This window comes from Macrotis lagotis, chromosome X (assembly GCF_037893015.1).
Source record: "Macrotis lagotis isolate mMagLag1 chromosome X, bilby.v1.9.chrom.fasta, whole genome shotgun sequence".
Taxonomy (NCBI): domain Eukaryota; kingdom Metazoa; phylum Chordata; class Mammalia; order Peramelemorphia; family Peramelidae; genus Macrotis; species Macrotis lagotis.
Genome location: NC_133666.1, coordinates 630,251,731 through 630,313,164, shown reverse-complemented (window position 1 = coordinate 630,313,164; position 61,434 = coordinate 630,251,731). Strand labels below are relative to the sequence as shown.

The following is a 61,434-nucleotide window of genomic DNA, read 5'->3' as shown; positions in this document are numbered from 1 at the left end:
ACATCTTAGGTGACTTTTTATTTCTACATGTCAGATAAGTAAAGTAACTCATGAATTATTCTTTACTAAATATTATGAATTTATTAGAACAAAGCAAACCCCACACAAATGTTTCTCAACCTTAATTCCATAGCTAGATGAATTTCACATTCTTGTTTCATAAGCTTGTATACTTTTGTCTAAATATACTCCTACAAATTTAAACATGAAGAAAATGAGATTCTTCAGAAATTGAATCTTTACATTACTTATTAGAATTTAGATACTTCTTAATGTTAACCATATAGGTAGTTGATGTAGCATTGCAATGGCAATTTTCCAATTTCTGTTTTTTAAGAATAGCAGTTTCTATAAGAGCTATAAATTTACAGATTGAAAGTTTAGTATGCAATTCCCTCTAAATGTAGGTAAAACTTCCAGTTTTCTGGATGGCAGGGATAGTAGGTCTGATAGATAACTGAGCAAGGGCCTGCAAGTAACTCGTCTTCACTAAACTGCTTGTAGATCTTATGTCCATCCCTCTTTGAACTGATAGACCACTTTCTAAAGGGAAAACCTTTTCTTTTTGCAAATTTCTGACTGAAATCAAATCACTTATACTTCAAAACATTCTAGCATGGAATTAGAGCCTGAAAAGTTAAGATTATCGATACCCTAATTCAGATGATAAAATACTGCTAATTATTGTCTTAAATTAGTTTTTAACAGTTTAACTCCAAAACACCCAAAATAAAAGGATTCACATTTTAAAACAGTCATTCTACTTAGACTGATGACTAGGATAAGCTTCCAGTCTTTCTAGACATTATAACAACTCCAATTATAACAATTATAACAACCCCCCAAGCATTTAATAAATTTTGCAAATTAACTTTCAAACTCTTTACCAAAAACTTCATACTACATCTTTCTATTATACAAAATCCACTTGCTTATACCTTCTTCAGCACATTTAGAATCATTGAAGTTATTACAAGGTCACCTATCCAGGGATAGGAAAAGGTTGGAAGACATGGTACCTTATATCCAAGTAAACTTTCTTCTACCTTTCACCCATAATTCAAACTATACACTTAATTCAAAGACATTTTGATTTGTAATGCTAAGTACAACGTTACAAAGGAGATTTTATACTTACTCTCCTTCAAATCCGAGCACTTGTGAGAAAAGGGGCTGCAACAAGACTGGATGGCGGCCCACCGAACCTATACTTCCCTGACCAGGACTCAAACTCAGATCAGGGCAGGTGAAATCCTTGAATCTAGTCACTAGACCAGATCTCTCCAGACTCCCATAGTGAGAGTGGGAGTGGAGAGAGAAATCCCAGAAGATAAAAATAGGTGATAAAGCATTTCATAAGGTGAGTTTTCCTGGAAGGAGCAGGATATTTAAAACTCAGTTGTCTCCTCTGCTATAGATAAAAACCTGATCCAAGTTAGTATAGGCAGTTCTCCTGAAGAAAAGAAAATTCAATAGAAGAACCTTTAAAAAGTAAGAATTAAGGGAGCAGTCTTTTCCCTTCTGAGGTGGCCTAGTCACATGTCATCTGGGAAAGCCTAATTCTCCCTTTCTCTAGTTGAGAAAACAGAGACAAGGAAATAGAAGACATCTTAAGGAGAAGGAAAGGTGGAGGAGGAGGAGCTGGGTTGATCAACCAAAGCAGAGAGAAATAACATCCTGAAGCCTGGAAGTCCTGGAAGAAATCTTAGGCCGGCTTCAGTTTGCTAATTACAGAATTACCTACAGGGTCCAAATTTCTCTTGGTCAGTAGATGGCACTGAGACCAGGTAAAAGGAATTTAGATAGTCTGAGGCCAAGTTGTTGGGGCTCTTCTGTTTCTGCCCCTGACAATGAGGGGTGTTTGGTAATAGAATGCAGCTCTAGAATAGCAGAGGAAGGGTCCCAGTCTATCTGTGACTCTCCTCAGACCCTACATAGAGGCAGAGAGTTCCCTAACTTGGGGGGGGGGGGGAGAATGCCTTGCCCATAGTAAAAGTGACCCCTCCAACTCAGTCCCTTGACTCTTTAATGTTTTGTAAGGAGGCAGCCAGCCCCAGTGGCACCATGTCAATAAAAGTTATTGGGACAGTTTTAGGGGGAAAAATGACTCCTGGCCACTCACCCTGCCCCCCACATCCAGAAAGGCAGAGGAGAGAAAAGCATTTTACATTTTCAACCAAGAAGCATCCTTTGGTAAGACCAATCTGCTTTGCTTGCTTAATAACCAAAGAGACCCCCATGCCACTCTGGAACTTGCCTCAGCTTCCAGAGGGCTCCTCCCAGATTCTTCTAGGCTTCTGGAGGGCCCAAAAAGGGGATTCAAGGGCTTACTTGGCTATGAGAGAGTCCAGTCTACAGAACAAAATGTTGGAGTTACCACCACCATAATCTTGAGATTGGCACCTGTCTGAGAAGGAATTCATAAGAACCAGGCTCTCTCCCAGTCATGTTGGCATTTTATTGGGCACTGTGCTGGCATGTAGACTGAGGAGCTGGGAGATACCCTAGCAAAGAGGCATCTGACATACCCACCTTTTTATAGGGTCAAATAGTTGTGGGTCTGAAGGTCAGAAATTGATACCACCAGAAGGACAGACTTTCTAATAGAGTTATAACACAGGCTTGTAAAAAGTGTTTTTGTAATTCATAGAATACTCCAAGTTCTGGAAGCACTTTGACTAATCTTTGTCTAAGGCTAAAAGATAACCCTATTCAGTGTATAGTGATAACAAATAGGAGATAGGGGTTGTAGATAGAATTCCTGATTTTATCAAGGACCCAGGAAGGACACTCAGAGCAGATCTGAATGTTAGAGAGGGAACTCATTAATTGGCACCCCATCATGTAGAACCCTTGGTTACAGCAAATGAAGTTTTGAATACCATAGAGAAATTCACTTTTCTTGGCAGTGTCCTTTCCAGAGAAGTACACATTGATAATGAGCATGACATCTGCATTGCCAGAATTAATTCAGTATTTGAGAACCTCTGAGGGAAAGTGTGGGAGAGAAGAGGTATTAGACTGACTACCAAACTGAAGGTCTACAGAGCCATCATGCTGACCTCATGGCTATATGCTTGTGAAACCTGGCAGTCTACTAGCGCCTTGTCAGGAAACTGAATCCTTCCATTTAAATTGTCTTGGGAAGATTCTGGAAATCACCTGGCTGTAGAAGATGTCAGACACTGAGGTCCTTTCTTGAACTAAGCTGTCAAAGCATTCAAACTTAAGACTGAGCACAATTCTTGTGGGCTAGCCATATTGTTCAAATCCCAAATATATGTTGTCAAAAAGATTGTTTTAGGGGTGGCTAGGTGGTGCAGTGGATAAAGCACCAGCCTTGGAGTCAGGAGTCCTTGGGTTCAAATTGGGTCTCAGACACCTAGTTGTGTGGCCTTGGGCAAGCCACTTAACTCCATGGCCTTGCAACAAAACAAAACCAAAAAAAGAACCAACCAAACAACCACGTAAGTGGACGCAGCCTTTGATTGTCAACTTAGAACAGACAGACATATAAAACTCAACCTGACAGCGTAAAGATTTCTCTGTAAAAATTCATCTGACTGATAGTGGTTAAATAGAACTGGGGTGCAAGTCCACATCCCCCATAATTAGAGGGAACAGCATCGGTAGAGAGCCTAGATGCTCTAACTCATTAACTGTACCAGAGAACCCTGTGGGGCAGGTAGACATATGGCATATCTGGCTTTCAAATAATGGGGGACCAAGGTGGCCAGTGCTATCCCCAAATAAAAACTCAAAGGGGTCATATAGGATATTGTAATTGAAGTAATCCTAATTATCTTTTCTTTGTACAATTCCTTTGAGATGGGCAAATTTAGAGACATCTCCATTCCCCAATGTTCATACTATTTGTCCACCTTCCAAGCTCTGGTCTGATCAGTCAGTCAGATAAATCATCATGATATCATTCTGACTCTCTTCAAGTACAAAGGAAAATGACAACCAAATCATCACTATTCTTTGTTTATTGCAAACCCACTGTTTAAATACAAGAATCCTTTGATACCACAGGATCTGGAGATACAAACTGTGCCGGAAGCGAGGATACAAACTTACTCTCAAAGTGAACTTAGGAGGCCGAGTTTGTGTATTTTGGAGGCCAACTGTGCTTGTTCTCCGAATTAGCCTCTAAGTAGAACACAGTGTTTGTTTTCTCCTCTCTACCCCCATCCCCCGTACCTAGTGCGGACTACTCTCCCCACCCTGCCCTTGCTATGCCAGAGAAGGGAGGTGTTACTATTATCTCCATTTTTACAAATGAGGAAGGTGAGACTGGGAAAGAACTTCAACTCCCCTCCCCTCCCCTCCTCTCCTTTATTAAAAGCACAATTTAGGAAGGCAAGAGAAGCTAGTTAAAATACTAGCACTAGCAAATACTTGTAGTCTCATCAATTTTTGAAATTATTTAAATTCGTGATCCTTTTGTGGGGGGGGCAGAATTCTCTAAGTGTGGATCATAAAATTCTACCATTGGCTTCCTTATTTAATGGTGCCTCTGCTACTTCAGTATAAACTATCTGGGGATTCTCCAAATTAAGAGGAATCTTCACAAACTCTATTCGATCTTTTTGATTCCTGAAGGACTTGTCCTCCTCCGCCAAGTTCACTATTAGAGAGGAATTTGTACTGCTCTCTTATCTTTCTTGGCCTGGGCCACCCCAAGAGGAGGTTCATTGAAACGCCTCTCTGGTGTCTCAGACTGTATTTATGAAAAAAAAAAAGGCTCAAGGATGTTAACTCTGCATTATCTGAATGTCCCCTTAAAAAGGTATTGGGGGGGGGCTCAGTGGATAGAGCACCAGCCCTGGAGTCAGGAGTACCCGAGTTCAAACCTGGTCTCAGACACTTAATAATTACCTAGCTGGGTGGCCTTGGGCAAGCCACTTAACCCCATTTGACTTGGAAAAAAGTCCCCCCCACAAAAAAGGCATTGAGGAAGACATCTCACTGTTAGCTTAGAGTGGAGCAAACAAAACTTTACAGAGCAAAATCTTTTAAAAAGTATAAGTGTTGTTGGGATTAGGGACTCCAAAAGTTGGATTTTAAATTGGAATATGTCACAGTTTCTTGTGCTCTTTAGCAACACCATATATTATATGGAATGCTATACATTTAAAAGCAAACTTCTATTTGCGACATTTTCTAATGTACTTATCTCACTCTTCATGTGTAGAGTAAAATTTTGGGAATGGAGGACATATCTGATCCCTAAAACCTAGCATTTTACAATGAAAAGCCTTCTGCTAAATGGGTAAAGATGGATTCCAATCCATAAAGCCCCTGAATTAGCTTGCATGGTATGCAATCTGATTTTCAGGATGTCAGGATAACTGAGAAACAAAGCAATTAACAACTGTTGTTCCAGAGTCATATTGCAATCCTGAGATCTAATCAGGAGAGGAATCAAAATCCCAGATCCCAGAAGGATATTAGCTCTTTTCTCTGCAAATATGAATTTCCTTAAAATAGATTTGGGACAGAATAGCTCTTCATTGTTCTCCTTGAAGAAGAGATTAAAGACACTGAAGAATCTTGGAGTGCCCCCCCAGGAGGGGCTCTGAGGAGATCTCCCCAATTTCAAGGAAAGACCACCATGATGGGCACTATAGGCAAAGAAAACTGAAAAAGGCAGAGCTGGTGACCTGAATTTGTTCTGAATTGCAGAATCTGGATCATAGAAAGATGTACAACTTTATTTAATCTAGGAAGCATTAATTACTGTCTTCATATTATTTCTAATTTCATGGTAAGCAAAATTAGTATATTTAACCAAGCAAGTTAACCTTAAGGAAAATGTGCTCTCATGGCACCTTTGAAGAGAGGACAACTACCCAGGGGGATGTTTGGAAAGATAGCGTATGGTCTTTCATACTAATAACATAAAAATAGGGAGGGGGGGACACAGCACGGGCTTAAGTCATTGGTAGAGAAAAGAGCCCTTTGGTATATTTGAGAATGCCAAATGGCCAGAGAGCATGGGGCCAAACCATTACCCACCTTAAAAAAAATTATAAGGAAGCTTGAATTAGCACTGTGAAATCCTGAAATATATAGTTAATAGGAATTATAGGAATATGGACACTAGAAGAAAATCGTAAGTATAAATCAGAGTTTGAAGTAATGTCAACTCTGATTCTCCAAAGAGTAGGACTTTTTACAAACACAGGGACCAATATAAGGTCCTTATTAAGCTTGAAAATAAAATGAAATCAAGAAACTTGTTAAGACTTGTATGAACTGATGCAGATTGACATGAGTAGAACCAGGCAAACAGTATACATGGTAATAATAACCCTGAAAAATTTCAGACTGTGACTCCAGAGGACCTTTGAAAAAGCTTTGTACCGACCTCCTGACAGAGAAGTGTAGAATTATCCATACATCTGATCATAAGATGAATGTGTGAATTCCTTGTGCTTGACCATGCTGATTTGTTACAGGATTGTAGATTTGGGGGATGGGGTTTGACAGACCAGTGGGATAGCTTGGAGAGGAATGTGTTGAGTTTATCACACACTTAAAAAAAGAAAACAAACTATTAGTCTGGAAAGACTTGCATGAAATGATACTGAGTGAAGTGAGCAGAACCAGAGGAATATTGTACACACTAACAGCAATATGGGGTGATGATCAATTATGGTGGGCTTGTTCATTTCATTGATACAATAATCAAAGACAATTCTAAAAGACTCATGATGGAAAATACCATCCATAGCCAAAGAAGGAACTATGGAGTTTAAATGATATAAGTTTAAAGCTTACTATCTTCAATTTTAAATGTCTTATATATTAATTTTTTCACTCTTTTTCTTGTTTTGATTTGATTTTTTTCACATGATTAATACAGATTTATGTTTAACAGTTTTATACACACACACACATATATAACATATAGAATTGCTTTCTGTCAAGGGGAAGGGGGAGGAAGAAAAATGTGAAATTCAAAATCTTGCCAAAAAATGATTGAAAACTATCATTGTATATAATTGGAAAAATAAATAAATAAATTATATAAAAGGAAAAAAAAGAAAGCAAATTGTACATAATAGAGATTCATTGTTTTATAAAATTATGTTTTGCTGCTCTACTTTGTATAGGCAAATGTTGTCTTGGGGCAGGGGAGGGGTTGTTTGGTAAATTCAAAATTAAAAAAAAAAACGTTTAATTGAAATAAGAAATACCTTGTATTTTGATGGTCATTTAGAAGTCCTTTGAGGGCATCTAGGTGGTGTTAGTGGATAGAGAACCAGTCCTGGAGTTAAGAGGATCTAAATACAAATCTCACTTAGCTGTGTGATCTTAGACAAATCACTTAACCCCATCACCTTGCAAAACAAACAAACAAACAAAAAAAAGAAACACAAAAAACAAACCCCCCAAAAGGTAGAAGTCCTTTGAATATGATAATTAGAAAATTACATTTGACCTTTAAAGTTTCTGCTTATAGCTTAAAAAACTATGTGAATCTCACAAATTTATATATGAGGCTATCTTCACAAAATATTTTGTCCTATCTCATCAAACAGGAAGCATTTTACTAAGAGCTAATTTGATACTAACTTTATCCAGATTTCTTAACTTTTTCTTTTGCAGCAATGAATTTGCAGCGCCACTTGAGAACACAAAGAGTATATAGCATTGAATTCTTCTTAGAAGGCAGAGTAGTTCTTAACAACTGGAACTATTTGAAATATAATAAAGCTGTGAAATGGGTTGCCTATGATATATTCAAATGTTGAATTTGGAGATTTGTTTCCTGGAAATCTGAACTCTGAGTGAGCCCTAAAGTTTGTCATATATTCTCTTACAGCTGTCAACCAAAACCAATTTCTATTGGTATTGTTATTAGAAGATGATAGGATCCTGCTTTAGTTGTGAACATTTGAAGCCTGCTATGTGAGGCGGAAATGCCTGTAACTGTAAAATTTACCTTATTTATTGTTTATGATGTCAAGTCAACAGGCATTTATTTATTCAGTCAGTTCTTATTATGAGCCAGAAACTATGTTAAATGTCAGAAATATAGATCCATGGAGAAAGAAAATCACTGATTTCAATGTACTTATAACATATTAAAGGGAGGCAAAAAGGGTTAGGGGGAAGACAGTACCAAATCTGGGGTATTATAGAAAAAATTGGAAAGTCAGAGTGGAGCCAGAGATGAAGGAAGTCATTTTGTCCCTGGTTTAAAAAAAAAAGTTTACATCAACAAATCAATCTACTGATTGATCTTTTTTGAGAATGAAGACTGCCACCCCCAACCCACTAAGAAGGGGTTCTGTATGAGGTCTCTGTGCAGAGAGAAGGACTTCCAGTGCAAGGGTTGTGAATTAAAACTTTGTCATACATATTCTTACATGTATGCAGTGAATTGATTTTCTTTTCTTTTTTTTTTAAGGTTTTTGCTAGGCAATGGGGTTAAGTGGCTTGCCCAGGGTCACACAGCTAGGTAATTATTAAGTGGCTGAGACCAGATTTGAACACAGGTACTCCTGACTCCAGGGCCTGTGCTCTATCTACTGTGCCACCTAGCCACCCCTGTGAATTGATTTCTTGCCAAGACTAATCTCTTCACATGTATCCTTGGACCCATCTTCTCCAGGTAGTTGACCCCTCTCAATCATTCTTTCTCTATTTCACATCTACAGTTTCTCTTGAACTACTGGTCCCTCTCTACTTTATCCAAGCATGCCCAAGTCTCCCCCATTTTCCCCTGTAGGGGTATTCCAGGGCTCTGTCCTTGGCTCTTTTCTATTTCTTTCTCTGATCAAGTTTCTTGAGTTCAACCTTTATCTCAATGAAAATGATTTTTCCAGCCCTTGCCTCTCTCCTGAGCTTCAGTTTTGCATCATCAGTTGTCTAGAGGACCTTTTGCACTGGTTGCCCCAGAGATATCTCGAAATCACTATGTCAGGGTGGCTAGGCTACTCAGTGGATAGAGCACCAGCCCTGGAGTTAGGAGGACCTGAGTTCAAATCCAGTCTCAGATATTTACTAGCCCTGATTGCCTCCCTTCCCCTCCCCCCCAAAAAACCAATATGTCCAAAATGGAATTATCTCTCTTCCAGTACCCCCCCCAAAAAAAACCCCCACCCAAATCCTAATTTCCCCATGTCTATGGAGGCAGCCAGAAGATTCAGTGTTGGGCCTAGAGTCACAAAGACCTGAGTTCAAATTTGACTTGAGTAGCTTAGTAGCTGTGTTACCCTGGGCATGTCACTTAATTTCTATCTGTCCTACATTCTTCAGTTGTAAAGTAGGGATCATAACAGCCTCTATCTCATGGGGTTCAAATGATACAATATTTGCAATGTATTAGCACACTATCTGAGGTCACATTGTAGGAGTTTAATAAAGTTTATTCCACCCTGACTTGCCATTGAAGGCAGTGTTAGTCTTCCTTTCTCCTAAGCTCATAACTTTGACATTCTCGACTCCTTACCTTTCTTGCCTCTCATATCCAATCAGTTGTCAGATCTTGCCAAGTCTATCTCTACTACCTGGCACATCCGTCTTCTTGTCACTACTCATGTAGATACCACCTTAGTCCTAAAATTATCAACTTCTGTTTAGATTATTAAAATGACTTCCTCATTGGTCTCCCTACCTCAAGTTTTTCCCCACTTCAATCCGTTCTCCACACAGAGAACAAAGGAATTTTTCTTATATGCAGATCTAGCCATGTCTCACCCTTACTTAAATATTTACTTGGTTTTTTGTTTTGTTTTTGGTGAGGCAATTGGGGTTAAGTGACTTCTCCAAGATCACACAACTAGTTAAGTGTCAAATGTCTGAGGTCTGATTTGAACTCAGATCCTCCTGCCTTCAGGGCTGGTTTTCCATTTACTTTGCCACTGAGTTGCCCCTAATCCTTTTTTAATAAGTTCCAGCAATTCCTTATTGCCTCTAGGATGAAATATAATCTTCTCTGACTTTTAAAGTCCTTTTCCTACAAGCCCCCATCTATTTTTCCAACATCATTGTATATTACTCCTCTTTCTTCCCTCTACCATTAAATATGACTGACTTCTTCATTCCTCACTATCCCTCAACTCTGTGCCTTTACTGATCCCCAAACCTAGAATGTTTTCCCTCCTCACTTCCGAGAATTTCTCAATTTCTTCAAAGTTCTGCTGAATTTTTACCTTCTACATAAAGCCTTTCCTCATCTCCCCAAATGCTAAAACCCTTCATCCAGAACTATTTTGGGGTGTGTATCATGTAACATTTTGCACATATTGTTCAGGAGGTAGATGAAGTGGATGAAGCCCACAGAGTCAAAAGCTAGGGTAGAACTCAAGAACTCCAAAGTGTAATAATACTTCACCTCTCTCCTTCCCTTCTTCTCCTCTTCTCGCTGCCTCTTTCTCCCTTTTTAATCCCTCTCTTCTTTCTCTCTCTTTCTCCCTTCACTTTCTTCTTTCTTTTCCCATTCTTCTTTTTCCTTTCTCTCCCTTTTTTCACCTCTCCCTCTTTTTTCCCCTTCATTCTCCATCACTCTCCTCTCTTCCTTCCTTCCTTTCTTCTCTTCTCTCTCTCTAGCTAGTGAAGGAATAATAAATCTAGAAAGTAGTTATGATTTCTAAATAAGGAATGAGATCCAGAGATCCAATTTATGGTTTTTCATAACAGATTATAAATCATCTTCTCTTGTCTTTATTTCTTCCTCTTATAATCTTGGACCAGTGTAGAACGAGGTCAAAGTCAGCCCTACAAAGTTGGTGAGTTTCCAGGCAAAGCCCATTGTTTGAGCACTGTGGGCGAGGACTGCCCAAGGTCAGCTTCTACACTCAGCTGAATACTGGATGCTAGATTGTGTTTTTTTCAGATCAGTTTTTCCCCCCTTCTCCTGAAAGAATCACATAAGTTATGCTAGTCCTCTAAAATAACATTACTTCAAAGAAGACCTACAAGGACAGAAGAGGGAGGGCTAACAGAACAGTGAATAGGGAGGGCTAGGAGCTGATCATGGCAACCACAGCAGCCAGGGAATTTCTGACTGCAAAAAATAGAAAGAGACTTCTTGGTTAAATATGGGGTGGGGGTGGGTGGTAATTCATCAGCACCTGCTTCCTCAGCTGGGAGCCCTGGAGAAGGGAAGTATCTCTAAGGGGTCAGCTTCAGACCTAATTTTGATTGGCTGTAGAGATATTCAAAATGGTTTGTCAAGACCTAACTGTAGTTCCTTTGTTTGCTTTTGTGAGATCTCTGTGACTGCTCATGGTATCTGGTAAAAGGAAAATAATCTCTAATCTTGGGAGTTTTGAAAGGTCTGTAAAATAAATCTGAAAAGCATTGAAGACCCAACATTTTTACTGCACATGACCTGAATCTACAGAAAGATAAAATTAAATGAAATAATGATAATAGTTAAGATTTGTGCTGAAACTAAACTGCAATGGCCAAATGATTTGTCCATAATAGCTTGTCATCTATTGAAAAACACACCCCTTCAACATAAAGTCCTAATGGGGCAGCCAGTTCTCTAGCCCCACAGTTGGTTGGTGACATTGGCTTGAGTAACTGTAGATATTGTTGAACTGTGCCAAAGATTTCCATATATAGGTATAAGCAACCTCTCCCAAAGAACCAGAGGTACGCTGCCATCTCCAGCAAACTGGAAGCTGGGCTTGTATAGAAATCCATTAGTAGAAGGCTTCCCTGAAGTCCTGCTATATGGGATTCCTCATCACTAACACTGCACAAAGGTACCAAGACCCTCTCATGTGCCTCCGGTCTTCACACTGTAAAAGGACGTTGGCTCCACTAGTCCAACTGACAAATATTCGGCTTGTTTAGAAATCTGCTGCTGCTTCGTGGCAAGCCAGATATTGACTGTCAGGGACTGTTTAAGTCTATTGGTAAATGTATGTTGTCTGCAGATGAACAAGATTTGCCACCATTCCCCTGTCCCCCAAATAAAGAGGAGGGGTTTGGGGCTATGTTGTCATGAGTTTTCTTGGCAATTTGGCAAACTAGGCTCTTTTTCAGGATAAATAATTGAAGAAAATGCTGAATTTCAAATAGAGGTTAGTCAAAATAAGGGTGGGACCATTTCTCTGAAGAGGAGTGAAGGAGTAGGTCATGGGAATTGAATAGATGGAAGAATTGGGAGGTTAAAATTTTTGAAGGAATATCAACTTAAATGTTGAAGTCTTTCAGTATAAGAATAGGCGTTGGGATAGCAAGAGCTTATGAAACAGGAATTAATTAAACTCCTTGAGGAACCAGGTAGAATGTCTGGGGGGGGCTAGTAGATAATTAACATGACATGGATTTCATGATAAAATCTGGACTCACAGAAGATCTTGACTGAAGGCTGCAGGGGAAACACTGGACATGGCAATAGGAAGCAAAGACTAACCCATGAAGATCAGGGTATGGGAAGGGGTATAAGTCATACCAAGAAGAATGAATAAGAAGCCAGTGTCTTCTAGGGGAAGCAAGGTATCCATAAATACCAGGTGATAAGAAGGTTCAAAATGATGGAAAGTAGATATTAAATACATCCTATTTAACTACTCTGTGTACATATGTATATCTTAAACATTCCCCAAAGGACTGAGTAGAGGAACATTGGGGAATTTTCTACACACTAGCAGGCTGGTCTCCAAGGCTACACCATCATAACCTACTATTATTGTATTATACTCTTTCTTACTTGGACATCATTTTCTGAAAGGAAGCAGATAAAGGACATTTGTGTGAGAAACACTGAGAAAAGCAGCCTCTCGTACTTAAGCAGAAATAGACAATACTGAGATCTGAGAGAAAGCATCTTACTAAAGAAAGGACTTACTGAAGATATTGATAATCCAAGTGTTGTTCCCTAGCAACTCATTTACATAAGACCATTGGGTGCATTTTGAGGTTTATAACTTGAATGCTGATAACTAGGCATATTTGGTAACTTTGGGACAATTGTACATTTCCTGTCTGAGGTGAGTCTGAGAGAAATGTGCATTTTGGTTTCTCACTGTATGGTAGAGATGTCACTTCAACACTAGAAAATCCTACTTTGAGGCAAGATTCAGTCAAGAAGAGGGGAGGAAAATGGAGAGAGAGTGGGGGAGAGGAGAGGGACTAAGGACTAGGTGGAGGGGCAATGGATAAGGGGGAGGGAATAGGGACTGGGGGGGGGAGAGAAAAAGGGAGGAAGGAAGATTGACTCTCATTTTGGAGTATTTCATCATCAATGAATTGCTTCCACCTGAGCCCAAGTGAGCAAAAGGAAGTGCTACATGCTATTGGGAGCTGATCTGATTGGAGGAAGGCTCTGCTTTTGAAAGTTGATTGGAGAAGAGAGGACTTTTCAACTATTTGAAGGACTAGCTAGGAAAAGGAAAGACTAAAACAAGTTCTGACGTTGATTCTCACCTGCACACAGTGTCAGGACCAGGAAACCCCTCTGAGCCAAGGTGAGAGAGCTGACCCAAATAGTTTCTCAGATCCTAGGCTTAAGAGAACTACTTTTGGGGGCGGGTAGGTGGCACAGTGGATAGAGCACTGGCCTTGGAGTCAGGAATCCTGAGTTCAAATCCAGCCTCGGACACTTAATAATTACCTAGCTGTGTGGCCTTGGGCAAGCCACTTAACCCCATTCTCTGGAAAAAAAATAGGAAAAAAGAGAACTACCTTTGTTGAAAAATAAAATAACACTGCTCAATGTTAGCTAAGAACCAACCTGAATAATTATGTGAACCCTAGACTCCAGTACAAAGGTGTGATTAGTCCTGGGCATGAATCAGAGGAGGAGGAATTGTATCCAGTGACATTCCCAATTTGAAGCTGAGGAGCATTCAGGCAGCCTCTCAGGTTGGAGGCAGCTACTGTGCTGAAATAAGAATCTAGAGCTAAAGGCAATTTCTCAGCTATGGACCTAGAAAGTGACTGCCCAAGACAGAGACAGAATCATTGGGAAGGTGAGCAGGAGGTTCAGGTCCATGATGAATTGTAGCTTGCCCGAAAGGTGGAGGCTGGAGGGTTCCAACCTATATCATAAAAGGCTGGTCGTTGCTGTGGCTGGCTCAGAACATAAATTCTTGCCTGGTCAGCCTCTCCTTCCTGAAAAATAGACCAAGGGATAGAAGATTGGGAGCATCTTGCTATGCTTTTTCCACAATCACTCATCATCTTATATTGATGGCACTTAAGCCCTCTCAGGAAAATCAGTAATGGCTGAGAGAGGAAGAAGGGATGAAGTGGTTTTCTCTATGGGTTAGACAGTTCAGGGAGGTGATAGCTCACTTCCATTATGCCTTACTTCTTTTAAGTTTTTTTTTTGTTGTTTTTTGGGTTTTTTTTTTTTTTTTTGGCAAGGGAATGGGGTTAAGTGGCTTGCCCAAGGCCACACAGCTAGGTAATTATTAAGTGTCTGAGGCTGGATTTGAACTCAGGTACCTGACTCCAGGGCTGGTACTCTATCCACTGCACCACCCAGCAACCCCTATGCCTTACTTCTAAGATCAAAGTACTCCCTCATGTAGAATCCCTTTTCTTTTCCAGGTTGGAAGCCTGTATCCCTGGCATCTGGGCAAGGATTAGTTTATCTACATTCACCCCAACCTTCTTTCCAATATTCCCTAACTTATATGGGTGTAAACTCCAAGAAGGGATTTAGCCCCTGCAATCCTCCTTACTCCTCATTGAGCCTAGAATTGAGAGGCAATCTGTGGCTATCTAAAATTCAAGGTGAAAGTTATCCTTGAGTAATTTGGAACTATACCCAAAGGACAATAGAGTTGTGCGTACACTTTGATCCCACAAGACCACTGGGTCTGTCCTAAAGAGATAATAAAAATGGAAGAAAGACCCACATGTACAAGGAATACAGTGGCTCTTTTCAAAAAGATTTCAAAAAATTGGGAAATTGAGGGAATCGCCATCAATTGAGGAATGGTTGAACAAATTGTGGAATATGAAAGTGATGGAGTTACTATTGTTCTGCCAAGAAATGAGCAAGTGGATTTTAGAAAAGCCTGGAAAGACTTGCATGAACTGATGCTTAGTGAAGTAAGGAGAACCAGAACAATATACATATCAACAGCAACATTGTATGATGATCAATTATGATGGAATTAGTTCCTCTCAGCAGTTCAGTGATCAGAGACAATGCTAAAAGACTTGTGGAATCTGAATGGTGACCAAAGCATACCATTTTCCCTTTTCAAAAAGTGTTCTCACAATTTGAGATGGAAATAAAATTAAGGTAGAAAGACAAACGTCAATGAGGTTTCTCCCTGTCATTAACCTATCCCTTATCCCACTAGAAATCACTCCTTTACTGATTCTTCTCAAGGGAGAATGTGAGTTCAGGAACCCCAGTTCTTTGAAAGAGAAAAGTAAATATCTGGGGAGAGGAAAGGGGTGGGACAGAAAGTCCACATGTTCAACAGATGATAGGAAATCCCTCCTCAAGCTTTCCTAGATTCCAGGCTCCAAATTGAGCAGGGGGATTAAAGCTTCATGCCCCTGTCTCCGGGCCTGGCTGTTCCAACATCCAAACAGGAAACACCCCATCAGAGTCCCATATTTTCCCTTCATTACTGAGCTACGAATGACACCAGGGAACTTGGTGCTCTTCCACAGCTGTCTGAGGGAGAAGGCAGAGGGAGGCTGGGGAAGCCCTCTAGCCTTCCCGGATCCCAGTAACTACTCAGAGAACCAAGTTATCCAACCCAAGCCCTGAAATCGTGACCTGTGCTAAGGGGTGGTGGGGTGATGGTGTGACACGGGGTTCAGAAGAGCCCACCTCCTCCTGGAAGTTCCCATAAAAGGTGTAGGTGAGGAGGTAGGAAACAGGAGAGACCTGGGAATGCCAGGCATTTTCCAGGAATTAGCTTGACATCCCAGACATTCCCAGCAGCAGCCAAGTACAGTGTGGGGAGAGGAAGGGACAAGGCAGAAAGGAAAGTTTCCACACCCGGGGCAGCTCAAGACTAAATCCCTTTTAGGATTTATCCATACAGGAATGGGGGGGAGGCACTAGATTTAAAAGTCACAAGGTCTGAGCTCTGTTCACTGGATGACACCAGGTCAGTCCCTTTCCCTCTGTGGGTCTCAGGTTCCCTATCTTAAGAGTCAGGGATGTGGATGGTCTCAGGCCACTCTGGTTCCAGAATCCATAATCTTGAGAGTCCTGGTTTCCCCAACCCAAGAAGTCACACTGAGCCAGAGAGAAAAGCCCCAAATAACTTTTATTCCCCCCGTGACAGGGAGGGTCTGGGGAATATCCTGTGTCCAGTCTGAGCCCTGTGGTCCACGCTGCACCTGGGCTTCATTCCTTGAGGGAAAAGTGCATCTTGTCATTGATCATCTTGCACTCGGGGTTAAGGCGCTTCAAGATCTGGGCCAGAACATTGACTGTCTGGTCGCTGCTCAGCCCTGTTTTCTTGGTCTGGAACTTCTTCAGCAGATCTTTGGTGGTCATGGGCTTTCTGGTCAGATAGCGTCTCACTGCATCCTCTGTCACCTGCACGTCCCTGTGGGAAGGAACACCAGCATCAGGGGCCGAGGTTCTTGGGCCAGACTCGGCTCCCAGGCTCCCAGATATCACCCCTCACTCACCCACTGCTGGGTGTGGATTTCCCTGAGATGCTCTGAGGTCCGGCATCTAAGCGCAGGTGCTTGGCCGCAGGTGTATCACTGGGTCCAGTCTGGCGCTTCCCTGCAGGAAACCATCAAAACCAATGTCAAAACTGGAGGGCTCTCTCAAAGGTCAGGCTGGTTCAGGGCTGAACAAGAATCCCCTCTTCGGGCTTCTGACTCCTCCCTGAAGACTAAGTGGAATTCCAGGGTCAAGGTTCTAATGCTACAGGGGGCAACTTGGTAGTGCAGTAGATAGAGTACCAGGGAGGGAATTCCAGGAAGCACCTGGAGTCAGGAGAACCCGAGTTCAAATCCAGACATTTAATAACTGCCTGACTGTGTGACCTTGGGGAAGTCACTTAAAGCCCATTGCCTTAAATACATATTTAAAAAGATTTCAATGCTAGCCCTGCCACTTACAGAGCCTCCCTGGGCCCCAGGTTTCCTCATCTGTACCTGGTTCTTGTATGTTTCCATGCAACATCCAGGTCATCTTCCTCCCACAATATGTTCTCCACAAAATGTGGCCCCACAACTAACCACAATATTGCAATGGCAGAGAACAGTGGGGCTATTCCCCTCCTCAGGTCTGGGCCCCTGCACTCCCAGAGCAGCATAAAATGAGTTCCCTGGGTAATTTTGGGCCTCTCCCTTGCTCCTCCTGGGTCTCAACCTCTGCCCTCAGGTGAGGAAAACAGAAATTGCCCCAAGAGAAAAACTGGGAAAGAGCTTTGAAAAGGGGAAATTCAGGTGTCAAGAAGCCTGCTGGGGGTGGCTAGGTGGTACAATGGATAGAGCACCAGCCCTGGAGTCAGGAGTACCTGAGTTCAAATCTGACCTCAGACACTTAATAATTACCTAGCTGTGTGGCCTTGGGCAAGCCACTTAACCTCATTGCCTTGCAAAAACTAAAAAAACTAAAAAAACCCAAAAAACAAAAAAAAAAAAAAAACCCCTGCCGAGATTATCAGAAGAGACAAAAGATAGCAGGACCAGCCCCCTGTAGGGACACAGGCTTGTGAGTGGAAGGGAAGAGGTCTCGACCCCATCTCACCTTGCTCCAGTTTGTTGGCAGCTCCCCAAAGGGTGGAAGATGTGCTCCCACTCTCCACACTGGGGGTACTTGGGCGGCTGTCTCCCCTGGAGCTGCTGCCTGAGGCCTTCCGTTCCCTCTTGGGGGGGGTGTCTTTTTCTTCTGCAGAAATGATATGGGGAAGGGGAAAGGAAGCCAAGGGAAAAGAAAGACAAGGCAGCCTTTCCCTGGGGAGAGAGGGGGTGAGTTCCTGAGTCCGGGTCCCACTGGGTCATACTCACGGTCATGAAAAGGGCCGAGGAAGCCTCGTTGTCAATGTCACTCTCCTCCAAGGTGTCTGACTCCTCACTGCTGTCTCCTTAGGGGTCAAAGAACAGTCTGAGCCTGGCACCCCCATCCCTGGGGCTCCTTTGCCCTCCCCATCCCAAAGTTCCCTCTTCCCTTTAGTCCCCAATATACACTGTTTTTGCTAGGCTGCACATTGGCAGAAGTATGTCTCACCTGGGTTCTGCCCTCAGGGAGCTAGTCCAGGGCAGACACCAGACTCTGGCATGGAAAGTATCAACAGCCATCTTCACTGCTGCTAAGAATTAACCTCTCACTGTGTGGAATGAGCCCACTGCCACTGCTCCCCCCAGACAGTACAAAGCTGGGGCAGTAGAGAGGAGGCAGAGATGGGCCAGGAGCTGGGCCTTCAAAGACAAGACTGGGAGCAAGGGGCATTTTCCCAAGCAGCTCAGGGCAGAGTGGAGAGGATGGGCTGGGAGACCCCATCACTCACAGAGGGTCTCAGGCTGGAGAGAGGCAGCTTGGAAGGTCAGGAAAATTCCCTCCCCTCCCCATCACACTCACCTTTCCTCTTCTTCTTCTCCTGGGGGGTGGGTGCCTTCTTATCTTCCTCCTCTTTCTCCTCCTCCTCTGGTGGTTTTTCCTCCTCACTCTCTTCACTGCTTTCACTTTCTTCATCAATGCCTGAGAGAGAAGCAAGAGTTCTCTAGTAGGCCAGTGACCTCAGCCCCATCTGACCAGACCCTCCTTTCCTGCCCACATCTACTCCAGCCTGCCTCCCTCTCTCTATTATAACTTATTATTTTTTTTAGTTTTTTTTTGCAAGGCAAATGGGGTTAAGTGGCTTGCCCAAGGCCACACAGCTAGGTAATTATTAAGTGTCTGAGACCGGATTTGAACCCAGGTACTCCTGACTCCAGGGCTGGTGCTTTATCTACTACGCCACCTAGCCGCCCCTTATTATTTTTTTAAAAAATCTCCCAATTGCTTTTATGAGTTTTCCCAGGTTTGTAAGCTTCAAGTCACATTCCACTCTCTCCTTTCCCTGGCCACTCAAATCTACTATTATCGAGTCTGGTCTATTCTACCTCTGTTTCTGTTCTCCACTCCTAATTCACACCCTCAGCCTTTCTCACTGGACCACTGCAATAGCCTCCTCATTGGTCTCCTTGCCTCCAACTCTCCTCTCTCCTAACATCCTCAAAAGTTTAGAGAACTGTCAAATTTCTATTGCTAAATCACAGCAATAACTGTGTCATTCTCTTGACTCGAGAAGTTTCAGGGATTTTCAAAAACCCAAGCTCTGGTTTGTCCCTTCTCCATCCAGTCCCCACCTACATTTCTATAGCTATGTCACAGGCTGCCCATCAAAAGCTCTATGGCTCATATAAGCTGGTCTATTTACTGTTCTTTACCCCCAACAGCTGAGGCTTTGCCTGGAACCCTCCTCTTCTTGACCTTCACCTCTAGGGATGACCAGCTCTGTTCAACAGACTCATGATCCTTTCCATTTGACACCTTTTCTAGTCAGAGTTATTATCATTTTCAACTCCCTCCCTCCAGTCTCTTCTCCCTAAAGTTATTTCCAATCTCCTTTCTACCTCTCTCAGTACATGTTATCCCTCTGCTCCCAAGAAGAATGTAAGCTCCTTGATGGTGGGGGCTTCTGAACAAAAGGCTTCTCTTTCTCTCAACAAAAGCCTTCTCAATGGACACTTGATCAATATTGGCTGAACTGAAGTAAGAGAGAGGTCCTGCTCTTAGGCAGGGACACACCCACCTTTAGGGCCTTCCTCTTTTTTTTCCAGGTTTTTGCAAGGCAAATGGGGTTAAGTGGCTTGCCCAAGGCCACACAGCTAGGTAATTACTAAGTGTCTGAGGTCAGATTTGAACCATTTGACTCCAAGGCCAGTGCTCTATCCACTGGGCCACCTTGCCGCCCCTGGGCCTTCCTCCTCTTGCTGGACCACCTTGGGTTTCCCTACTACCTACTCCTCAGAGCTGCTGTAAGTCAAAGAACAGGCTGCAGGTGAGCAGATTGTGGCCTGGAGCTCCAAGTCTGTCTGAAAGGAATAGATGAGGTGGGCCTGTCCACCTTACCTGGAGCCATCTGACATGTCCACCTCTTGGCCCTCAAAGTCCCCATGATCACTGTCCTCAAAGGCCTCATCATCAGAGCCCTTCTTTTTGTTTTTTTGCCCACCCCAGCAGGAGGTGCTCTCTTCTTGGTCTTAGGGACCTTCTCTCCTGGAAGAGCAGAATGAGGTCAGGATCTACATTGTCCTGGTCCCTGATCCCTTACAGACACACTGCCCCTGACCCCCAGGCTCCCATCCTCACCTTCCTCCCCACTGTTGTTGTTGTCATCAGAGCTCCTCTCTAGGTCATCCTCCAGGTCATGGATTTGGAGCTCACTGGGCTTCTTGCAGTTTTTCTTCTCTTTATGCCCATCCTCATCTTCATCATGGTGCTGGTCTTTCAGCCTACGCTGCTGCATGATGCTGAAGTGGTTCAAGACTTTATTCCTCCTACAAAAAGGGTATGTATCATGTAGGGCTCCAGGATGGGCAGTCCCCTCATTCTGAAAGAAGTCTTCCCTGATTGACCATGACCAACTCAGATCTCTCTACCTTCCCCTTTGGTGTTCATTTCTACTTTCTTTCTCTCTCTCTCTGACAGCCATTAAGCAGTGGCAAGAGCCCTTCCTATGGAATTAGGAGAGCTAGGTATGATTCCCATTTGGGATATTTAATTAGATCCTTTGATCACAGACTTAGAATTGTAAGCAAGTATATAAAGGACATATACAAGATCTTTTTTAAATTTAAAAAAAATTTAAAATTTTTAATTTAAAGCAATGGGATTAAGTGACTTGCCCAAGGTCACACAGCTAGGCGATTAAGTGTCTGAGGTCACTTTTTTTTTACTTCTTTTTTTGTTACTTTTTTAGATTTTTCAAGGCAGTGGGGTTAAGTGGCTTGCCCAAGGCCACACAGCTAGGTAATTAAGTGTCTGATGCTGGATTTGAACTCAGGTACTCCTGACTCCAAGGCCACTGCTCTATCCACTGTGCCATCTAGCCGCCCATGAGGTCACATTTGAACTCAGGTCTTCCTGACTCCAGGGCCAGTGCTCTATCCACTGTCCCACCTAGCCTGCCCCCATATACAACATCTTAAAGGTAATAAGAAGCTCCAATTACTAATTCTATGACCTAGGGGAAACTCTGAGGCCTCCATTCTCTTTGTTGAACAAAAAAGATGAATGGGCCAAGGCCCAGAATGTGTAGATTAAATGGTAGATGGTACATAAAGGGATCAGAAGAAATCATCCCAGGACATGGCAATCTCATTAGAGAGGCACCAGACTAGCATCACATAAAGGCTGAAGGAGGGGGGGGTAATACCTGAAGACCTGGAGCTAACCTTCATCTTCGCTGGATAGACCTTGTATATCCCCAGAGATTCTCAGGCTTCCTCCACCACTTAGAACCTGCATTTCTCTCAGGGCAGGAGCTGCCATACCTTTCTTTGTGTCCCTAACCCTTATTCCAGTGTGAGCACTTTGCTTGTTGACTAACTGCTGCCTCCCTTCTCCCTCTGCTCACCTTTCCCACTCTTCCTCGGCCTCCTCTGCAGTAAGTGTCTGGTGCCAGGCCAGAGGAGTGAAATTGTACCAGTTGTGTACAAGGAAGGCTTCGAAGGCCCCATCAGGACACTGGGTGAAGATTATAGTAGGAGGTGTTTTCTGTCATACCACCCTTCTTGACTCCCTTGAATCTGCAGCAGGCAGGAGGAGAGAGGACAAAGCTCATCCCTCCTCTAAGGCCTGCTTCCTTCAGAAGGCCTGGCTGCAGTTTCACAGGGAGAGAGAAAACTGCCAGGTCTTTTACTCCTCTAAATCTCAAGGTAGTGACAGATTTATGAAATTGGCCTAGGATGGGGTCCAGAGTCTTGGGTCCTTGAGCCTGAGGCATACCAGGAGCTCCCTGGAATCTTTTCTGGTCTTTTATTTTCCACCCACCAAAGCCCAGGGAACATTCCTTTATACTACTTTTCCTCCCAGGAAGGACAAATATCAGCCCTGGGACAGGGCAGAGTCAGAGAAGCTTTCCAAAGGCCCACTCACCTCCTGCCTGTTTTTCCATTGACTTTGAGTAGCCAGGGCTGGTCCTCAGCCTTGAAGGCCTTGAGAATGATGCCACACTTCTTCCTTCTGGCCTCATCCTGGAGCTTTCAATTGAACTCACTGCCAGTCCCAGATTCTGGCATCTCTTCTTCCTGATAGATCTTCTTATTGCTCAGATCCCGTTCCATCTCGGCCTGACCTGGTAAGCAATGTTATCCCAGAGGCTCTTGCAAGGACTGTTGGCAGAACATCCTGCTTCACCTCCTCTAGAGTCCAGCTGAGTTGACTTGTCTGGCCTCATAATATTCACCTCCCTTGTCCAAAGTCATGTCCTGTCTTCTTCAAATCTTTCTTAAGAACTGACCCTGAGTGTTCTCTTCCACCATTTCTGCAGTCTAGTCCCTCCTTACACACTTTGGCAGGAAATTTTCTCAGTACTTTTCTTCTTTTATGTCCCATAAAGTATATGATAGGCTGAGCATACAATGGATGCCTAAGGTATACTAGAAAGACAGAGCTAGGAAGATACCCTTTGTTCTATGCATGCAGGCCTCACACACTGGCACTGGAGACTACCAACCCTCACCTTCTGATCCAACCTCAAAGCCTCCTTGCCCATTTTCTTGACGCTCCTGCCAAGTGTGAGAACATGAGACTTTTTACCTGGGTACCAGGTGGAGAAATTGACTTTGTCAGCTGCATTGAAAGCCATGATATTGTACCTCTTGAGGTTGTTCTTGCAGAAATACGTTAAGTTAGGAGATTAGGGAAGGCACAAAGTAGGAAAGAAGCTGGGGCTGGGATTTGAGCTTTGATGGATCTGATCTTGTCCTGTCCCACCCTTATTCCGACCCCTACCTGATCCTGACCCAAAATAACTCATATTCAGTCACAGTCTGGCTGCTGGTCCCCGAGAGAGAGAAAGAGAGAGAGGAGACACAGAGAGAGAGAGAGAGAGAGAGAGAGAGAGAGAGAGAGAGAGAGAGAGAGAGAGAGAGAAAGAGAGAGGAGACAGAGAGAGCGAGGAGACAGAGAGAGAAAGAGAGAGAGAGGAGACAGAGAGAGAGAGAGAGAGAGAGGGCTGCTGGTCCCCGAGAGAGAGAAAGAGAGAGAGGAGACACAGAGAGAGAGAGAGAGAAAGAGAGAGAGAGGAGACAGAGAGAGAGAGAGAGAGAGAGAGAGAGAGAGAGAGAGAGAGAGAGAGAGAGAGAGAGAGAGAGAGAGACGCAGAGAGAGAGAGAGAGAGAGAGAGAGAGACGCAGAGAGACGCAGAGAGAGAGAGAGAGAGAGAGAGACAGAGACAGAGAGAGAGAGAGAGAGGAGACAGAGAGAGAGAGAGAGAGAGAGGAGACAGAGACAGAGAGAGAGAGAGAGAGGAGACAGAGAGAGAGAGAGAGAGAGAGAGAGAGAGAGAGAGAGAGAGACAGAGAGGAGACAGAGAGAGAGAGAGAGAGACAGAGAGACAGAGAGGAGACAGACAGAGAGAGAGAGAGAGAGAGAGAGAGAGAGAGACAGAGAGGAGACAGAGAGAAAGGAGAGAGAGAGAGAGGAGACAGAGAGAGAGAGGAGGCAGAGAGAGAGGAGACAGAGAGAGAGAGAGAGGAGAGAGACAGAGAGAGAGGAGACAGAGAGAGGAGAGAGAGAGAGAGAGAGAGAGAGAGAGAGGAGACAGAGAGAGGAGACAGAGAGAGGAGAGAGAGAGAGAGGAGGGAGGGAGGGAGGGAGGGAGAGAGAGACAGACAGACAGACAGAGAGGAGACAGAGAGAGAAGAGACAGAGAGAGAGAGAGACAGAGAGGAGATAGAGAGAGAGAGGAGACAGAGAGACAGAGAGAGGAGACAAGAGAGAAAGGAGAGAGAGAGGAGGCAGAGAGAGAGAGAGGAGACAGAGAGAGAGGAGACAGAGAGAGGAGAGAGACAGAGAGAGAGAGGAGACAGAGAGAGAGAGAGAGAGAGGAGGGAGAGAGGGAGAGAGAGAGACAGAGAGAGAGGAGGGAGGGAGGGAGGGAGAGAGAGACAGAGAGGAGACAGAGAGAGAGAGGAGACAGAGAGAGGAGAGAGAGAGGAGAGAGAGAGAGAGAGAGAGAGAGGAGAGAGAGAGAGAGAGAGAGAGAGAGAGAGAGGAGAGAGAGAGAGAGACAGAGAGAGGAGAGAGAGAGAGAGAGAGAGAGAGAGAGAGAGATGGAGACAGAGAGAGAGGAGACAGAGAGACAGAGGAGATAGAGATAGAGACAGAGAGAGAGAGAGGGGAGAGAGAGAGAAGAGAGAGGAGAGAGAGAGAGAGAGACAGAGAGAGAGAGAAAGAAAGACAGGTCACAGAGAGAGAGAGAGGAGAGAGAGAGAGAGAGAGAGAGAAAGGGAGACAGAGAGAGAGACAGAGAAGAGACAGAGAGGAGATGGAGAGAGACAGAGGAGACAGAGAGGAGACAGAGAGAGAGAGGAGACAGAGAGAGAGACAGAGAAGAGAGACAGAGAGGAGATGGAGACAGAGACAGAGGAGAGAGAGAGGAGAGAGAGAGAGAGAGGAGACAGAGAGAGGAGACAGAGAGACAGAGGAGATAGAGATAGAGAGAGACAGAGAGAGAGAGAGGGGAGAGAGAGAGACAGAGAGGAGAGAGAGAGAGAGAGAGAGAGAGAGAGAGAGAGAGAGAGAGAGAGAGAGAGAGAGAGAGAGAGAGAAGGAGAGACAGGTCACAGAGAGAGAGACCGGTCAGAGAGAGAGAGAGAGAGAGAGGGTGAAATGGAGACAGAGAGAGAGACAGAGATAGAGAGGAAAGGAGATAGACAGAAGGAGAAAGAGAGAGAGAGAGAGAGAGAGGAGACAGAGAGAGGAGAGAGAGAGGAGAGAGAGAGAGAGAGAGGAGACAGAGAGAGGAGAGAGGGGGGGAAACAAATAAGAGAAACATTTTTAAATATAAGGTTGTACATGGTGACACATCCAACATTCAAAAACCTCGGAATACATAGGCAACACGCTTCTAAAAACAGGTACAGTGTTGCAAGCATCACACGGAGACAGACCTAGGGACACAGACCTCTGCATACACGAGAGAACACAGGCGGGGGTGACGGCTACAGACCCCCCTCTGCCTCCTCTACTCCCGCGTGCTTGCAGGCTAGGACGCTGCTCCGCTCACCAAGTTCATTTTGTGTGTACACACACACAGATACACACAGACAAGCACACGCACCGGCCGGCTCCCGGCCCAGACGCCCCGGTGCACGCGCCCCGCCCTCTGCCGCCCTTCACTCACCAGGGCCGTCATGGCCAGCCGCGAGGCGGCGACGCCCGTACACAGCTGCCCGGCTCCTGCCCGGCTCCCGCCCGGCGACCCTCGGAAGCCGCTCCGACAGCGGAGACCGGAGCTCCGGACCCGCGCTCCTCAGGGCCGGATCCGGAAGCGACCGCTCCGTCGTCATGACAACGGCCCGCCGCCGTGCGCCCCGCCGTGCGCCCGCCCCTGCCGCCGCCCCTCCCCCCCAGCCGGGAAGGACGCCTCAGAAGCGGGCCCCAGCTCTCAGAGGCTGCCACACGCCCGCCTGCCTCCTCTGGATCGCAGCGACTCTTGGCCCTTTCCCCCACCCGCCACCCTCGGGATGATTTCGAGAAGCCTTCGCGCGCCAGTCATTACTACAGACTCGGGGCTTCCCTCTTCCCGCGCGGTCATCCCGGCCATGCCCAGCGCGGAGCATTTTGGGAAACGTAGTCCTCGGTCCTCTCGGGCCCGTCGAAATCCCGGGGCACTCTGTGCGCAGGCGCGCAGGTTCCGTGCCGCCTCTTCCCCCCTGCCCCCATAGAAGGAACGGTGGCAGCCTCGTTACCACGGCAACGGAAGCCTGGTCTGACTCCCTAGGTCTGCCGCTTCTGGGAGCAACAGTTAACCGCATCTCCGAGTCCGCGCCCCCAGCGAGGCTCGGAGCGCGCCGAGGCGGGACGGGAGCCGCTCCGTCAGGGGCCCCGGCTGCTCGCGCCGCTTTGGGATCGCCCTTCGCGCTTGGGAAGGGGCTCCTTAGAGCGGGCCTGTTTTTTTTTTAGAAAAATTTTATTTATTTTGAGTTTGACAATTTCCCCCCATACTTCCCTCTGCCCACCCCCCCCCACAGATAGCACTCCCGTCAGTCTTTACATTGTTTCCATGTTGTACATTGATCCAAATTGAGTGTGATGAGAGAGAAATCATATCCTTAAGGAAGAAACAAAAAGTATAAGAAATAGCAAGATTACATAATAAGATAACGGTTTTTCCCCCTAAATTAAAGGTAATAGTCCTTGGACTTTGTTCGGACTCCATAGTTCTTTCTCTGGATACAGATAATGTTCTCCATCGCAGACAGCCCCAAATTCTCCCTGATTGTTGCATTGATGGAATGAGCAAGTCCTTCAAGGTTGATCATCGCCCCATGTTGCTGTTAGTGTGTATAGTGTTTTTCTGGTTCTGCTCATCTCACTCAGCATCAGTTCATGCAAATCCCTCCAGGCTTCCCTGAATTCCCGTCCCTCCTGGTTTCTAATAGAACAATAGTGTTCCATGACATACATATACCGCAGTTGGCTAAGCCATGCCCCAATTGAAGGACATTTACTTGATTTCCAATTCTTTGCCACCACAAACAGGGCTGCTATGAATATTTTTGTGCAAGTGATGTTTTTACCCTTTTTCACCATCTCTTCAGGGTATAGACCCAGTAGTGGTATTGCTGGCTCAAAGGGTATGCTCATTTTTGTTGCCCTTTGGGCGTAGTTCCGAATTTCTCTCCAGAAAGATTGGATGAGTTCACAGCTCCATCAGCAACATAATTGTGGCCCAGATTTCCCACATCCCTTCCAACAATGATCATTGTCCTTTCTGGTCATACTGGCCAGTCTGAGAGGTGTGAGGTGGATGCTTTAATTTGCATTTCTCTAATAAGTAATCATTTAGAGCAATTTTTCATATGACTATGGATCACTTTGATTTCCTCAGCTGTAATTGTCTTTGCCTATCCTTTGACCATTTGTCAATTGGAGAATGGCTTGTTTTTTGAATATTTGACTCAGTTTAGAGCAAGCTTTGATTGCTCTCCTTGCAGCTTCCACCCATTTATCTCTTTTGGGAGCTAAAGAGAACATGGCTAATCCATTTCCCAATTAACAGCCTTTCAGATACTAGAAAAGAGAGGTGTCCTGTCCCTTCAGAATCTTTTCTAGGTTAAAACCCCCATTTCTTGTCCCAATCCTCCACTATACCAGTTCCACTCTGGATCTAACTCATCACTATTTTTTCCTAAACTGTGATACCTAGATTGGCAGAATGGTCAGTCACCTCCCGCACCCCCTCCTGAAGTCTCTTTATACTCCCTAAAATTGAAAGTCAGTTTTTCAGATGAACTTATAGCCTTCCCCAATCTGTACTTGTCAAGTGAAATAGGATTTTTCACTTGTCATCAGTCAGCCAGGCAAATGTCTATTAAGTCCCTACTATGGGCCAATCACTTAACTGAACACTGGAGACCCCAAAAACCCAAAACACAATCCCAGCTCTTCAGGAGCTCACAGTGTGATGGGGAGACTACATGCAAACAACTATGTAAAAACAAGAGAAATGGGAAATATTAGAATTTAGAGGCACCAGGAAAGGCTTCCTTTCCTGATATCAAATTCAAACAGAAACAGGCACCACTAAAGTGTTCATAAGGATCCTTGCCAGGCTACATATTGACTTAGTTTTGAGATGTAATATCTCTATTCTAGTGTATTATAAATTTTGTTAAATATTTCCCAATTGTATTTTAATTGATTTTAATGACATTTTAATCCTACAACACTTGAGAGTTTGGGGCATACAAGACCTATGTGTTTGACATCTCTGCTGTAGAAGAAGAGATTCTAATTAGGAACTGAAGGAAGCCAGAGTAGGTATGAGGATGAATTGAATTCCAGATATGGAAGATGGCCAGTGAAAAGGAACAGAGTTCAGAGATGAAATGTCTTGTGTGAGGAATAGTAAGGAGTCCAGTGAGCAGGTCCATTGAGTACAAGGAATTTCAGTCCAGATGCTGTCTTGCTGTGTACTCCACCCCTACACACACACACACACACACACACACACACACACACACACACACACACACACACACACACACATATACATACACACATACAAACAACACACACTTCCAAAGATGTAATTCCTTATTTCCTTCTTCCATGTATACTTCTAATAGCCAGATACTTTTCCATTTTGACACAGAAAAAATATATTTACTTTTATTTTAAATATTACTTTTATTTATAAACAGTGTTAAGCAAAAGTATTTGATAATCTGGGTATACTGATTAATTAAATACTTCATTAGAGAGGGACTCCCAAATGGAATTAAGAATTTCCTCTAAGAAAGCTTGTATTTTTGTAGAAATAAATATGGAAAATTTAAAAACAATGAAGGGACAGTAATCATGGAATTGGAAAGTCTCTGAGTTACAAAAGATGAGTACCTTTCATGGAATACCTCATAGCTTTTGGACTTGCAGAGAACTTGAAGAATACCTATCCTGGATTCCCTTGGCAAATCTGTTTGCAAAAAAGGGCAGCTAGGTAGCACAGTGGATAGAGTACTGACCCTGAACTCAGGAGGACCTGAGTTCAAATGTGGCCTCTGACACTTAATATTTACTAGCTGTGTGACCTTGGACAAGTCACTTAACCTTACTGCCTTGTAAAAACCAAAAAAAGCAAAAGCAAAAATTGAATTTGAGGTCAGTAGGATGCTAGAGCTAGCCTGTGCTTTCATTGTAGAAGCTTCCATTTAGTTCAAATGGAAAAGGGGGCGGCTAGGTGGTGCAGTGGATAAAGCACCGGCCTTGGAGTCAGGAGTACCTGGGTTCAAATCCGGTCTCAGACACTTAATAATTACCTAGCTGTGTAGGCTTGGGCAAGCCACTTAACTCCATTTGCCTTGCAAAAACCTAAAAAACAAAACAAAACAAACGGAAAGGGCCAGCTTGCTTTGTCATTTGTGTGAATTGACAACTAAATAGACTGTTAGAGAAGAGAACTGTAAAGCCAGAGGAAGCAGATGAGTTTAGGGTGGAATGATGACCTCAGTGACTTGTAATAAAGCCCAGAGTTAAAACAGAATCTAGTTGCCATTGATCTGCATTAATCTCCAAGATTCAGATAGCTGTTGGACACAATTTGAAAAATGAAATATAAATGAAAAGCTGTCTCAGGACACTTGCTCTGGGAAGTCCAGTGGCTATTACTTAGCAATCCTCTTGGTCCATGGAAGCAAATAAGGAAATCATAGTTGTAGATGTTCATTTGAAGACAAAAGACCATAGAAAATTTGGTGAGAGATGGAGCTGTGGACAAAACCATGCCAGCTAGCATAATGTGCAGACTGTTGCCAGGAGACCACAAGAAGGGCAGTCTTCTATTATGACTGCAGAGAAGATAGTAATTTGTCGTTTGAATATACTCACAAGGAGAATCCAGCTTTTAGCTACAGAAGCTAAAGTCTATAGGTCTAGTCTGGGGAAAGAAGGTGGGACTCTCATGGAAGATACTTAAGGTCCTTCTGCTTCCTCTTTTACAAAAAGGAGAATTATATTTTCTCAGTGTCCTAGTCTGAAGCCCATGGTTGCACCTAAATGAAACAACCTAGTTAGTACTTATATTTTTTTTTTTAGTTTTTGCAAGGCAATGGGGTTAAGTGACTTGCCCAAGGCCACACAGCTAGGTAATTATTAAGTGTCTGAGGCCAGACTTGAACTCAGGTACTCCTGACTCCAGGGCTGGTGCTCTATCCACTGCACCACCTAGCCACCCCTTAGTACTTATATTTCAAGGAAGAAGTGTTCTGATCTAAAATCTTTTGTTATATCTTGTGAAAAGTTTAACCAGTTTCTAAGAGAAACTAAGAGTTCATGGAAGAACCCTAAACTGTAGAAGAAAGAATTAGAAGGTTCTGGGGGTCAAGGGCAAGAGCCTCTCTTGTCTAAGAACAGTATTCCTCCCATCCTAGACTGCATTGAATGGATTTAGGAAATTATTCCTCCGAATATGCTGAAATTAATCTAGTATTTTGTTTAAGTGACTCAAAATCTCTAAATTTTGTACCTTTATTTAATTTTGGTATTATTTAAATTTGATATTTGCCTTTGTTTCTTGAACCCTGTAAATTGTAAAGACTTTAGAGTCAGCTGGGGATGCAGTGGATACAGCACCAGTTCTGGAATCAGGAGGACCTGAATTCAAATCTTACCTCAGACACTTGACTCTTACTAGCTTACTAATGATCTTGGGCAAGTCACTTAACCCTGATTACCCTCCCCCCACCCCAAGCCGGACCATCTCCAGTCATCTTGATTCATATCTAGCCACTGGACTCAGATGGTTCTGCAGGAGAAAGTGAGGTTGGTGACTTACCACAGCACCCCCTCACTCAAATCCAATTAATGTGCTTGTCACAGCACCACTTCTCTGATGTTATGTTCTTCCTCGAAAATGAAGGACAAGAGGCAGCTAGGTGGTGCAGTGGATAGAGCACTGGCCTTGAAGTCAGGAGTAACTGAGTTCAAATCCGGCCTCAGACACTTAATAATTACCTAGCCGTGTGGCCTTGGGCAAGCCACTTAACCCCATTGCCTTGCTAAAAAATCTAAAAAAAAAAAATGAAGGACAAACATCAGGTTGTTAGGAAAAGATGATTTGGTTTAGGGAAATTTCCAAAACACAATAGATTGATTTCATTTCATCTGAATTTCTCTCTAAACAGAGTTGCTTGGATTTAGATGATTAGTAAGTTTGCTTCTGACAGATTGTATCAATATCACAGAGAACTGAATTTTTCTTCTTTATGTTGGACTCCCAAAATGAAGTGTGATTTTGGGTTCATCCCACTGGGACTCAAGGGCATGGACTTAGAGGACTGCTTGAAAAGTTGTGAGTTCTCTTCATCGAGGAAGTTAAAATGGAAACTGGATAAATGCTTGTCTGATGTTCCTTCTCAGAGGATTCCTTTCATGTATATGCTGAACTCAATGGCCCCTTTCCATCTCTTAAAATCTTGTGATTCTACCACTCCACACAAAAGTGATGGTAAAGACTGAGAGTGTAGAACACACTCCTGACTTGGACAGAATTGACTATGATTTCCTAATAACTGTAAGATATTTAATAAAAAATACTGGGACAAACCTTTAGAAGGTCTTGAACTCACTGAAAAATACTAACCATATCAGGGCTATATTACAGTGAACCTGAAGTTTAGAAAGAAACTTGTTGATGCCAATAGGAAAGTAAATATTTTGACTCTGAAATGTCCAAATCCTGGAAATAGGTTGGCAGTTCAACATTACTTTGAAGTAATTTCATTCTGTTGAAGATGCTGGCAGGATACTGCAGACAAGAAGTTGGAACTCAATACCTGTAATACCTGGACCATTCCAAAGTCTGCAAAGTTCTACTGTAAAACAGCAGGTGGTGTCAGTGAATACCCTAACCATAAAAATAAGTACTCAAGTTTCAACCAAAACTGCTGGGAAAACTAGAACACAGGCTGGCAAAAGTTAGGCTTAGACCATATACCTCTCACCCCATAATATAACAAGTTCCATATGGATATGGGACCTAGCTATAATAGGTCACATCAGTAACAAATTCAAAGATCAGGAAAGTAGATAATTTTTGCAACTGTGGCTAGGGGAAGAATTCTTGACTAAAGTCATGTAGAGAATTATAGGAGATAAAATGGGTAATTTTGATTATATAGTATTTTTTAAGTTCCATAACTTTTATGTGGATCTTTAAAGCTGGAAAAGTTTGCAGAAACAAAATCAATGGAGATGGAATAGAAAAAGTTAAGTGGGAAAAAGTTTTTGCAGCAAGTTTTTCTGATAAAGATCTATTATCCAAAATTTATAGGGAATGATGCAAATATATAAGAACAGGAACCATTTCCCAATAAGTGATCAAAGTATGTGATTAGGCAGTTCTCAACTAAACTATCAATACCCATAAGAAAAAATGCTTCAAATAAGTGATATTTAGAGAAATGCAAATTAAAATTACTGTAAGGTAGAACCTTACAGTAACAAAGATAACAAAAAATTAGAAAGGGGGAGGAGGGGGGGCAAGGTAGGTGGTGTAGTGGATAGAGCATAGGCCCTGGAGTCAAGAAGACAATTCATATCTGACCTCAGACAATTACTTAGCTGTATGATCTTGGGCAAGTTACTTACCCATTGCCTTTTAAAAACAAAACAAAAAAAAGTGTTGGAGTGACTACAGTAGAACAAGTATTCTAATGTACTTTTGGTGGAGTTATTTATTAAAGCAATATGGAAAATACCCAAAAAGCAAATTGCTGGTATCCTTTGATGCACGAATATCACTACTATCTCTATTCCTAAAGATATCAAAGAAAAGGAAAAGGATCTATAAAAAGAATTTACAATAGCATGTTATTGCCTAGTAGGAAATGATGAGAGAAGTTTCAGAGAAATTTGGGGGGAAAAGAGAGGGGAAATGTCAATGGTCTAATTGAGAGAAATGCAAAATTAGCCATAATTATTAAAGAGTGTGAGATGAACTCACCTATAAAACAGAAGAGAATAGCAAAATATATTGAAAATCAAACTCTTAATATGCTGGGAACCTACATTATGCTTAAGGGAACCATAAATAATGAAATAATATAAATTCTTAATATATGCTTTTTTTTTTTTTTTTAGTTTTTGCAAGGCAATGGGGTTAAGCGGCTTGCCCAAGGCCACACAGCTAGGTAATTATTAAGTGTCTGAGACCGGATTTGAACCCAGGTATTCCTGACTCCAAGGCCAGTGCTTTATCCACTATGCCACCTAGTTGCCCCTAATATATGCTTTAAATGGCAAAAGCATTTAAGTAGTTCAGAAAAAGGAAATCAAATTATGAGAAATAGTAAAACTTTAAAAAAGTTAATAGAATTTTAGAAAAAAATAGATCTATGGCAATTAATGACCAGGATGGAAAAGATTATACATATTTCTCTGCTATATACAAAAACTATATGCTTGGACATAAAAAAATCTCAAAACTATGCAGAAATATTGAAGATTTACTGACCACAATGAAATTCAAATTATGATCAATAAAAGACATTTGATAAAAGAGATTAAAACTTACAAGTATTCTACATAAAGAATTTAAAGGCCAGAGAACAAAGCATAGAAATTGTAGAAAGTTTTATAAAAAAAAAAAACCCAACAGTCAACATACTAAAAATTGGGAATGTAACCAAAACAATTTTTAGGAGAAAATGTATATTATTACACACTTTTGCCAATAAAAAAAAGAAAAAATGAATTAATTGAACTTACAACATGAAAAAAACCTAGAAAACCAAAAATCTCAAACACAAAATTAGAAAGTATAAAAACCAAAGAAGAACTTGACAAAATTTTTAAAATTATATTGCTGAAACTAGGAACTGTTTTTGAAAAAAGATTAATAAATTTGATGGGGACAACTGATTCTTACAATGTATAGAACATTAGACCTTAAAGTCAGAATGACTCATTCTGTGTGATCCTGGAAAACTTAATTTTGTTTCAGTTCCTATATGTGAAATGAACTGGTGGAAGAAACAGAAAACTATTCAAGTATCATGGGCAAGAAAACTCCATCTGGGGTCACGAAGAATCACAATTGAAATGAACAGTTAAAACTATTGGCCAACCTAATGAAAAACAAAAAGGGAGAATAGGAAAATTTTACAACAAATGAAGAGGGGAAAAAAAGAAATTATTTTTGTTATATGCCCCAAACATTAGTAAATGAAGTAGATGAATATTTACAAAAATATAGAGGCAAAGAATTTAAACAATCCAATCTCAGAGAAAGAAATTAAATTTTAAAGACATTTTCAAAACAAGAAAAAAGAAACAGAATCAGATGAATTTGCAAGTCAATTTTATTAAATTTTCAATTAACAACTCAATTGTTTACAAGGATAAAGAGAAAAGGGATTTTACCAAACTACTTCTCCGGGAAAATTTGGTGTTTAAAGCAGAAAAAGAAAGCTATAAAGACTACATCAATTAAAAAAAATAGAATAAAACAGACTACAAGTTAAAAAGATTACACATTATTTGAACAGGTTATATTTATACCATTAATTCAGAGTTGGTTTTAAGTTAGGAAAACTATAAACATATTTAACATAATAAAATATAATAATAAAACCCAATAAAATTAATATCTAAAAAGCACATGATTATATCAATAAATCCAAGAAAGGGTTCTGACAAAATAAAAAAACCTTTATATTAAAAATTCTTTTTTTTTGAAACAGTCAGGGTTAAGTGATTAGCCTAGGATCACACAACTGATGTTTGAATCTGAACTCAGGTCCTTTGGACTTCAGGTCCAGGGCTCTATCCATGGTACACCTTACTGCCCCCCATGTTTAAAATTCTAAAAAGCCATAGGACTGAGACTTCCAGTACCAAGATGGCAATCTGGGGAAGGAAACCCTCTGAAGCTCTTCCAAATTCCCCTCCACACAATTAGAAAACCATCTCAGTATTGATCTAGGAGCAGGGAAGCAGCTTTTTTGCCATGTAGGGCAAAAAAGATCTGTCTCATTGGAGTGTGAAGGGAATGAGGTCCAAGAACAGCAACACCAGCAGCCACCAGAGTCACAGCAGGGTTAGTAAAGCAAGGGTCCTAGCCTGGGGCAATCCACCAAGGTGGGTTGACTGCCCTCCTGCAAACCAGAAGATGCCAGACAAATGGGCAGTCTGAGCAGTAGCAAGGCCTCACCTCAGGGACCCCAACCTCATCACTAGCCACCAGAAAAAACTTGACCCCTTTGCTGACCAATGGTCAAGCCCCATCACAGCAACTCAGAAGCAGGACCCACCCTTGGGGCTGACCAGCAACAAGATCCTTCCTACAGGGCCAGATACCAGTTGGGTTACAAGAGTAACCCAACAGTAAGGTTCTACCCTGGAGCTGGCCAGTAGCCAAACTCCAAGGACAGAGAGGCCAACAGGGAGTCTCCACCCCCTAGTACAAGCTAGAAGGGTAACCTACCCGCCAAGGAAAGCAAGTAACTAATTCCTGAAGCCCAGTGAAAGTCAGCAGTAAGACCTGAGTCCCAGTACAAAAGTTTGGGACAGTGCAGGACTAGAGCCAAACTACAACATAAAAACACCAAGCTGTCAAAAAGGCAGAAAAAATAAGCAAAAAAAAAAGATCTTTACTAGATAAAGTTATTAAAATACTAGAAAGCATAGGAATAAATAGAGTTTTCCTTAAAATAATAAGTAATATTTATCTAAACCATCAGCAAGTTTATCTGTATTATTGGATAAGCTAGAAGCCTTCTCAATACAATCAGGTGAAACAAGCATGCATGCCCATTATCACTTCCATTATTTAATATTGTACTAGAAATACTAACTTTAGCAAGAAAAGAAGAAAAAGAAATTAAAACTATTAGAATAGACAATGAGAAAATAAAACTATTACTTTTTGCAGTTATATGATGTTATGCTTAGAAAATCCTAATTAAAAGACTACTTGAAATGAACAATTTTAGCAAAGTTGTAGGACACAAAATAAACCCATATAAATTACTAACATTTCTATATATTGCCAACAAAGTCCAGCAGGAAGTGACAGAAAAAGTAATTTCATTTAAAATAACTGTAGATAATATAAAATACTTGGGAGTTTACTGGTCAAGACAAACCCAGAAACTACATAAACACAACTAGAAAACACTTTTCATACAAGGTCAAGTCTAAACAATTGGAACAACATTAATTGCTCATGGGTAGGCTGAGCTAATGTAATAAAAAATAACAATTCTATCTAAATTAATTTATTTATTCAGTGCTATACCAATCAAGCTAACAAAAATTAGAGTTAGAAAAATAATAACAGAATTCATCTGGAAGAACAAAAGTTCAAGAATATCAAGGAATTAATGGGAAAATGAAAAGAAGGTGGTCTAGCCATATCAGATTTCAAACTTTAATATAAAGCAGTAATTATTAAAACAATATTTTCCTGGGGGCTGCTAGATGGTGCAGTGGATAGAGCAGTGGCCCTGAAGTCAGGAGTACCTGAGTTCAAATCCAGCCTCAGACACTTAATACTTAACCTAGCTGTGTGGCCTCGGGCAAGCCACTTAACCCCATATGCCTTGCAAAAACCTTAAAAAAAAAAAAAACCCAATATGGTCCTGGCTAAGAAATAGAGTGGGAGATTAGTAGAATAGATTAAGTACAAATTTTATTATAATAAATTACCTTAATAATCTAGTATATATCAAATCGAGTCTCAGACACTTAATAATTACCTAGCTGTGTGGCCTTGGGCAAGCCACTTAACCCCATTTGCTTTGCAAAAACCTAAAAAAAAATTAATAATAATCTAGTATATAACTCAAAGGCCCAAGCTTTTGGAACAAAAACTCATTATTTGACAAAAACTGTTGGGAAAATTAGAAAAGAGTGTGGCAGAAACTAGGTTAGGACCAACATCTCAAATTGGTTGTTTCTTGTCCTTTGTTATCAAAGAAGACCAAATAATACTATCTTAGAGACAAGTTATTATGTGTCCAACTATGACTGATCAGACCAATATGAGCTCAGAATGCTCTAGTACAGGATGGGCATAAATAGTCTATGTGAACATCTGGGATGGGGAGACTAAATTTAGCAAATCATGTTTCCTTTGACCTGCCTCCGTTCTACCATGTTCATAGAACACAGCACCCTCTCTAAAGAAGGAACATCATATTGGGTGGTTCTCTGTTAGTTTCTCCCACAAGGCACAATCAAATTCAAAGTTATTGAGAACCTTTCAAAGTATCTCTATATCGCTTCTTCTGAGTGGGAGCATTTGCCCTGTGTGAGTTCTCCACAAAATAATCTTTTTTGATTTGTGTATTTTTGGCATCGAATAATGTGGTCAGCCTAGCAGAGGTACACTTGATGTAGTAATGCTGGAATGCTTGGCATTTTGTCCCAGGGTCTGATATCTTCTTCTGCAGATGATCTTTAGAATCTCCCTAAGACAATTTAAATGGAAGTCATTCAGTTTCTGGGCATGGTGCTGGAGACTGTCCAGGTTTCACAGGCATGCCACAATGAGGCCAGCACAAGGACTCTGTAGACCTTCAGTTTGGTAGGCAGTCTAATAATAGAGACTTCCAAACACTGAGAACAAACATGGCATCAAGGACTCAGGATAAATATTTCAACTTGAAAAGGCAACAAGCCAAGACCAAAGTGGAGGGAGTGTTGGTGCACGATCTTCTGTTTGCAGATGACTGTGCACTCAGTGCACAGCCTCTGAAGCTGAGATGCAGCAAAGTATGGATTGATTCTTTGCTGTGTGTACTAATTTTGGTCTAACAACACCAGGAAAACACAGGTGCTCCATTAGCCAGCACCACACCATTTGTATGTGGAAACATTGGATATAAAACATGGAGAAGTTTTGAATACTGTGGATAAGTGCCTTGGAAATGTACTTTTCAGTGAGATTGTATGGTTAATTCATAAGATACAGGATTTTCTATGATAAGGCTTTATAGTGTAGCTACAGAGAATTACTGATGTACAGTAGGGAGAGGAACAGGACTGATCTTATGCATATACTTAAAACATCTTGAGCATTTAAAAGAACCACTGAAACATGGGGGTGATGATCAACCTTGATGGACTTGCTCATTCCATCAGTGCAACAATCAGGGACAATTTGGAGCTGTCTGCAATGGAGAATACCATCTGTATCCAGAGAAAGAACTGTGAAGTTTGAACAAATTCCAAGGACTATTACCTTTAATTTAGGGGGAAAAAACCTGATATCTTATTGTCTGATCTTGCTATCTCTTATACTTTATGTTTCTTCCTTATTATTTCTCTCTTATCACATTCAATTTGGATCATTGTATACCATGGAAACAATGTAAAGACTGATGGGTTGCCTTTCTGTGGGGGGGGTGGGGGGAGGGAAGCAAGATTAGGGGAAAAATTGTAAAACTCAAAATAAATAAAATCTTAAAAAAAATAAAATAAAAAATAAAAGAATGGCTGAATGTCCTTGGCTGGTCCTGGTCGGACTCAAGGTTGTACTTGATTTACACTGCCTATCTCTTCAGGAACTAGCCATTCTTAAATGTAAACACCATAATTCTTGGGGTTCGGGGAGGGGTTGCTCTCTCTTTTGACAACCTGGGAAATTTGGTTTTATTCCACAAATAATTGGCAAAAAGCTTTTCTTTGTTCTCAAGCTACATAAGATCTAATTAGACCTTAGCCTAATTGGAGTCTCACCCACAGAGAAGACGCTCTACCTGGGACCTTCCCGATCAGGACTTGAACCTGTACTTGGGACTCCCCAGCCACTGCTGAGACAGATGTTGGTGCTCTCCCAAATCAGTGATGTTTTCTCTTAATAATTATGTTTATGTAGGCTTTGCACTTCTTTTTATTATATTAGGACTTATTGGTTACTTTTTCTATAAAACTGATTTATTTCTAACTATTTTATAATCACTTCATTAAATATACTTTTTTTAGGTTTGTTGATGTGAATGTATCATTTTATAGAAGCAAATTGAAACCAAAATTCATTAATCAAAAGGAGATACACATTGACAATGAGGTTGACTCATGTATTGCCAGAGAGCATTACAAAATGATAGATGATTTTGATTATATAAAATTAATTTTTTTGCATAAACAAAAACAATGCAACCAAAATTATAAGGAAAGCAAAAACCTAAGGAGAAATTTTGCAACATATATCTCTGCTAAAGGTCTTATTTCTCAAATATTAGAGAACTGAGTCAAATTTATAAACATATAAGTCATTCCTCAAATGACAAATGGTCAAATGATATAAAAAAGAAGTGTTCAGGAAAAAAAATCAAAACTTTCTATAGTCATATTAAAGACTCTAAGTCACTATTGATTATAGAAAGGCAAATTAAAACAACTCTGAGATATCACCTCAGACCTATCAGACTGGCAAATATGCAAAAAAGGGGAAAATGTTGGATATTGGAAGGGATGTAGGAAAACTGGGTCACTAAAGCACTGTTGGTAAATTGTTCCAATCATTTTGGAGAACAATTTGGAAGTATGCCCAAAGGGCTATAAAACTCTGTATACCCTTTGATTCAGCAATACCACTTTTAAGTCTATAATCCAAAGACATTTTTAAAAAATAGGGAAAGGAACCTATTTGTCCAAAAATATTTGTAGCAGCTTTTTTTTATAGTGACTAAGAATTGAAAATAAAAGGAGTATACAGCAATTAGGGAATGGCTAAACAAGATGTAATATATGATTGTGATGGAATATTATTATGCCATAAGAAATGCCTTTAGGGCAATGAGGTGGTGCTCTGGATAGAGCACCAGCCCTGGAGTCAGGAGGACCTGAGTTCAAATCCAACCTTAGACACTTAAAATTACCTAGAGGTGTGACCTTGAGTAAGTCACTTAACCCCATTGCCTTGCAAAAAGCCAAAAAAAATGACTTCAGAAATTTCTTTCAGATGATTTCAGAAAAACCTAGAAAGACTACCTGAACTGATGCACAGTGAAGTGAAGAGAACCAGGCAGAATGTTGCACACAGCAATACTGTTTGATGAACAAATGTGAATAGCGTAGCTATTCTCAGCAATACAATGATCCAAGACAAGTCCAAAGGACTGATGATGAAGCATAGTATTTGTCTCCAGAGAAAGAACTGATATTATTTGAATACAGACTGAAGCATGCTATTTTAAATTTTTCTCTTTTCTCCTTTTATTTGATTCTTCTTATACAAATGACTAATATGGAAATGTTTTACATAATTGCACATGTATAACATCTGATTTCTTACCATCTCAGGGAATGGGGAAGTGAATGAGTAAGGGATAGAATTTGGAACAAAAAACTTTAATTAAAAACGTTTTTTAAAAAGCATGAGGATAAATAAATCATTCCCTAATATGCTAAATAGTATTTATTCAAAACAAAGTGCAAGGGGCATATAGATGGCAGTGGATAAAGCACCGGCCCTGGAGTCAGGAGTACCTGGGTTCAAATCTGGCCTCAGACACTTAATAATTACCTAGCTGTGTGGCCTTGGGCAAGCCACTTAACCCCATTTGCCTTGCAAAAACCTAAAAAAAAAAAAAACCAAAGTGCAAGCTTTATCTATAATGGAAATACTAGAGGTCATCAAGATAGGATCAGATGCAAAGCAAGGAAGTTCATTAGTATTATTTGATATAGTTCTAGAAATTCTATCTGTAGTAACAAGACAAGATTTTTAATTTAAAATTAAAAATAAACTAAAAATAACTTCAATAAAATATACAGATACAAATGAAAGCCACAAAATCATCAGGGTATTTTGTATAGTACTAACAAAATCCAGTGATAAGTACAAGAAAAAGAAATTCTTTTAAAAATAACTATGAGGGTGGCTAGTTTGCACAGTGGATAGAGCACCCGCCCTGGAGTCAGGAGTACCTGAGTTCAAATCCGACCTCAGACACTTAATAATTACCTAGCTCTGTGGCCTTGGGCAAGTCATAACCCCATTGCCTTGCAAAAAAAAAACTAAACAAAAATAAAAATAACTATGAAATGTATAATGTAGGAGTTTCCTTACAAGATACATGCAAGAATTGTAAAGTACAGCTTCAAAACACTCTTTACAGAAATCAAGTCCGAATTAAATAACTGAAATTATATCAATTATTCATCATTAGGTCATGTTAATATAAATATAATCTGAAATTAATATTTTTTTAGTTTTTAGTTGTTGCAAGGCAATGGGGTTAAGTGGTTTGCCCTAGGCCACACAGCTAGGTAATTATTAAGTGTCTGAGGCCGGATTTGAACTCAGGTACTCCTGACTCCAGGGCCGGTGCTCTATCCACTGTGCCACCTAGCCGCCCCCTGAAATTAATTTACTTTAGCATATCAATCAAATTATTCAATAGTTACTCCACTGAACAAAAAAAAAGATTAACAAAATTCATTTGGAGGATAAAAGAGTCAGAAAAATGAAGGATGGGGGGGTTATACTGAAGAAGAAAGGAAGAGGAAGGAAATCATTATTTTGAAAGAGAGGTGTGCAAAATGAGGTATACATGGAAGTCATGTATAGAAACCAGAATCTCATAAATCTCACTTTAATCTAAACTAGATAAAGGAAGATTGAACAGAACAGACAGACAGACAGACAGACAGACACACACACACACACACACACACACACACACACACACACACACATATATAGACTTAAACAAGGAAGTGAGAGGGGACAGAAACAGGGGAGGGGTAGAAAAGGATCTAATAGCACAGGATGATTAAAAGAATAGTTATAAGCTTAGCAAACTTGAATGTTGAAAGGATGAATGTGACATAAGGGTTAAAAAGAAAGGTAGAAAGAGGATCTATAGATCAGGGATAGAAGGGGAAGAAAGAATTTCTATAGGGAAGAAAAACATTGTTTTCCTTATACTATCACAAGTCCATTTCTTTTTATCTTTTTATTATTAAAGTGGGGGTGAAGTAACAAGAGGAAAAATACAAGAAGAAATGATGGAAGGAAATATATAATCAACAATCATAATTTTGAATATAAATGAAATGTATTCACACATAAAATGTAAAAGGATAACAGAATGAATAAAAAAATAGTGGCAAACAATTGGAAAAGCTATAAATCATTTGGACCAATTTAAAGCAGTTTGGAACCATACCCCCAAAGTTTCTAAACTGTGTAAACCATTTGACTCAGCTATACCGCAAAGAGATTTTGAGAGAGACACAGAAAGAGAGAGAGAGAGAGAGAGAGAGAGAGAGAGAGAGAGAGAGAGTAAAAGGACCTTGATTTACAAAAATATTTACAGCAATTTTTGTTGCAACAGAAATACTGGCAACTACAATTTATGATTGAAGCTAGGCACCTAGGTGGTGAAGAGTCTTAAAGTGTTGGACCTGAAGTTGGAAATACTCAACTTCATGAGTTCAAATTTAACCCCAGACTCTTATCAGTTGTGTGACCCTGGGCAAGCAGCTGGATGGTACAGTGGATAGGGCACTGGCGTAGAGTCAGGAGGACAGGAGTTCAAATCCAGCCTCAGAAATTTGACTCTAGCTGTTTGACCTAGGGTAAGTCACTTAATCCTGACTGCCTCACATCCAAGACCATCTCCAGTTGTCCTGATTCATATTTGACCACTAGACCCACCCATATAGCTCTAGAGGAGAAAGTGAGGCCAAGTGACAGCACAGCACCCTCTCACTCAAATCCAATTCACATGCTTGGCATAGCACCATCAACCTGATGTTGTGGTCTTCTTCAAAAATGAAGGACAAACATTATTACTTAACCCTGCTTGCCTCAGTTTCCTTATCTCAGGAAGCTGGAAAGGAAATGGTAAATCACATTAGTATCTTTGGCAAGAAAATCTTCAAATGGAATCAGAAAGAGTTGGGCTTGACTGAAACAACTGAACAACAATAACCCAAACTATTTAAGAAATATTAATATAATAGAATATTGTTGTGTGTCAAGACATGATGAAAGGAATAGATTCAGAGGAACATGGAAAGATTTTCATGAACTCTTGAGGGAAGGAGTTCCATATGTCTCTTCAATTAATCAATAGATCTGACTGGTTTTTTTAAATGTACAAAGGAGAATATGTACACCCTGAGATTCTTTTAAGAACTTCTCTTTAATTCCATAAAAAAAAGAACATCATGATTGATTAAACAAACACCCTAACTATATGACCTTGTGAGTTTTAAAAAGTGGTGGAAATTTCAAAAGTTGCTCAGTCAAATACAGTCAACCAGTCTGATGATAGAAGGCATTCAGTTAAGAGGATTCCAGTTGTAGTCAACTCTCCTGTTGAAAATAATCCACCCCCCCCAGTGCGTTCCTGTAAATGGAAATAAAATATATCCTACATGAAATTCCAGCAATGTGTTTTCCTTTAATAATTGATATAAATATCTCAAAGCAAAGCCATTTACTAAAATAACATGAGGTTTCTAAAATTCTCAGGAGTTGTTCTATTTTCTTTTTTTCTCCCAGACTCAATTTTGAATCTGATTAGTGAGGGCAATTAAACCAAAGACAAATAGTGATTGGGGAAGGGGATCATGTATGTGAGCAATGGAAACATCAGAGACCTATCTTAACCAATGGCAGGAATAGAGGGTCACCTGGCAAATAACTCCTTGCTGGTTAATTAATTTGCATGACAACCTACTTTTCAAAAATCATGGTCCAAAGCCCTTTCTGCTCTGTAGCTTTTACCTCAGAGCCTCCAAAAAGCTGACTGATAAATGTCTTCCATGTGGTTCATCCTAACAGTTCAACTTTCCTTAGCTGGGCTTCACTTTAAATCCCCTACCATCTTCTCTCCCAATGATTTGACATTACAGGCATTTCTAAACTCAAATAGAAATGAATCTCTGCAGGATCTATATATTGATTAGTTCAATCGTTTTCAGTTATGTCTGACTCTTTGACCCCATTTGGAATTTTCTTGATAAAGATACTGGAGTGTTTTGCCATTTCCTTCTCTAGCTCATTTTATGGATAAGGAAACTGAGGCAAAAAGGGTTAAATGACTTGTCTAGTGTTATACAGGTAGTATGTGAGGCCAGATTTCCAGTCTAGGCACTATATCCACTATACATCTAACTGCACTCTCTCTCTCACTCTCTCTCTCTCTCTCTCTCAAGTTATATTTTTATTTATTTTGTTATTACATTTTTTATCTGGTTATGCCTTACTGGGAAGTTTTACTTGCCTCTAGGTTGATGCCTCTGTCCTAGATCAACCCTTCTCATCCCTATCCCCTTGCTGTTATGGAACCATATTCAGGTCAGTGTGGCCAAAGATCCTGGAAAGGGTGTGCCAATCTACCCTCCATGGTTCTATTCCCTTTGACTATAACTTTTCACACCAAAATGCCCTGTCCCTGGTTACCGCTCCTCAGTATATCTTCCCTTGTTAGAATGTAAGTTCTGTTAAGGTTGAGTTTATCTTCATTTTTTTTTTAAATTTTAGCAAGGTAGTGGGATTAAATGACTTGCCCAAAGTCACATAGCTGGTAAATATCAAATGTCTGAGGATGGATTTGAATTCAGGAACTCCTGACTCCAGGATGGGAGTCCACCAAGTCACTTATCTGCCCATCTCTTCACTTCTGATGCTGTTTTCCCAGAGCTTAGCAAGCACAGTAAGCATATAATAAATATATTTTAATTCAATAAATCATTCTCTGTAGGTTTCAGAAAGTAGAACAATGAACCTGATGTAGATGGATATGGCCTTAGCAGCACCAGATCTAGTACACATTCTACTTGTCAAGTGTCTTTGTGAAGAAGGTGGAGAACTAGATGAAGAATATGATTACGTAAGAATAGGGAATGTTTTAAGGCAGAACTATAAAAAAAGTAATTAATTGTTCAGTATCATATCCTAAATAGATCCTTCTAGCATGGGGATTCTCACACTGAGATACAAGAATTTGTTTTTTAATTTAAAATTTTTTTTTTAATTTTACAATTTTCTCCCCAATCTCCATTCCCTCTCCCACCCCCCACAGAAGGCAGTCTGATAGTCTTTACATTGTTCCCATGCTATACATTGCTCAAAATTGAATGTGCTGGGAGAGAAATCATATCCTTAAGAAAAAAAAATATAAGAGCAACATTACAAAATAAGATAACTTTTTTTTAAAAATTAAAGGTAATGGGGCAGTTAGGTGGCGCAGTGAATAGAGCACTGGCCCTGGAGTTAGGAGTACCTGAGTTCAAATCCGGCCTCAGACACTTAATAATTACCTAGCTGTATGACCTTGGGCAAGCCACTTAACCCCATTTGCCTTGCAAAAAAAAACCAAACTAAAAAAAAAATTAAAGGTAATAGTTTGATCTTTGTTTAAACTCTGCAATTTTTTCTTTGGATACAGATGGAATTCTCCATTGCAGATACCCTAAAATTGTCCCTGTTTATTGCACTGATGAAATGAGCAAGTCCATTAAGATTGATCATCAATCCCATGTTGCTCTTATGATGCACAATGAAGAACTTGGTTTTTAAACTAGTGGATTGCTCCAGGTCCCTCTGCTTGACCCTGTGCTGTTGAACATTGGATAAAGGTATAGATGACCAGATTATCATATTAACAGGAGACATGAATCTGGGGGAAAAGTTATCATTTTGAATGACAATTTCAAAGATTTTGATAAGTTAAAAAACTGGTTCAAATTTAATAAGATTTTTTAAAAAAATATGTTTAATCTAAGCCTTTGATTTCTATTACAATATTATAATCTCTTTTATAATATTTTCACAATATGCTCTCCCCTTCCAAAAAAAGAAGCTCTCTCTTAACAAAGAAAATCAGTTAAAACCAATTGGTGTAATAAATGATAATGTATACAATATTCCCTATGCACAGGGGCATCCTAGACTTTTTTTTAACCAATAGGAAGAATGCACTCCTTTATCTTAATCTTCACAATTAATGTTGAGAAGGGAGGAACATTTTATTATCTGTACTTTAGGACCATTTTTCAGTTACTTAAAGTTTGACTGTATTATTTTTGTCAATATTAATTATGCTTTTTGTCCTTATAATCATTTCTGAGAAAAAATAAAAGACTTTCCTGCTAGATTATAGGCACATAGAGTGCTAGGCCCAGAGTTAAAAAGATCTGAGTTCAAATTCTTCCTCAGAGACTTCCTAAGTATGTGACCCTGTGTAACTTACTCTGTTTGCTTCAATTTCCTCTACTATAAAATGGGGACAACAACATCTTGCCAACAGGCTTGATGTGAGGATCAAATGGGATAATATTTTTAAAGAACTTAGCACTGTAGCAGAGTAGGGATTATATAAGTGTTTATTCCCCTTTCCTTGTCTTTTCTCCTAGATTCCACCATAATTTGTGACAAAGGAAAACTGTTGTACAAAAATATCTTATAGAGTGACTATACTGTATATGATACATTCAACATTCTGTCCTGGACATCCCCTGCTTTTCTGTTATGAAAAGGGAGATATATTTCATTGTCTATTATTCAGATTGGTTTTTCAATTACTCAAAGTTTGACTACCATTTATATGTGTATGTAGGCAGATGTGGGGTTGAAAGTGTTTGAGTTAGTAAAAATTCATCTACTCCCTCTCAGATGGCCCCCACCTTCATGAGGATAGAACTATCTTTTCCCAGCTTTTACTTTTGTTCAGACTGTGACTGTGACCATGTATCAGTCAAAGTCCTCACCACCTCTCTCACTTAGGGTAAGATGGGTCCAGAGAACAGTAGGAGGGGCACTCCCTTGGAGAGTAAACTTGCTTGAGACTGAAGGAACTACTCTCTATTTTTTACTCATCCAGACATTGCCTAGGGTTCCTGGTCTATTGCCCTGTGTTTATTGCCCTGCTTGAGGTATTAATTGGTAAAATATGGTTGTCCAAAGAAGTTCATTGGTAGTGTATATCAGTTTCATGATGACATGCTTGCATGGGTTTTAGATGATGGACAATGTACTCACTCTTTCCCAGTCACCAATGGAGTGAAGTAGGGCTGTGTGATTGTTATCATGCTTTCTACCATGATATTTTTAGTAATCCTTTCAGATGCCTTCAACAAAGATGAAAATGGCCTCAAGGTCAGCTATTACACTGAGGGTAACTTATGTAACTTGAAAAGGGTACAAGCCAAGAATTCAGTTTTTGAGGCTGAGATGCAACAAAGTATGGATCGATTCTCTGCTGCTTGTATTAATTTTGGCTGAACAATTAACACCAAGAAAACACAGGTGCTCCATCAGCCAGCACCACAATATCAAACATGGAACCATTAGTTATAGCAAATGTAGAAATTTTGAATGCTGTAGATTAGTTCATTTATCGTGGCAGTATACTTACCAAAGATGTACACAGAGAGGATGAGATTAATGCATGCATTGCCAGAGTTAGTTCAGAATTTGGATGGCTCTGGTAGAAAATGTGAGAGAAAAAAGGTATTATTTGCCTACCAATCTGAAGCTCTACAGAGCCATTGGGCTGACCTTCAAAATTGCTTCCATTCAAATTGTCTTAAGATTCTGAAGATCATTGGTGAGATAAATTACTGGACACTGAGGTCCTTTCTTAAGCTGAACTGCCAAGCATTGAAACTCTACTAAAGAGAGCCCAATTCTGTTGGGCTAGCCACATTGTTCCAATGCTAAACATACATTTACTTAAAACATTATTTTTACAAAGAATTCACACAAGGCAAATGCTCACACAGAGATTAGAAAAGGTGATATAAGGACATTCTCAGGATCTCTCCAAAGAACACTGTAATAGACTGTGAAATGTGGGCAGCTAGTTGGCATAGTCAATAGAGCACTGGCACAGGAATTAGGAGGATCTGAGTTCAAATCTGACCTCAGACTCTTACTGGTTGTGTGACCCTGGACAAGTCACTTAAACCTGTTTGCCTCAATTTCTTATCTGTAAAATTGCTAGAGAAGGAAACAGCAAACTGCTCTAGTATCTTGGCCAAGAAAACTCAAATGGGTTCAAAAGAGTTGAACACCACTGAAACAAGTCAACAAGTGAGACACTGCACAGTATAGCATGCCTGCATCAATGAAGGCACTATGCTCTATGAGCAGAGAAGAATTATAGTAGCTCAAAAACATGAAATGTGCACATTTAGAGAATGCTCCATCCTAAATATTCATACAGACTATTTGTGCTGGAACTATGGCAGAGTCTTCCAAGGTTGTATTGGTCTGATCAGTCACATTTGAACACATTGTACATTGACCCCAACATAGTGAGATCATTTTGGTCCTCTGAGTACAAAGGACAGCAATGGACCAATTATAATAATTAGCAACCTGTAGATCAGAGGATTCAGCTGGAGTCATTCTAGGACATGGGGACAATTCCTTTGAGAGCAATGAGTCTGGGAAGCTGGATTATAGTGAGATAATTTCCCTTCCTTTTGCTATCCAGTGGGCAGCTAGGTGGTACAGTGGTTAGAACACCGGCCCTGGAGTCAGGAGGACTCTTTGCTATCCAGAACTCCAAGAGCTTCTCTGCATAGGTTTTTAGGCATTGTCTATCTTTTCTCTCCCTGCCAAATCAAAGAGGTATGCAACAGAAGAGGGTGGTAAGGGAAAGCAGAAATTCAGATGTTATCAATGATGACGAGTATTAATTACTACTCCTTTGGTTCAGATATTAATGCTTTTTGTTTAACTAATATTGAAAATTTTTTTCATGGTCATGTTGAGGAAGGAATAAAATATTGTGATTCAATGAATGGGGGGGAGCAAAACATAAAATGTAAAATTATTCTATTCCTTCAGATTTAAAATACAATTCCCAGCAGAACTGGGAAAATCTGTGCTTAAAGCATACTCATTGAAAGTAAGCTGGTAGCTTTCTTGGCTAGGGTGATGGACAAGTGATTTCATGCCTGTTCAATTGAATGAATTGGTACAAGTTAAACTTGTAAGGTACTTCAAATCACACTTCCTACTACTAGTAGTTGAAGCACTGCCTCTGTGAGACACTACTTCCTTTGTTTTTGTGGAGAGGCACATATTTCATTTTGTATTTTGGATCTCTGGAACAATTTAGTGACTTTTCTTACATAATTCTAAGTTGTTTTCCAAAATGGCTAGAGCACATACATAACTTCATTGTCAATGCTGTTGAACAGTACTGGAAGAAGTCATAGAATTTAAAATAAGAGCCATTCCCTGATAGATGGTTGAAGGATGCATAGACAACTTTCAGAAGAAGAAACTGAAGCTATCCATAGCCATATTTTAAAAATCTCTAAACTTGTGTAGCTATGAACTAGTCCAGTTATTCTGGAAAGTAATTTGGAAGTTTTAAAAGTTATTAAACTGTCCAGTACTACTAAGTCTATATCTTAAAGAGATAGAAGAAAGAAGAAAATGGCCCCTTTTACAAAAATAACTATAGCAATATTTTTTTTGTGATGACAAAGAGTTGGAAACTGAGATGTCCAAAGATTGGAAAATAGTTGAATAAATGAATGTGATGGAATACTACTGTTGGGGTGGCTAGGTGGTGTAGTGGATAAAGCACGGGCCTTGGAGTCAGGAGTACCTGGGTTCAAATCCAGTCTCAGGCACTTAATAATGACCTAGCTGTGTGGCCTTGGGCAAGCCACTTAACCCCATTTGCCTTGCAAAAACCTAAAAAAAAAAGTGATCATTTGGAATACTATTGTCTTATAAGAAATGATCAAGGGTATAGTTTCAGAAAAATCTGGGAAGATTTGTATGAAATAATGCAAAGTAAGGTGAGCAGAACTTCCTTCCTTCCTTCTTCCCTTTTTCTCCCTCCCTTCCTCCCTTGTTCCCTTCCTTTTTCCTCCCTCCTTCTTTTTCTTTCCCTTCCCACTCCTCCCTCCCTTTTTTCCTTCCTTCCCTTTTCCTGGCATTTCCTGGAATTTGTTTTTCATGCCATATGTCTGTAATGCATTTTTTCTTTTACTTTCTCAATAAGTGAGGGAGAGGGAAGATGAAGAGGGAAAATTCAGAACTAAAAAGTAAAATTGAACTTATAAAAGGTCATGGTCCAATACAAATTTATCTAATTTCAATGGGCCAGGAAAGCAATCCTTTTATTTCTCTTTAATTCTCTACAATGCTCCCCATTTTGATTGTCCAAACCTCCTCCCCTTCTTCAATCCAGAGGTCATCCAGTCTAACTCATAACCAAATATCCAAAGCTTTCCAGCTTTGCTTGGAGTCCCTTCAGTGAAGTAGAACTCAGTTTATTCTTCTTTTGGTTATTTCTAATTGTGAGAAAGGTTTTCCTCCCTCTCATGTCTAAATTCACCTCTTTGTTACTCCCACTCATTATTCTTACTCCTTATTACCTCTGGTGGGGGGGGGGTTTCAATATCCTTAGTTTTAAAATGGGAATATTCCCTGATTGTCTAGAAGGAAGGAAAAAATTTATTAACCCCCTACTATGTGTCTGACACTGTAAAACTAAATGCTTTACAATTTTTTCTCATTTGATCCTCACAAAAACTCTGGGGAGGTGTTTTTATCCCCCCTTTGACAGTTGAGGAGACTGAGGCAGAAGATGTTAAATGATTTGCTCAGGGTCACATAGCTAGGAAGTGTATGGGTCAGGATTTGAAGTCAGGTCTTCCTGACTCCAGATCCAATATTGCACCACTGGCAGGCAGTTTTGAGAAGACAGATAGATGGAAAAGTGCTTTGATGAATTTAAAAACACACACACTGCCTCTTTTAGTATCCCCACCACTTAGCACATAATAACAATAAATATTTATTGACTAACTGGCTGACTGTAAGGTATCATTCAGATTGTTCCCCTAAGACTCAGAGAATTATCTGGTTTAATTAATCTTTGACACTGTGTAGAGAAATTGCCATTCTCAAACATCAGATTCGCTTAAAGCAGAAGGAATTCCCTTGATAGACTCTAGCCATTTAAGAGTTGAAAATGAAGATTTAGATATGGATTCAAATCCCAGTTCTACTATTTATTCATGTGTGATCTGGGATTAAGTTTCTTCTCTAAGTCACCTGTAAAATAAGAGTTGGATACCTGAAATCTTTTCCAGTTCTTCATCTAATGACAGCAATCCCCATTTCCTGGTAAGGCAGAATGTACTTAGAGAGATGAAAGCAGAAGCAGAGCCCACTTCCTCTACTGAACCTAGGACTGACCCCAGGATCCCCACTACCTCCCTCCGATGCTATCAGAAACCCTTTGCTAAGTGACATTATTGAGACTTGGTAGAGCCAGAGTCTACCCCTACCCACTGAAATTTTTTTTTTAGGTTTTTGCAAGGCAATGGTTAAGTGGCTTGCCCAAGGCCACACAGCTAGGTAATAAGTGTCTGAGACGGGATTTGAACCCAGGTACTCCTGACTCCAGGGCCGGTGCTTTATCCACTGTGCCATCTAGCCACCCCATCCCACTGAACTTCTAAGCCAATTGAGGGCCTTAGGACAGCTAAAGTAGCCTGCTCTTAAGAGCCACATGAGGAACAGAGGGGAAATCTGTAAAAGTATGTACAGCTTAAGAGAGAGAGAAGCCACAACAAAGTAGAACCACAGAATGAACAAACCCATTCCCTAACCATCCTGAATAGTGATTAGCTGATTCCTTAAGATTAGTCAGGGGCAGGTAAAAACAATCCTTTGATGACTGGTCCTAGCCCTGCCTCCTCAACTGAGCTCTGGCATGGGCCCTGGAGTGGGAGGACCCGAGTTCAAATGTGACCTCACAACCTGATTGTCTCTCATTCAGGGTGATCTCCAGTCATCGTGATTCCTATCTGGTCACTAGATCCAGATGGCTCTGGAGGAAAAAGTGAGACTGCTGACTTAGTACAGCCCTCCCTCATTCAAATCCAATTTACTTGCTTGTCATGACTTCATCTCCCTGATGTTCTGGTCTTCTTTGAAAATGAAGGACAAACATCATCATCATCATCATTTTCACCATGGTGCCTCTTCCAAACCTTATTATCCATCCTTATGTCTTTCAGGGTTCTTCTTTGCCTTCCTTTTTAGCTGAGAACCTTGCCTAATATTTTGTTTTTAAAAAACTCTATCATTCACTCCCTTTCTTCCCCTTCTCATATTATCATATATCTTCTGCTACTATCTCCTTCACCTCTGTATCACATGAAAAGGTGATCCTTCTCCTTGCCAAGGTAATCTCTTTTTCTTCATTTTTTTATTTTTTTTAGATTTTTCAAGACAATAGGGTTAAGTGGCTTGCCCAAGGTCATATGACTAGGTAATTATTAAATGTCTGAGGTCACATTTGAACTCAGGTACTTCTGACTCCAGGGCCGGTGCTCTATCCACTGCGCCACCTAGCCGCCCCCAAGGTAATCTCTTTACCTGCACAAGAGATCCTTTTTCAACCTAACAGATTGTCTCACTTTTTTTTGTTTGTTTTGTTGGGGGCAAATGAGGTTAAATGACTTGCCCAGAGTCACAGTTAGTACATGTCTGAGGTCAAATTTGAACTTAGGTTTTCCCTCTATCCGCTACATCACTTCACTACCTGTCCAACTCATTTTAAATCTTTCTCTACTGCTTGCAAACATTCCCATGTCTTCATCCTCAAAAATCCCTGACTCAAATCTTTTTTCCCTTAACTATTTTCCCTATACCAGTTTTACCCGCTGTGGCTAACTCTGAGCATGTCTACAATAGATGCCCTCACTTCTTCTCCTCTTAATTCTCTCCACTCTAATTTCCAATCTCATCATTTCACCAAAACTGCTCTCATCAAAATGATCAGTAATGGCTATTTGCCAGATTCACTGATCTTTTTTCATTCTTCATCCTTAACCGCTTTGCATTCTTTCAATACTCTTCCCTAGAGTTCCAGAATACCCTCATCCCTGGGTTTCCTCTGTACCCTGTACTCTTGTCTGCTTCTTTGCCTCCTTTTGTTGAATCCTCTTCTAGATCATGGCCATAGGTGTCCCTCGGGTTTTATGATCTCACAGTGAATTCCCATCGATTCCCAAGGATTCAATTATCATCTTTATGCTGATTATCCTCAGATCTCCTTATCCAGCTGGAACCTTTCTGCTGACCTCCATTTTGCAACTCCAAACAGCCTTGCAGACATCTTAAATTCAATAAATCCAAAATGAAATTCAAATAATACAATGGACTCTGTTATTCCACAAACCAGACACTCCATCTCCCAACTCCAGGTATTTTCTCTGGCTGTCCCCCTCCCCATGTCTGGAATGATCTTTATCTCTACTCCCTGGCTTCTCTCAAGTCTAAGCTAAAATTCCACCTAAAATTTACAGTAAGTCTTTGCCAACCCTTCAACCCCCAAACCCTTGACTCTTCCAAGTTCCCTTATTTCTGTTGAGGGCAACACCATCCTGCCAGTCCTCCAATGTCTCAACCTTCATCTTCAACTGACTCCTCACAATCTCTCACCCCAAATATCCACTGCTGCAAAGGCCTATTGATTTTATCCACATCAGTTTCTCTCAAATATGCTCTTCTTTTCTCTGACGCTTCTCCCACTCTGGAGCAGACCTTCCTCACCTCATGCTTTGATTACAGTAGCAATAGCTTGCTGTTGAGTGTGCTTGGTACAATTCTCTCTCCACTCCAATCCAGCCTACATTCATCTACCAAAGAACTTTTTCTAAAATGCAGGTCTGGGGGCGGCTAGGTGGCGTAATGGATAAAGCACCGGCTTGGAGTCAGGAGTACCTGGGTTCAAATCCGGTCTCAGACACTTAATAATTAGCTAGCTGTGTGGCCTTGTGCAAGCCACTTAACCCCATTTGCCTTGCCAAAAACCTAAATAAAATAAAATGCAGGTCTGGCTGTCTTACCTCCCTACCCCCATCCTTCTTACTCAGAAAACTTGCCTCTAGGTTCAGATTTGGGATCATAATCTAAGCCCTTTTTACCTTTACAATTTTGTCTGCCAATATCTAGAGTCTCAATTTCTCAGCTCTTGGCATCTTTTCTGATTGCTTCATGTTGTGGAATGCTCTCACTCTTTTTTTGCTTCCTGGCTTATGTAGAAGCTAAAATCCCATTTATTCCATAGGACAACTTTCCTGGAATTTCAAGCTTTATCTTTTTTTTATCCTGCCTACAGTTCATTTATGTGTATATATCTCTATATATAAAATCTCCCCTATTGGGATTGTAAGCTTGCTGTTAATTCTACATTTCATCTGGCACCTAATTAGTGCTAAATAATGTCACTCTCTGTGACTTTAAGTTACTGCCTCTGATTCATTCTTTTAATTCTGACATGAAATTGCATAAAACAGCATAAGGTAATGGAACAAGATTCAGATCCTGCCTCCAACACTCACCATGCACCCTAGGATAGTCAGTCATTTCTTCACCTGAGAAATAAGGTTAGGAGTACAACATGGATTAGATTTGGTTTCTGATTCTTTCTAGTTGAAACTGGGTATATTCCTGTACTTCTCCAAACTTTTTCTTAATCCATAAAGCTAACTCAAAAGGCTATTGGACCATGAGCAAGTCATTTAATCCCAATTGTTCTTCCCCCACCCGTTTTTTGTGAAGCCAAGTGCATTGTAAATCAAGTGTTGAAAACATATGATTTCTTATCCTTTCAAGGGGAGTGGATAGTCTTGCCTAAGTCAGGGATGATATCCAGTGTGAGTTGAAGAGATCACAATGGAGACTGAAGCAAGAGTACTGGCTTTTCAGCTAGCACAAGTTTTCAGATAAACCGAATCACCTTTGGAATAAATAAGCCCCTAAAAGACCCTTCAAAATCAGAGCTGGAAGGGGCTTTTAAAATGGGACAAACATGTCCTCATTGGCTCTTACCCCAAACCTGGGAAGCAGGTGGACATTCTAGAACTGGAGCACTCATTCAGTTATATGGAGGGGTCTCATTTTACACATGAAGAAACTCAAGCCCAAGGAGGGAAAATCTTAGTTAACTTTCGTATCACCAAGTCTCATAGCAACCCTTTCATGTAAATACAAATGTTCTGTTAACTGCAACAAAGGTGGGATCTGAACCCAAGGCCCTCTGAATCCAGAGCTGTCTGCATTACACTTCCCACTTCAGAATCTACCAGGAGACCGCAGCCATGGGAACCACTGGGTGCCAGGCATCAGTTGATGCTCGTTTCTCCACCCCCAAATCCCAAGGGAGAAGGTCCCTGGTTCCCATGCATTGGAAAATAACTATAGGAACTCTGCCCAGGTGGTCCTCAGCACTCCCAGAATGGACAGAAGGGGAGATAAGAGGGATGAGGTTCAGGACTTCACTCCAGGTCCCACCCACACCCCACCACGACGCTTTCCCCACCAGCAAACAATTGCACCCAGCACAAGGTGGGTTTTTTTAAAACAAAAAAAGCACTTTATTTAACCAAAAAAAGGGAAAGAAAAAAAAGCACAATGCGCCTGCAGAAAACTATTTTCTTCTGTATTTTTGTTTTTGTTTTCTTAAAAAAAAAACAAAAAAATGAACACAGGAAGCTTGTATTTTTCAATCACCATTATCAGGCTTTTACAACATCTATAGTGAACAACATCCGCTTCAAAATCCTACGGACAGAGAGAAGAAGGACAGACAGACAGCACCCAGTGGACACAGGGGGAGGTTTTGTTATCATTTATTTGTGAAGTTAAAAACGAGCGATAAAAAGTAAAAACTGCCATACAATTGTTTTTTTAAATTTTTTTTTTAAAGTTTTTCTTTCCCATTTTGTTTTCAGTTTCAATCTCCTCTCGAACAGATGAAATATGACAGACCAGTCCCAGGAATTGGGAGAGGGGAAAGGATGGGAAGGGACGCACATCTGGAATTGCTACTCAAAGAGGGCAGGAAGAAAAAGGATGGGAGACCAGAGACCAAGGGGATTGAGTGGGCCTTGCTGTTTCAGGAGGGGGCAAGGGAGATGTTTTTCTATTTTTTCTTGCAGCCCCAACACACCTACTCCAAGGAATGTTCCAACTCTAACTAAAAAAAAAAAAGCAATGATTTTTTTTTCTTTTGAAAGTTTATTTTAAAAATAAGAAGGGGGCTGGTGGTGGTGATGTATCTGTGGGGGGAGGGAAGAAGGGATGGATTGCCTTACCCTGAAAAAGGCAGTTTTAGGAAGGCAAAAGGGGAGATGGGGAGAAGAGGGAAGGCAGGAGAGGTAAAGAGGGAGGATGGGGGGAGAAAGGAGGGGAAGAGAGAGAGAGAGAGAGAGAGAGAGAGAGAGAGAGAGAGAGAGAGAGAGAGAGAGAGAGAGAGAATTTTTATAGGTTCTATTTGTTTGCTTTTTGCAGAGATTTAGTTCTTCTATGGCCGGCTCAAAATAAGGAATCCAGAGTTTTGAGAGAAAAAAAAATATGTGAGACACAAAGAGAAAGAGAGTGAGAACGAGCGAGAAGAGAGCGAGAGAGAGCGCAAAACACTCAGCAAGTGCTCTATCCGCCCAGCGGGGCCTGCTTCCCCCTTCACCCCACTCCCTCCTCCCCAAGGCAGCCATCGCTCTCTTGCCAAAAACAAAACAAAACAAAAAAAAAAACAAACAAAATAAGATTTTCACAGATGAGGAAGTTCACATTCATTCGATTCATTGAGCCTGCGGAGAGGGAAGAGATAGGAATTGGTCACTACCCAGGGAAAGGGAGGGCAGGAAGGGGCCTAGAAGGGTCACCAGGATGGGATCAGAATAGCCTAAGGAGCAGTTTGAGGGGAGAAGAGAAGAGAGAAAGGCAGGGAAATCCCCCAACCCTATGGCAAATGCAGTGAATTTTTGCAGGCCAGAGGGTGGAGTTCAGCTCCCTAGGCAAGTGCTCCAAAGTGTGTATTTGAAATCAGACTCTCTGGCTCTTTGAACAAGAAGAATGAGAAACGACCACAGAACAGGCAGGAAGAGAGCGCGAGATGACTTCTCATTCTCGGGTGCACCCTCATTCGGAGGAGGGCAACTCCCGGCGCTTTACAACAAACATTGTTCAAGATCATGGTGTCCCCACAACACCCCTGTGAGGTAGGTTTGAGGGTGGCAATGATCGTCATGCCCACTTCCACAGACAAGACCAGGATCAGGATCGGAGGCGCGGGCACAAGAGTGACAGAAGGGGGGAGAGAAAATTCGCAGAAGAGACTGAGCCAAGGCGGAATGGGGATGGGGAATAACAGCCAGGGAGGGGTAGAAAGGGAGACCCTGGCTCCTCCCCAGGGCGGTCCCTCTTCTCCGCCAGAGATGGTGCTGACCCCAGAGAGGGGGTGCCTGCAACACACACAATCACTCAAGACTTTGGGGGAAATGATCATTGATAAAAAAATAATAAATCCATAACCTGGGAGAGGGGAGGAAAAAGGCTTTTTTTAAAACTCAAGTGGCCAGATTTACAGATTGAGAGAAAGAGACAGAGTGAGTGAGAGTGAGTTAGTTGGCTGGGATGGCAACCAACATTCAAGCTATTTGCCCACCCCCCACCCACCCCAGGACCACCCACCAGTTCAAAAGTTCCACCTTGTAATTTTTTTCGTGCTCTCCCCCAACATCACGACAGCGTTACACAGGAACAAGCAGGCTGGCGGAGGGAGGCCTCTTCTGTTTAACCTCTGGGCCCAGCGCACATTGTCCCCGTCTTGTGGGGACTCCGGAGACCTCCGGCCACACGGCCCCCGATGCTGGCATCAAGGGCACACCCCGCAGGGGAAGGGATTTCCGGCGCTACCCACTAAGGCAGGATGGACGGTAGCCGGGGGTTGGAAGGAAAAAGGAGGAGGAGGAGGGTGGCAATTCCCACTTGCCTGCTGTCCCTGCTGTGTGGGTGGTGGCTGGGGGCCGCCAGGACCAGGGGTCTGTCCGTAGTAGGCGGCTTGCTGTCTGTAATATTCGGCCCAGGCAGCACTATAGTCAGGCTGGGAACCTGGGGGGGCTCCAGGTCCACCACCAGTGGCCACTTGCGCTGTAGTTGGGAAGCAAGATGGAAGAGAGAATTTGAGGTCCACTTTATCAAGTCAGATCTTATTCCCTTTCAACCCCAGAATGCAGAAAGCATCACCTCACCTTGTTTCTTATAGTACTCCTCCCAGGCTTTTGTGTAATCTTGTTGGGGGGGAGCACCAGGCTGCTGAGGCTGTTGGCCTAAAGAAGCATGAAGAGATGGGGACCATCAAAGTCATGGCTCTTGCCAAATAAAGTATTCTTGGCCACAGGAGAAATGGTGTCCATATCAATCCATTTTCTTTTTTCTCCCTTGATCACTGACGCTTCTCTTCCCCTTGAGAGACACCCAATTACCCTGTCTTCTTTCTCAGTGGTCCCTCCCCAACCTTACCTATTTTTTTGTAATATTCTTCCCAGGCTTTAGTGTAGTCTGACTGTCCGGTAGGTGGGGGCTGTGGGGGTTCCCCCTGGGCAGGTGGGGCCGTGGGGGCTGGTGCTGGACCTGGCACAGGACCTGGGGGCTGCTGGTAGTAGTGTGAGTAGTAGGCAGCCCAGGCGGCATTGGGATCTGCTGCTGCAGCTGCTGCTTTATCTGGAAAGCAAAGCCAGAGTTGAGAGGGAGGATGGGGTGGGGGAAAATCTGAGCCTCCTTCCCTTCCCTTCAGCTAATTACTTACTTGGATCATGAGGAGCAGGTGGTTGCCACTGTGGATAAGTGTTGCCCCAACCCTGGGGTGGGTACTGGTGTGGAGGGGGCCCTCCCGCACTTAAAAAGGAAGAAGGTACTGATGAGCAAAAATGGAACTTGGCATCAAGAGTGGGGATTAAGATGACAGGAGATGGAGGCAGCTAGGTGGCACAGTGAATTCCCCTGGAGTCAGGAGGACCTGAGTTCAAATCCAGCCTCAGACACTTAATAATTACCTAGCTGTGTGACCAAGGGCAAGTCACTTAACCCCATTGCCTTGCAAAAACAAAAAAAAAATACAAAAGGTGACAGGAGAGATCTGGATCTATCAAATGAATCGCTATGTGTTCTCAGGTAGGTTCTTCTAAGACATGTATTTTCTTATCTATGCAATGAAATCAATGAGACCAATATTGACTAGATTAAGGAAAAACTTATCATTTTGACTTGTCAATAAAGGAAATTGCCTGTCTTAGTAAGTAAAAAATTCTGCATCTCTAGAAATTTTCAGAGAAAATAAATAGCCCCACACTTGGGATATTGCCAAGTTAACATAGTATAACAATAAGGAAAAAGAACACTGGGCTTACAGTCAGACCAGGGTTGTCTTGGTTGTGACATTTACTTGAAGGTGGCCCTGTTGTTTAGCCTTTAGATTCTGTTTCCTCCTATGTAACTAACAACTGCTAGCTATGTGAAAAGAACACTGGCACTACCGCTCTCACAGGACCATCGTGAAGAAGAACTGTGGAAGAGATTGCCATTTGGACTAGTTGACTTCTGAGGTCCATTTCAATTCAGATCTGCAATTTGAAAATCTCCAAGGGCACTTTCAGTTTTGACATCAGAAGACTTAAAGTTATCCAACTGTACATTTCCCCAAGAAGTTAACAGTAAATATCAAAAGGTACTTCTATATGGCACCTCACTGACACAAAGGATCATAAAACCTGTGTGCCCCCCCCCCCCAATCAGCTCTTCTCATCCCAGATTTGTGAAGTCATAAAAAGATACTTACTGAGGAGGAGCTCCTGGAGGCCCCTGGTTGAAAGGTCCAGGGTTGAAGGGCCCCATTGGGCCAGCAGGACCTGGTCCTCCAGGACCTGGTCCAACTGGACAGAGAGGACCCTGTAGGAAAGAAAAACATAAGTCAGGTTTCAAGTGACATAAACTGCATGATGACAAAGGCTGTGGCCACATTATCTTTCATATCCCTGTCACCTGTTCCCACCTCAATCTTCTCCTCAATAAGCTGCTTGGCATGGTCAATTTGCTGAGGGGATCCCCGGATGATGAAGAGTTTAAAGTTAGGGTCCCCATTTGGTGGAAGCTGCCGAGAGATCTCCACAAAGGCGCCTGTTTGCTGATTTATGGCTTTCACGTTCTCCCCACCTAAAGGAAAAAGCAGGAAAGCTCTAAACATTGCTGACATAAGTGGGCTTAAGAAGGAAGACTAGGCAGTAGAGAATGACATTTACCTCTACCAATGACCAGACCACACTTATGAGTCGGAATGGAGAAAGTCATTTCTCCACCAGGAGGTCCCCAATTGCCCTGGCCTCGACCTCGGCCCCTGCCTCCAGGGGGCATGCCTGGGCCCCCAGGAGGTCCTGGGGGACCACTCTGTAAGAAAAAATAAAGACTATGTGAGGAATAGCAAATCAAATGATGATCCTAGAATGAAGCAGCAAGAACCTTATTTAGGGTTCAAATCCCAGCTCTGCCCTTTATAATTCCCAAGGGACTATATACTAAAATGACTGCTAAAAGTCCTTGTCAGTGTAATACAACATTGAATACAAAGTCTAAACAAGTGTGATATGATCTTTCAAGTTCCAAATCTTGTGGGGTAGGTTGGATGTTTTAACTCCCCTTACCCCTATACTCCTAGTAACCCACACTTTAGGGCCTACCCTTAAACTCTGGAGGAGGTCATTGATGATTCGAGCAGCATGCTCACACCGGTCTGGAGGTCCCATGATGTGGGCGATCTTCTCAGGACCTGTTCCATCATCTGAAACCAAACATCAAAAAAGTTTTAAAAGTCAGTTTTAAAAATAAGACCACCTGCCTAAAATAAAAGATTATGAGAGATTAGATTTGAAATTAAAGGAGATAAACATAGGATTTTCAAAAACTAGAGAAGGGATGTACACATTTTGACATTTATAATGAAATGATAATTATTAAAATGAAATCAGTTAAGTCATACAGTCAAGAAAGCAGTAACAGAACATTTACACGCCACATGAAAACATAAATAGCAACAACATCAGAAAGAGTTCAAAAGATAGTATATTTTTCTTTTACTTGAGTTCATATGCATCCTTAAAGGTAAAAAACCTAGAACTTACATTTTTATGTAGAATTGCTTTCATTTGTATTTGCATAACAAATCAATGGCTACTAAGTTGAAAACTTTTCTAATCCTCTCCAACACTGCTTATCACATTTGGCAGGAACTATATCATTTCTGTGCCCCTTTCTCTCTGGTGGTTGGCCCAGAACCAATTGGAAAGATGATTAATTAGAGTATCTGATGGCAGAGCTGGCGATTACACAACACTCACCCCTCATTACCAGGGTAGACATGGATGGCTCCCACAAAAGAGAACAAGGCCAGTTAATATCAAGCAATAACAGGTTAACCTAATGGGTTCATTTCCCATCTTGTGCCTCCCAGCAATGACTCTGGATCTTAAAAATTGAACTCCCTTCTCTAACAAACATTAATAGGTCGAGGTAAGGGGTGCTTTTCATCCTCAGACAGATTTGCCATTCAAAGGAAGAGAAAAAGTTAACTGAGAGCCAGGTTCAGATGTAGGTGAGCAACTATTAAGTGCGGACTAAGCATCTTCACTGGGTATGGCCCACTGGTCACATGGGGAAGGATTACATGAGACATATAGAGGAATAATTAATTCCCTCAATTGCGAGGGGATCTGGGAGTCAAGGGCATAGACATCTTGCCCATCTGCATCTGATCTAACAATCTGAAGAGAAAAAAATATATATTTCAACCCAACACAAAGACTTTACATTTGATATCTCTAAGTTTCCTTTCCAGGTCTATGAACAAGTTTATGTTGAAACATTTTATACTAATCCGAGCACCTTAACTGAACTGAATGCTTCTAGAGATAATTGAGGTACTTCAGGTATTTGTGATTCAGGTATGCATGGT

At 41.4% G+C, this 61,434-nt stretch overlaps 1 protein-coding gene, 1 long non-coding RNA gene and 1 pseudogene across 2 annotated transcripts in view; all 3 read right to left on the bottom strand.

The window, feature by feature from the left end:
• Positions 1 to 16,202: 16,202 nt before the first annotated feature.
• Positions 16,203 to 25,498, bottom strand: LOC141500527 (general transcription factor IIF subunit 1-like; annotated as a pseudogene).
• Positions 25,499 to 42,935: 17,437 nt separating this feature from the next.
• LOC141502765 (uncharacterized) lies at positions 42,936 to 52,557 on the bottom strand. Its single transcript, XR_012472634.1, has 3 exons — positions 52,546 to 52,557; positions 47,017 to 47,085; positions 42,936 to 43,002 (listed from the first exon to the last, which is right to left on the bottom strand). It is a non-coding gene; the product is annotated as an uncharacterized LOC141502765 (long non-coding RNA).
• Positions 52,558 to 55,000: 2,443 nt separating this feature from the next.
• LOC141500526 (far upstream element-binding protein 2) overlaps positions 55,001 to 61,434 on the bottom strand; it is a 13,303-nt gene continuing 6,869 nt past the window's right edge. Inside the window, exons 12-19 of the mRNA XM_074203743.1 lie at positions 60,164 to 60,264; positions 59,729 to 59,873; positions 59,482 to 59,642; positions 59,269 to 59,378; positions 58,240 to 58,328; positions 57,954 to 58,154; positions 57,683 to 57,760; positions 55,001 to 57,581 (exon numbers count right to left, since the gene is read on the bottom strand). Of these exons, the coding sequence (XP_074059844.1) occupies positions 57,307 to 57,581; positions 57,683 to 57,760; positions 57,954 to 58,154; positions 58,240 to 58,328; positions 59,269 to 59,378; positions 59,482 to 59,642; positions 59,729 to 59,873; positions 60,164 to 60,264 (1,160 nt within the window). The 3' untranslated portion in view covers positions 55,001 to 57,306. The remainder of the gene's footprint in view (positions 57,582 to 57,682; positions 57,761 to 57,953; positions 58,155 to 58,239; positions 58,329 to 59,268; positions 59,379 to 59,481; positions 59,643 to 59,728; positions 59,874 to 60,163; positions 60,265 to 61,434) is intronic.